Source organism: Peromyscus eremicus, chromosome 10 (assembly GCF_949786415.1).
Source record: "Peromyscus eremicus chromosome 10, PerEre_H2_v1, whole genome shotgun sequence".
Taxonomy (NCBI): domain Eukaryota; kingdom Metazoa; phylum Chordata; class Mammalia; order Rodentia; family Cricetidae; genus Peromyscus; species Peromyscus eremicus.
The window spans coordinates 37,433,937-37,506,025 of NC_081426.1; the positions used below are offsets into that span (position 1 = coordinate 37,433,937).

At 39.2% G+C, this 72,089-nt stretch overlaps 1 protein-coding gene across 6 annotated transcripts; it reads left to right on the plus strand.

Annotated features, from left to right (window-relative positions):
• The first annotated feature begins 1,435 nt into the window (after positions 1–1,435).
• On the plus strand, positions 1,436–56,373 carry Cpeb2 (cytoplasmic polyadenylation element binding protein 2). 6 transcript variants are annotated; one of them, XM_059275823.1, is made up of 13 exons: positions 3,274–3,341; positions 3,753–3,787; positions 5,616–5,897; positions 6,654–6,743; positions 13,089–13,179; positions 27,983–28,033; positions 34,215–34,238; positions 44,369–44,539; positions 45,642–45,731; positions 51,341–51,459; positions 51,602–51,716; positions 54,157–54,338; positions 55,902–56,373. In XM_059275823.1, the coding sequence occupies exons 3-13, from the start codon at positions 5,676–5,678 to the stop codon at positions 56,127–56,129; spliced, it is 1,383 nt and encodes a 460-aa protein (XP_059131806.1). In that variant the 5' UTR covers positions 3,274–3,341; positions 3,753–3,787; positions 5,616–5,675; the 3' UTR covers positions 56,130–56,373. The 6 variants fall into 6 exon arrangements, with proteins under 6 accessions (XP_059131803.1, XP_059131804.1, XP_059131801.1 ...); XM_059275818.1 differs by lacking the exon at positions 3,753–3,787 and having other exon boundaries at positions 1,438–3,341; XM_059275824.1 differs by lacking the exons at positions 3,274–3,341; positions 3,753–3,787 and adding an exon at positions 4,261–4,649.
• Positions 56,374–72,089: the final 15,716 nt, after the last annotated feature.

Here is a 72,089-nt window from a genome sequence, read left to right on the forward strand (position 1 = left end):
CAGGCTAATTTCTGAAGCATTTATGAATTCTATAAAATATGCTTTTGGGAAAGTTGTTTATTAGTATATCACACATAAACAGAAATACAGCATTTTGGTTTCACAGTGCTGTTATCAAGTGCTTATTTGACTTACACAAATTTAGGACAAGATGAGGAGGCAAACTCAACTGTCAGAGAATGAGGACTCAGAAAGACGTAGTTTCTTTTCATCCCTAAGAGGATGGTAACTTTTAACATTAGTTCACACTGAATGAACCTTCTGTATACTCGAGATTAGTCGGTATTTCTGGAACTCATTCACTAGTTTCACTTTTCTAAGCATCAAGAAAAGTCAAAATTGAAAAATAAGAACATACAATTCTTATTTTATTACGTTGTGTGGATCCGTTATTATTGAACTACAGTTAAGTGTGCTTTTTCTCTATGTAAAATGTTCCCGTGGAAGGAATTACACGGGATTAAGTCCTCCCAGCGCTCCTCGGAGCTCTACATGGAAAGCTCCTTCCTCTTCCATTTTGCAAGCCTCAACAAGTCCGCTGCTGAGTCACAACCTCCTTCCCCCGCCCCCTCCCCTCCATGTGAGAAATCTTTCTCCCTTGGAAATTAATAAAGCTTCGGAAATGTTCTGATTAGAGTCTCCCGGGGAAAGGAGGGAGGGACGCCAGAATGAACTTGTAGAGGAGGAGTCCCGCACACCCGGGTCACCGTGACAGCAGCGCACCCAAGGCGTGCTGCAGCCGGGCTGGGAGGCTGGCCTGGAAACCTATTCAGTGCAGGCGTGTGCGACAACCGCGCAGAGCCCGGGCAGCCCCAGACTTTGTTCCCCTTGCTGAAGTGAACACGTTTGCTACACAGGGCGCTGGTGTTTCGCGTTTTACCCTGAAAAAAAAAAAAAAAAAAAAAAAAAAAAAAAAAAAAAAAAAAAGCCTTCCCGCGGCAGCAGGGGTCAGTGACAGCTCGCCCTGGCCCGCATCGCAACACCTAGCGCAGGATCTTCCCGGATTCCTGCAGCCAAGAGCCTTAGTCCTAAGAGCAGGTCCGGGGGGGGGGGACAGCGGCCCCTCACGTGACCCCAGGGGCTGGGAAAGGACGGGACCTGAGGAGGGGGCGCGTGCGACCCGGGGCAGGAGAGGCGGTTGCCGAGGAACCGTCCGCAACGCCCGCGCGTGCTCGCCGTGGTGCGCGTGCGAGCGAGCGAGCGCGCGCGCACGGCGCTCGAGCCCCGGGGAGCCGCCTGTCCCAACTTCAACCGGCCTTTTCTCCATTCCGCCCTTGGCGAGGTCCGGGACTGGGAGGGACGCGCCCGGGCGCGCACTCGCCGCCTGGACAACGCATGCTAATGAGGGGCGGGGCGGGGCGGGGCCGGCGGCGGGGGCGCGCTCGCGCGTGCCGGGGAGAGGGAGGGCGGGGCGATTGTGAGGTGGCTGCTGACGCACGTTCCGGGGTTCTTAAGCGGCGAGGGCGGCGGCGGCCGAGGCAGCGGCGGTGCCGGAGCCGGTTCCGGGAGGCGGCGGTGGCCTCCGTGAGGGGCGGCGGGGTCCAAGTCGGTGCCCCGGCTCAGTCACAGTGTCCCTTTCCCACTGAACCCCCCTCCTTCCACCACGGCCGCGCCGCCAGGGCTCCCGGGGTTTCCTAGGCGGGGCAGGGGACGGGGTGCGTCTCCTGCCGCGGCCGCCGGCCCGATCAATGCGGGACTTCGGGTTCGGGGTGCTGCACACTGCCCTGCTGCGCAGCGGCAGCCCCCGGTCCTCGCCCGGCGGCGGCTCCTACCGGCCCTTCGCCGCCGGGCCGCCCGCCACGCCCTTCGGCCCGCTGTCGCCGCCGCCGTTGCCTGTCACCGGCTTCGCGGAGGCCGCCTCCCCCTTCGCCATCCCCTCGGGCGGCGGCGCGGCCAGCTCGGCCGCAGCTTCCTCTTCCTCCCCGCTCTTGGCGCATCAGCAGGCCGTGCAGGATGAACTGCTGCTCGGGCTGACACAGCAGCCGGCGAGGCCGCTCTCGGGGGCGGCGGCCGCGGAGCAGCTCCCCAGCCACCACCCCGGCGGCGGCACGAACGCGGGTGTGACCCACCTCCTCCCCTCCCAGGACTTCAAACCGAGTCTGCACCACCCCTCCTCCTCCTCCGCCTCCTCCTGCTGCTGCTGCCGCACCTCCTCCCCGCAGGACTTCAGTAAGCGGCAGCAGCAGCAGCTGAGCAGCCAGAAGAGGAAAGAGTTGAGCCCGCCACACCGTCCCCACCCTCCGGACGCCAAGCCGCCACCGCCGCCGCCGCCGCCGCCGCTCCACTGCCCCGGTCGCTTCAGCTCGCCGCCGCCGCCACCACCACCGCCCGGGCCGCTCCTGCAGTCGGCGCCGCTCGCCCAGCGCCCGCAGCCGTTCAGCCTCCCGCACACGCAGCACCTCCCGCCGCAGGACTTCGCCCCGCGGCAGCGCCCGGCCGACCTGCCCCCGCTCCCGCAGCAGCTCCCACCCTCGCCGCCCGCAGCCCCGCGGCGCCGCCACGGAGGCGCGGGAAGCCCTCGCCAGACCCCGGCCGCGGGCGAGGGCAGCGCCGCCGAGCCCCCCAATGCGGGCTTGCCCCCCTCGACGCCGCCGGTGAACCCCGCGCCGGGCTCCATGGAGTCGCCCAACCACCCTCTGCTCAACAGCCCCAGCACCCTCCTGCCCGGCGCGGCGCTCGGCACCAGCGCCTTCAGCAGCCTGCAGAGCCCGGACCTGCCGCACCCGGGCGGCGGCGGGGGCGGGGGACCCCCCGGAGGCGGAGGGGGAGGCGGCTCCGCGTCTCCGCCACCGCTGCCCGGTTTCGGCACCCCCTGGTCGGTGCAGACCGCCTCGCCGCCGCCGCCCCAGCCTCCGCCGGCGTCCCAGCAGCAGCCACCCCAGCAGCCGCCGCAGCCGCCCCAGCAGCCGCCGCAGCCACAGCCCCCGGGCTCGTCGGCCGCCACCCCGGGCGGCGGTGGCGGCGGCGGCGGCGCGGGCGGCTCTCTGAGCGCCATGCCGCCGCCCAGCCCGGACTCGGAGAACGGCTTCTACCCCGGGCTGCCGTCGTCCATTAACCCGGCCTTCTTCCCGAGTTTCTCGCCGGTGTCGCCGCACGGCTGCGCGGGGCTCAGCGTGCCGGCCGGCGGCGGCGGCGGCGGCGGTGGCGGCTTCGGCGGCCCGTTCTCGGCGCCCGCGGTGCCCGCGCCGCCCGCCATGAATTTACCTCAACAGCAGCCGCCGGCGGCGGCGCCGCAGCAGCCGCAGAGCCGGAGGTCGCCCGTCAGCCCGCAGCTGCAGCAGCAGCATCAGGCGGCCGCAGCCGCCTTCCTGCAGCAGAGGAACTCGTACAACCACCACCAGGTAGGGCGGGCGGCCGTGGGGACAGGAGCCTGCCGCCCCCTCGAGCGCCCTGCGCCGGGGCATGGCGGCGGACCCGGGGCCGGGGCAGTGCGCTCGGGCGGGCGGCCGGGCGGCCGGGCGGAGAGAGATGGGCTGGGGCTGCTCCTGCCCCGGCGTGCCCCCGAGGGGACCGGAGCGGAGGCTGTTCCCTTCTCGAGTTTGTTCTGTGCAGCACCAGGGGAAGCCCAGGCGGCACCTGCAGCCGCACCCGGGAGCTGTCACACGGGCAGGGAGGAACTGTCAGGCAGCGCGCGGCTGCCGGGCGCGGGGCTAGGGCGCTCTCGGTGTCTGCTCTTTTTAGTATTTGGTCTCATCTTAGGGATTGGAAGGCCAAGGCACCCCTGAATCTAGGATTAATGTGTTTCCTCCTAGATGTCTCCACATGGGGTGTGTGCCGGGATCATGGGGTATGTGGCATTATGAAATGACACCCGGGCAGGTTCTTTGCTAGTCTGTGCCCTTTCTGACTTCTGACTCAGGATCTTTTCTGTTACTACTCCCCTAACCCCCGCCCAGTGCAGATTTTGGGTGGCCGCTAAGTTTGTTGATGTTGAGAGTTTTGTTGCTATTTAATGGAGTTATCATTTATTGTGGTGATCATTCGAAGTCCAATGTCGAGATTAAGAATTGTCATGGAACCCTAATTTGACTTTAACCGGTCCTTACTTCTCAAACTTGTCTCTTGACCGAAGTTTTCAAAAGTGAATGCTGTTTAAATTAACCAAAGTATCAGCTAACAGTTTATCGAAATTAACCCAAGTAGAAGTTAATAGTTTTGTTAAATCGATGTTTTCTCCCCAAGAATGAGGAGTGGGACCTATAAGGAAGGAAAATACCGACATCTGAAGTAATACTCCATTTCCCATGGTTTATATGATCTTGAACAACTGCCTTTTGTGTGTCAGGCTCTTTATTTTTTAACTGGTAGTTTGCCGCAGAAATTTATAGGTAATTTTGAATTCCCAACGTCAAAGTAGAACGTTATCGGGATGTATGTCGTGACTCATATTTAACTGCAATATGCGCCAATAAACAAAAAGAAATGGGTCTTACCTCTGAGTGTAAGAGGTCACATGGCTTTCATATGGAATTTTAGGTCACTGGAAAAGAACTTTGAACTGTGAGTCATTTAGTAGGCAAAATAAGGCCCTACTGCGTGAGATAATTCTACCGTGACTCCTTAGCTGTGCTTTTCAGCTATGTGGAAGGAGAAGGCTATATATGTTCATGATTGTGTTAGCACTTAAAATCCTGTAGTAGCATCCATAGGTACTGGATGTCAAGTTTTTACATTTTTCTTAAAAGAAAACTGTTTAATCTTAGGATTACCATATTTATTGAGTTTTAGAAATGACATGGTCTGTATTTCCCCTGTCTAAATCTTAGGAGAAAATTACTAGTTTTAGTTGATTGATAGTAGAAATACTAGCAATTCACAGTTCCCTTTTTTAAAAAAAAGGTCTTATATCTCATGAAATTTCTTTTTTTTTTTGACGATTTGACTTTCCTTGCCATAGGTTCTAGATTGAAATATGATTTTGCTTTTGAGTATCAATGAATTTAACAGAGACGTGCATTCAGATTGTTAAGAATAAGCAACGCTGGCGATTGTGTATTGTATATCTCAGTGGATCCACCTATGGGCGGCATTGGATAATTGCTTTAACAGTTCAAGGATAATTAAGTGAAATGAAAAAAAAATATACTGAAAGAAAAGCAGGAATAAAATACCTTAAAAGTTGAATTAACAATTCAGGAAAATGAATTTTTTCCTGCACTGACCTGTCCTTAAAGGCATCTTCACTTCATGCTGAGTGTTACCACTGTTGGATTTTTCCGAGTAGCCCAATCTGTTTGGGAAGACTAAGATCTACAAATTTGGCTCCCATAGCTGAGACAATTAAGACCATTTAACTAATACTAATTTAGCGAGTAGAAGATAGGTTGCTTGCAGGTTCTTCAACGTTAACTTCAGCTTCCAGAGTATTTTAGTAACCGTCAGGAGACATCACCGTTTTTTAGGAGATAGGCTAGAAACTCCCCTAACACTAAGTAAATAGGATATCAAATAGGAAGATCCCAAGACTTCTTTCCTAAGCCCCTTAAGAAATATTGTTAGCTTTTATGTTTCATTTTCTTTTATGATCACATTAAATTCTTAGCTGAGTTCTAAAATTTGAATTTGAATTATAAGCTCTCCAAGGCCTTTAATTTAAATAGGTGTGTTTTCCTCAGCCTCTTCTGAAACAATCTCCTTGGAGCAACCATCAGAGCAGCGGCTGGGGCACTGCGAGCATGTCCTGGGGAGCGATGCATGGCAGAGATCACCGTAGAAGTGGAAACATGGGCATTCCAGGGACTATGAATCAGATATCGCCACTGAAGAAACCGTTCTCTGGTAATGTTATAGCACCACCGAAATTTACCCGCTCTACTCCGTCACTGACTCCAAAGTCTTGGATTGAAGATAATGTGTTCAGGACCGACAACAATAGTAACACACTCTTACCCTTACAGGTAAGAATGGTATGTAAATGTCCTTACTTCTAATGCTAACCTTTCAAAATAGGAAGTGGGGTGGTGGAGGCAGCAGTGGCAGTATAGGAAGATTAACAGAATTAGAGCTAAACAAAATTTAAGCATATCATTTAATTATTAAAGGGTAAAACACACAGAGAAAACAGAGATGTAAGAATTTCTCTGTAAACACACATGAATGGAAATAAGCTTCCAAACATTTAAGAAAAGATTTCTTCCATACGGATTGAAGCCTTTAAGTGGCAGTTCCTTAAAAATGCTTGAGTTAGTTATTTCTTAATAGACAACCAAAATTTGTCTTTTTGATAATATAAGCTGAAACATTCTGTAACTGTAGTTGTACATAGATTTTTCTGTGATCAGCTGTTTACGTATTAGAATGTTCTTAATACAGCTGTGATTGTGCCACAATAACATTGACTCTTTGAATCTAATTCAAATTGCCTCCACTGGTTCAGTGACTATAAATATATATGTATGTAATTTTCCCCACTAAATATGACCTAATATTAATGGAGATAATTTTTCCTGGCCTGTTCAATATTTTGTGATTCTTGCAAATGAGGCTTAATTTTCCTCAAAACCTTTAGAGGACGAAACAAAAATTTAAGACAGAAAGAACTTTGATTGTTTTTCGTTTCTTTGGTTTGTTTTTGGTTTTGATTTTGGCTTTTTCTTGGGTGGGATGGGGAAGAGAACTGCTCATTTCTGATGCAAACTTCTATGCTATTGAAGGTGAGATCTAGTTTGCAGTTGCCAGCTTGGGGCTCAGATTCACTCCAAGATAGTTGGTGCACTGCAGCCGGAACATCCAGAATAGACCAGGTAGGCGGCACAGTGTGTGCTTCCCAGGGTCCTGGCTAGGAGTTTAGTATTTGCGTTATGAATATGAGTGATCTTTCACTTTTTTTTTCAATTATGCCATGTAAGCATATTCCAGAGATTATTGAAACAAATTTAGTTGTTAAACATCTCTTGATTTAAATTCTCAATCCATTCATTTTCAAATTTAAAAGATTTGTAGTCATATTTTAAAATCATAAAAATATTTGATTCTGATTACAATGAATTATGTATCCAAGAGCACCTGACTTTAAACATCAGTCAAACTAAACAGATACTGTCTTCCTTTCAGAATTATCTGCAATAAAAATACAAACTAGTATGTTTATTTAACATCCAGCTTTCCATTTCATGTTTTAAGAAATCTTCCAGTAAATGTTTGTCATAAAGTCTGATGTGTTTGTTTTGAGACATGTCTCTGAATAGCTTCTGTTTTAATTTTGTTTTCTTACCTTTATAAAAAAAACTTTTGTGGTATAGTATTTTTATTCTAAATTTTATTATTGCTTATATCCTACAAATTACCTTCAAGACCTTAGTGATTTAAAAATGCTGTCTATCTTTCTGCACACTGAATTTGAATGTATACTGGTAGCAGGTCATGAGGATTATTATATGAGGAGCTTTTCTTAGAGATCTCAAGTTTGATCTTCGTTTTGAGATTTTGTAAGTTAAGTGAGTGGAGCTATGTAATCCATAGCTAAGGCACTTCCTCAAGAAATTTATCAACATGAACTGATTTTTACGAAGACTGTATAGGCATATTAATAACAGGACATTTTATAAATAGCATCATAATCTGGAGGACTAGCACTAGCTTGAGTAATCAGTCATTAGCTGTTGTTGTAGACAAGTCCTGACTGTTTATCAAAGTTGTCCTGCCAGGATCTCGGCATAAAAATGGTAGTTATCTTGTGTTTTTCAGCTTGTTGTTTTGTTAATGTAAGCTTCCCACTCATCCATTTTCATACTCTTTTTCACTCTGTCCCAGTTCACCTGTTTTGTGGTATCACTGTCGTATTGTTTAAACTGAATCCACGATTGCTTAAAAGAAGTTAGGTTGGGGAAAAAAAAAATGATTGTAGTTATTTTGAAGGAAAGGGAAATGTTTTCAGAGAGGAAAGAGCATAATTATTTCAAGTATAAGTACAAAGGCAGTGGGCTCTGTATATGACACAGCAGCCTTTGTGAGTGTGTGTAGGGACTTGTGTTCAGTTGAGCTCTTGCACTAGAGTAGATAGAGGTGATGGTGAAGGGGGCATTTTATGACGCAGTTCTGGGAGTGACGGAACACAATGCTTTAGCCTTCCTACTTCAGCTTCAAAGCCACTGTACCTTAGCCCGTTTTATAACTTAGGATTTTAGGTAGTTTTTTTTTTTTGTTTTTTTGTTTTTTAATTTTGGCTCTTAAAGATATACTTTCAGGTAAACCTTGCTGAGTAATTAGTATTTGTACAGAAGTGTGATGTGATGGTGGATAAAAATAGGTGATGGAATTTGAACTGAACTGGAAGGCAAGGCATTCCCAAACCGGAATCTTCTTCCTTGCATTCTTTACCACTGGCTACAGGCTTTCATCTCTAGGTCATAGCCTCATCTATAAAGAAGGATCGTGATGAACAAGGTCATGTAAAACCTTTGCAGGCCAGGCCTTACACATTCTCTGATCTGTTTGGCTATTTTTTTCCTCCCTGGTCTCACAGGCCTCCAGTCCCCCAATCTGTGTGTGTGTGTGTGTGTGTGTGTGTGTGTGTGTGTGTGTGTACAAGGGGCTTAGGACCTGTGGGGGAGGGGAGACTAAGCCTTAAACTAAGACATTGCAAGTATATATGACCTTATTGCCTTCTATAAGTACTCAGATGGTCTTTATTATACAGTCTGTTCCATTTCCATCTTTCCATAAAAGCTTGTGGTATTTGGAGTTCTTAAAAACACAACAGCAGCTATGTAAACTAGCACTTTTAGTGTAAAATATAGAGTATATGGCAAACTTAAAATACTTAAAATGCTTAATCACTTAAATAGTTTGAGATTTTATTTTGTGATCCTATAAATTTTAATATTAGTAATTTTTTAACAAGTATATTATTTTAAACCATATAACTTTAGTTATGGTTTATATTTCCTTTAGTCTTAAATGAATCAGGTCTACAATGTAATAAATTACAGAACTAACATCTTCATTCAGGATACTTCAGGCGTTACCTACACCAAGATTTGGAGATGTAATTAAATTCAGTAAATGGAAAAATATTTTCATAGGTTAATTTATTTCATTTTTTTCAAGTAAAATTTTATAATTTTTTATTTTCAATATTTTTTATGGAAAAACACTTCAAATTTAAAACATTTTTAAAGCACATGTAAATTATACACATTTCTGACTTTAAAAATAGTTTTTTAAATGCATGTGTGTATGCATCTGTGTACAGGTATATGTACATATGGAGATGAGGATGATAAGGTGTTATTCCTCAGGATTGCTGTTGCCTCCTTTGAGACAGGGTCTTTCGTTGGCCTGAAGCTTACCAATTAGACAAGGTTGACTGGCCAGTGAGTCTCCAGGATCCTTCTGCCTCCACCTCCCCAGCCCTGAGATTACAAGAGCTCTCTACCCTGTGCTTGTGAGGCAAGCACCTTACCACCTGAGCTACCTGCCTAGCTAGCCCTTGTTAGATGTTCCTACTAATTTCTCATAAGCCAAGTTTTCTTTGTTCTTTGCTTTTGAGAATAGGCTCTTAATTTATAGCTAAGGCTGATCTCAACTTTGGGATGGGTCTGCCTTTATCTCTTGGGAACTGAAACTATATTAGGTGTGGCCAAAATTTATTAATTTAAAAATGCTTTTAGCATTTTGTAAGAAGTCATGCTCAAAACTATTATGTATCGATTTCCTCAAAATAGAATTTTCCATGAGACATTAAAAAAAAAAACCACAATGTTTATTTGTGAATACTTAGCAGTTTTAAATCAATGTAAATTTCCTTTTAACTTAGGATATTTATTACTTACTTTTTATATGTGATACTTCTGCAGTATGCCCTGAGAAACCTATCAATACAATGTTGGTCTTCTACTCTCTGGGCCATTTTCAATGTTTTCAGGGCTGGATATTTGCTGTATATCATGGGAACTACTTTTAATCAATTGAAGATATGTTCTGTCAATCAAACATCCAAACTGATGTAAAGTAATAAATCACCTTTGGGAGATCTTTTTCAGGAAATATATCACTTGAATCTTCCATGGGTTTCCCTATGAAGTAGTGTGTGGTGGGAAAGCAAGGCCAGCATTTCATGACGCAGTACCCTTGTTTCGGGGAGCCTGACCTTCCGGAATGTAGGGAGCCTTCAAATTCACACAGAGCTAAAAGTGAAGAATGCTCTTTTGTTTGAGCAGAGGGTGCTTTCCTCGGGTCGTTACTGTCTTAGCCTCAGTTCTTTAAGTGTTTTTGGAAGATTATCTGCCTACCCTTTCATTCTCATGTGTGCTATGGTTAATGTATGGGTAAAGAAAAATAGTAACACCAACAGTAGACTTCTAGAGGCTACTCTGCATTTTCCATTTGTTCTCATTTTTTTCTTGTTACTGTAGTACTCTTATTTCTGTAAAACTCTACTTAATTGATTACCAGATGGCTTTTAAAAAATATTTTAGAAGAGGTTGTATGTGAACTTTTCCTCAGTCTGATTTTTCTAAAATGTCTTAGTAATTTTCAGTCATTTAATAGTAAATATAAGATGCATTGCCATGATTTTCTGTATTTGTTAGTATATCAGGACTGCAGTGTTCATCTTTATTTCTGAATTGCCTCAAGTCTTCCTTATAGTTTTAAACTGATAACAATTTAGATGAGTAACTCTGTTCCTAGTATCCTTACTTTAGAAGAACATATACTTGTTTTATAGTCAAATATAAATCATTAAATAGAATTTGTTTTAAACTATTGTCTTGAAAAGATAGTTCTGAACTGTAGCATGTCTTCTAAATATTTAGGGTATAAACAATAAAATACTTCAAGTACTTATACTCTTAGAACCTACATGCTATATCATAAAAATATTAATTTTTATTTTAACAGTTTATATATTAATCCTATCTTAAATACACTTAAGAACTTGAATATTACAATAGTCTTTCATTCAGTAACTAGAAATTCACTTGATAGCGAAGCTATTTTAGTATCTGATAGTTGTTCCAGTTTAGTCAATTAGCAGATTCTATAGAGAATTCTAAGATTTAGTTCTTTATAATTACCATTTTAATAGCAGTCTTTACACTCATACAGCTCAAATTACACACTTTATAGTGATTTTATGGTAGTGATAAAGGAGTACTCATTTAACAGACACTTGAAAGCTGAATGTGTATGATTAGAAGGACCCTAGCCTTAATTACTTTAGAAGTTTAGTGGGAGAATCCAGGAAATACACACACGGTAGAGTAGAAACAGAGATGGAGACATTAGTACACATGTAGGTCTTGCTTGCACAAAGGCCGTCTTCCTCTCGCTTCCATTTTATGTCATTCACTGTAACAATAATTTAGATCTTCTATGATTTCAAGTGGCCTATAGGTATTGTCTAGTCTTACTTGGTTATTTTCTAGAAGATGGAGGCAGAGTATAAAGAGGTCCTGTGGTGTAGAAGATCACAAAGCTTAGTACTATTTATAATGTGCTGGACAGTAGCTTCACTGTCCACCTAATAAGTACTGAGTCAGACTCAGTTAAGGTGTGGCACCAGTATGTACTAACCTGCTTTTCACATAATTCTGAAGCGTGTCAAGTTTGGGAAGCACTGCTTTATTTCACTGATTCTCTTTGTCTCCCCCACCAGGGTTCACTTGTTCTGGTGTAGAGCGTGATAGATGGGTATGTTGTGTGTTTAGGATCTTTTACATAAAGGTCATTAAATTGGACTTCTGTAGGTAGTTGGTGATTCATTGGAACAAGAGTCTCCTAGAAGCTTTGCATCATTTAGTGTTACTACTCACCCTTCCTAATTCCTTTATAACGCCTTGTTTAGTCTACAGTGCTGATCCTGGTACCTAGCTTTAAAAAGCATACAACCTTAATTAAACATCAAAGAGGAATAAATAAACAAATGTTATGTTTTTCTTCCGCTCTCTAGAGACTAGTTCTGAATATTTTCTGGGTTTTTGGTCCCTTTGGAAAATCATGAAGGCTATAAACCTTTTCTTAAGAAAATGATATATGTCAATATATATGGATGCATATTATCCTAGAGACTTGTGGTATAACTTTGAACATGTGGATCCAGGTTAACCAGTGCTCTACTTGGATTTCTGTGGAAACTGTTGGCTTACTTTTCTGATTCTTTTCTTGTTTCCTGTGCTAATCATTTTGAGAGTTTAAGATGGCCTATCCTGCTTCCTCCACATGTACATGAATTTGCACATTCATACATACAACAAATGGGTAGGGATGGCATTGACATAGTTCGTGAAAAGACTTCAGACGCTTTGGAGGGCATGGACCATAGCTTGTTTGGCTAGTTTCTCATATATATCATTGCATAGTCATTGAGTTTGTGTTGAGTAGAATATAGTATAAATTCTTAGGCACTAGAGAACTAAATGCTTTCTAGCAAGCTGTCAATAAAAAAAAGGCTGCTGTCAATACAGAAGGCAGTTTTTAGAGTTGGGGAAGGGAATGTGAACTGAAGTGCCTTATCCCTCCCCTCTTTTTCTGCTGACCTTCTTTTGGAGTGGAGTTCAGAGAGGGGGGACTACAAAAAGTGGAAGGACTTTGGAGAGTGATATTTGAATGTAAATATGCAAAGCATTCATCCTTTTTCTGACATTAGTATTCTACATTTGATTTTTAGTGTATAGGATGTTTATGCATTCATTGTTTTGCAATTCCAATGACAAAGTCAAGCTTTAAGTGTGTGATAGATGTTTAAAGTATGGTGCACTTATTAAATTCTTCTCAAGATACTTATTTTCCAAATGCCAATATCTGTCTTCCTAGATATATGAGAAAAACATGAAGCTACTGAAAATGTTTTCTGTGTATAATATTTGTAAAAAATAATCTGAGAGATTTCACTGCATTCAGTTAATACTGCCAATGAAATTATATTAATTTTTATATATTTTAGAGATGAATGTGCTAAAAATATTGTCCCTTAATAAGAGACATTGTAGTAGACAAGAAACTTACATATCAGTATTTTCTTGGGATACAAGTTAAGTAGTAATATATTAATCAAGTGTCCTGTTTTATGTAAGAAAGATTATATGTCTTTAACTTTTTCTTGAAAATTACATAGATCTTATATCTTTTCTTTTTCTGTCTTCCAGGATCGAAGTAGAATGTATGATAGCTTGAATATGCACTCTCTGGAAAATTCTCTTATTGATATCATGAGAGCAGAACATGATCCTCTCAAAGGTAGGTGGCAATTTATAGCATCAGTTTCATGTCATATATTGGTTTGTCTGTTTATGGAAAATTAACACTTATATAAACTAATTTACTGATGGTGAAAAATGTCTTATTTCTTATGTGTTATTTTCTGTCTCGTCCTTTATATTGCAATTGTATCACCTTGAGGAAAGAGGAGTCCTAATTGTCTAATGCATATAACAAGTCATCCAAACTTTAGCTGCTTAAAGCATCAGTAAATAGTTATTGCCACACAGCGTTAGTGTCTCAGTTAGGGTTTCTGTTGCTGTGATAAATCACCATAACCAAGAGCAAAGCGTTTGGGAGAAAAGGGCTTATTTCATCCTAGAGCTTTTAGTCCATCAGGAAGGGAAGTCAGGACAGGAACCCAAGACAGGAACCTGGAGGCATGAACAAACAGCAGCAGAGATCTTGGAGTAACATTGCTTACTTGCTTCTCATGGCTTGTTCAGCTTTCTTTCTTATACCATCTAGGACCTCCAGCCCAAAGGTGGCACCAAAATCATGGGCTGGGCCCTCCCATATCAATCGTCAGTTTATGGATACATTTTCTCAATTGATTTCCTCTTCCCAAATGACTCTAGTTTGTGTCAAGCAGACAAATCAGTAGCCAGCACAGGTATTGTATTATGAATTCATGAGAATAATTGTTGTTTCTAGCTCAGAACTTCTGACTGAATCCAAATCATGAAATTCTTTATAAGTTCTCCAGTGTTAATCCTACAAATGTAATTCTTTTAGAAAATTTTGCCCTACAAATTCCAAAACTTTTTCTTGCCAGCTAAGTTGATAACAGCAATCACATGTCAAGTCTTACTCAACATCTGGGTTTTATACATAGTTTTTTGTCTCTCTAACCCTTTCATTTTAAGGAATGTGTTATTAATGATTGTTGATGTGCACTGGTGGCAATTCCTCAAACTAATAAGGTTATGCGTTGTGTTCTTTTGTTCCCCTGTGATTTTTGTTGACCTTTTGGCTCTAATATATATGGTAAGGCTATCTGTATGAGGTCTTGTTCTTTTTCACAGTGATTACTCTTTACCTTGGATCTTTCGTTTCAGAATAGAATCTACACTGGGATGTGGTGGCATATGACTGTATACTAGCTAGCACTCAGGAGACCAAGGTCACCAGTTCAGGGCCAGCTTGAGCTAGGTAGCAAGACTGCATCAAAAGTAAATACACACACACACACACACACACACACACACACACACACACACACACGAATAGAATTGTTAACAGTTTACTACTAAGAATTTCTGTGTTGAATTCTGTCTCCTCTAGAAAGAAAACTACTAGGCACTCCAGCACGAGATTTTCTTCTTTTTCTTGCTGGCTCATTCCACTGCTTCCTGCTTTACCATATGATACATATTCTTTCTCCACACATTCTGATCATTACACTTTTATGGGGGTGGGGATGCTGGACCCCTGTACAATCTGTCTAAGCAAGGTGATGGCAAATAGAGTGAGCCAGCCCGGGTTAACCAATGCATTTGTTGTTTCCCTCTCTTTCCGGTCCTCATCTTCAGGGCAGCACTTTGTCCCTCTTTTTATCTCAGAAAATCTTCCCCCTCTTAGATACATAGACAAACACCAACATGTTTCTCATAGGAGCAAGATGAAGCTTATTTTATCCTCTCAAAATGACTTCCTAAACCATTATTTGCTTTGTCTTCCTCACAAGATCTACCAGTAGACAGGAGATGGAGAGTGCAAAATTTTTAAATGTGCTCCCTGTTCTTTCTGTTATAACAAGAGATTGTATTACTTGTCTATAGCTGCAAAACAAATAACTCTGAGTTTATCTTAAAACATTAACAATAAGTATTTACCTTACATGATTTCTAAAGGCTAGAATTGGGTAGCAACTTGATTATTTCTGGCTAAAGGTTTCATGAGAATAGCAGTCAAGAAGTTGGTTGATACTACAGTCCAAAGCCTTAATTAGGCTGGAGGATTCCTTTCCATATGATTAGAAAGTTAGTGCAAAGCTATTAGCAAAGAAAGAAAGAAAGAAACTCAGTTCCTTGCCCTGTGGACCTCTCCACAGGCCCGGTGTAGCCTTCTTACGACAGGACTGCTGGTGCTACCTCTGCCTACGCCCGCTGCCTAGAGGGAATGGTGCAGGTAGTGCAAATGCCCCGGTGTCCTAGCGCCTAGCCTCAGATGTAGCATACTACTGTTTCTACAGTATGGCTCAAACTATGTAAATCGGAAGAGACAAGGACCGGAGGGAACCATTATGGAGGCTGGTTACTTCAGGGGTCAAAGGCAGATCTATAAGTTCATATTTACTTCCACTCTTAAGTGTAAAGCAAAAGATAAACTACTCACAGTGGGTGTCAGTGGGGAGAAAACAGTCGAGTTGATGTATAGAATGGAAAGAGTAAAAGATTACTGATCTGGCTAAGAACAGCTTTCACTCATAGAAGCAACCTCTCATCCCACTTTCATCTAAAATTCTTTTTTTACTCACCTTTTCTAACACTCACCTCTGAATTTTAAGGGAGGTTTTTGAGGTATTGTATAGCAAACAGAAAGCTCTTGTCTTGTTGGAGATGTACAGATAGCAAATAGTGGTGGCCAAACATGGTGCTTACTTGGTCAACTTTATACCCTTTGCTGACTGTGCACTGTGAGGAAAGCCAAGTTCTCTATCCCTGTGGAAAGTATAACCTCCTGGGGAAAGACAGACAGACCATATACCAAAACTATGCGTATATCTATAGAGGAGAAGGCATTCAGAAATATGGTAAATGGAAAGTTATTCTAATTTATATGTGGAATAAAGGGAATTCTGATACAAAGCTGGGGAGAACAAAGATGAGGAACTGTTGGAAGTGTCATTGCGTGAAAAAGTATGCATGAGGTTGTCACTTCTGAAGAACTGGAAGACTGGTCCCCGCTTCTTGTTTAGGGCCACATGACACTGTTGGTTATAGCCCTGCTCATTCAGTGTTGTCAGGCATGTGCTGTCCTTTGCTGGGGAATCAGAAGCACTAACACACTGGATGTGCTTTCCTCGATCTGAGCTGCATTATCCATTCTGTAGTGTGTTCTCTCTGCGGACACTTTTTTTTTTTCTAACGGCTGTCTGGATTCTAGGCAAACTCTGCTTTCCTTTCAAAGAATAAGTGTGGAATTTTAAATGGCTCAAGAAAATCATGCTTTGCCAAGTACAGTTTCATAATTTTGCAATTTTATATTTGCATATCTACTTAAAATAGTCTGTGATCTTTTTATGCTTGTGTGAGTTGGTTCATTCCCCTTTAAACAAAAGAACAAGACAGATCATTGTTAAGCTACCCTCCCTCCTGCCCCCAACAATTTGTAAAAAATGGGTCTTACTCAAATTATAAGGACAAAAAATTGAATTTCAGCTCATGAAAACCGACTTAAAGACTGTGGGGAGAAAACAGTTTGTGTAACTGTTCTTGAGATGGTCAGTCTCGGCTGGTCATAGTGACTTTTCCAGTGTTCCCTGAATAGTTCAAAACAATCCAGAAACAAGAACTTAGAACGGGATTTTATGCCCATAAATATTTTGAAGTTCATGCTTTTCAAAGAATTTAAGAACCCAAGTGGTTATTACAGCTGTATTCCTCACTGATAAACACCTGTGTTTATGACTCCGGAAGCAAGAAGCCCTGCTGACGTTACAGCACCTAAAGAGAGATAAGAGCTGCTCTGATGCGCGCGTGTTGCAGTACCAGATTCTTGCTAGCTTCCTATTTTGCCTTCTGTTTCTCTCCCATTGACTTTATGAAGGGAATAAAGTCCAAAGCCACAAAACAACTTAGATGCGTTTGTAAGCCTCCTGTGTGAGAAATCATATTCTAGAACTAGGAACTTCTGAGTAGGCAGAGGCTCTCAAGCTCATGTCAGGTCCACTCTCCACAGTTGTGTAATTTATTTTATTATTATGTTTTAAATGATTTTTTTCTTTTTTTCTAAGTATTTACTTTTATGTGCATTGATGCTTTGCCTGCATATATGTCTATGTGAGCGTAGTATATCTCCTGGAAGTGGAGTTACAATTGTACGCTGCCATATGGGTGCTGGGAATCAAACCTGAGTCCTCTAGAAGAGCAGCCAGTGTTCTTAACAACTGAGCCATCTCCCCAAGAGCACGTTTCTAGACAGTCTGGTATAAGAGAGCAAGGGCAAAAATAACTATGAAAATAAATTGAGAATGCTTAGTGCATTTATTTATTAAGGCAAGATAAATTGCAAAATAAAAAAATATACCAGTGATAAACGGACATTTTTGTGACTTTGCCCTGCGATTCCTCTGATAGAGAAATGCAGTCTTAAAACTGTGATTCCTGAAGCCAAAATTTTTACAGCTGCCAAAAGGGGATAGACAAAAATCAGATGTATAGATTCAAAATTCAAAATCTCAAATACTGCAAAATGTAAAACTTGAGTAGAAAATTCTACATGCTGCCTCATATGTCACAGTCAAAATTCACAATAAAATATTGTGCAAAATTATCTTCAGACTGTGTATATAAAACATAATTTCATATGTGGATTTATATCCCATATCAAGAGAATGCATTATATAAATATATTAAATATTTTAAAATTCAACAATATATCCAATGTCTAAAATACTTCTAGCCTCAAGCATTTTAGGTTCTATACTTTAAAAAACAAAACAAAAAGCAAGGGAGATGGTCTGTAAATCCCACCTCTTGGAAGACTGGAGGCAGGAGAATTCCTGTGAGTCTAAGGCTACCCTTGGGTTATACATGAAGCCTTGTCTCAAAAACTCAAAACCAAAACCTATAAAATGAAAAAAGAAAGGTGTGTTCTCTGTGCTTTTAGGCTGTGTGATTTTTAAAATGCACCCAATTTGTTTTTATGGAAAAGTACGTACCACCATATTTTTTCTTATTTCATTGATTTCTTTTTCCTGTCACCATAGGCTTTTGATAAGAAAAACATCATAACTCTAAAATAACTTATTTTTATATATTCTTAAATGTATTCTGATTTTGAAATACTTATTCTCACAATTTATGTGGAAACTTAATATTTACTATGTAGCTACTCAGAATTGAGTTTATCTTATGAAAGTACAGTTTACAAGAGTTTAAACTTCTGTTACTAGTTAGAGTATCCACAGTCTAAAGGGGGAATTATAAAACTATGTGAATTTTCTTATCTGAGAAAACATACTTGAAACATAACATGAGTAGAGGTTTTTTAAGACATATTTCTTTTTAGGTAATAGTCTATGTCAATAGCATTATTTGAGGGTATAGGTGACCTTGTTTTTTCTAGGCATCATTGATGAATATTTGAATTATAACACTAGAACTTCATTTTTAAAAGCCAAAACCTTATCATACAGAAATTACAGTGCATTTGTGCCAATTTGGGTACATATTATTCATTTGAAAGTCTTTTCATGGTAACACATTCTTCTTGTGATTTTTAAATAGGAGTTTATATCTCTTTTAATGAACAATAAAACAACAAAATTCTTATGTATAGCATACATCTTATATATATTGTACAATGCTAAACTGAAGTATTTGGGATGATTAGGCATGTGAATTATATGAATTTTGGCTTCATGTATGAAAATGAGTATCTTAGAAATTCTTTTCCTTCAAAAACATAACATTTGGGGTTGGAGATTTAGCTCAGTGGTAGAGTGCTTGCCTAGCAAGCACAAGGTCCTGGGTTCGGTCCTCAGCTCCAGAAAAACAAACAAACAAACAAACATTTAATTCCTTAAAATATTTCCTTATCACAAAAAGCATTTATTCATTAATGAAAATAGAAACACTAACATAAATTTTAATACTTTTCCTTTTTATATATAACTTAAAATATTTGCAGTCTTCGTCATCATCTCTCCAAGCTTGTGAACCTTTTTTAAAATTAAAGTGTGTATATGCAAAGGTTAGAGTCAGCTAGTGTCACAGACTTACACTCCCTTTATCTACTTTTTCGAAGTAGCCACTTTGAGCTTTTCCCATTTTTTAGCTGATTCTCTATTTAGTTGCTTTTGTATTTTATTAAGTTTTTAGTATTATGTGTTGATGTCCTGTAGCTTACTTATTCTTAATATTTCCCCTACTCTCTCCTTACAGTTATTATAAAATTAGTTTTCTAAATATTTATCCCAAAGCATTTCCCCTACTTTGTCCTCACAGTTATTATAAAATTAGTTGTCTAAATATTTTTATCCCAAAATGCATCTGTATGACCATACAGCTTTTTTTTTGATACATGCAAATATATCAGATAACCATCCACATGATTTTATTTGCATGGAAGTATCAACATAGCCCTGTGTAGCTGTCACTGGTCACTATCATCCTGTAGAGCCCATGTCCTATGATCTTCATGTCTTTTTTTCTTTCTTTTTTTAATCTTGACTTTAAAATTTTTTTCCTCTTATTGAAAATAAATTCTTTTCTCACATAAAATATATCCCGATTACAATTTCCCCTCCCTCTACTCCTCCCAGTTCTTCCTACCTCCTTCCCATCCAGATCCACCAGATCCATCTCTCATTAGAAAACGAACAGACTTCTAAGGGAATATAATACAGTAAATAGAATATGATATAATATAGATATAATATAATATGGTAAAACAAAAGCTAACACATTGGAGTTGGACAAGACAGACAGAAGGAAAAAACCCCAAGAGAAGGCACAAGAATCACAGACCCGCTTATCCATATACTCAGGAATCCCATAAGAACACTATAAACTGGAAGCCATAATATATCCACAGAGTCCATGCCCTTGTCTTAGTGGTATCTAGATCTTGATTTGTTGGGCCTGCTTTACAATACCTTCCTGCTGATAGGACATACATTTTGAACCCTTGTTTGTACTGTTATTCGTTTTATAAGATGATAGAGCAGTGTAGAGTTATACTGTCTTGGTTTAAGATGTCACAGCATTACTGTTTCCTCTTTTAGTTCCTGGGTTGCTCTCAAGTACAGTGCTGTTCTGAAGCCTATTGCATGATTGTTTTAACTTTTTTTTTCATGCCTGTAGTTCAGAAGTCCATAATAATGATTTCTCATAGATTACATGCATGCATACAGGTTTTCCTCTATTTCTTACTTTTTGAGTTGCATATTCATTTGGATCCACAAACAGCCTTCTTTACTTCATGGAAATTTGGGGCTGGATTATTTTTTTAATTTCACCCCTTGTTATTGTAGAAATTCTTTAAATGTTAATCTTCCTACACTCATAATCCACTGGTTTTAAAAACAACAGTTCCTATTGTTTTGAGTTTGTTAATTTATTCTGGTGCTGGGATGGAGAAGAGCAGTGTCCTGTCACGGGTTCACTACTGAGCTCTTGACAAGATGGTCTCAGGTCATATGACTGCAGTTTAAGACCCTCTTAGAGAGCATTTGCATAACTTTGCTAATATCCTTTTTAACCTTATTCGATCTTAGATGTCTGATGGATATCCTGTTGTTTGAAGATTATTTTTATAGATTATAGTGTTGTCTATGCTTTCTCTGCATCCTTTATTTCTGCTTGTTTTGTTCTCATGTTGGATGCTTTCATCAGGTATGACGACCGTTTACTATCCATACTTAGAAGTGAAATACTAAAATGGGAATGGGAAGCTCTGTGCATGCTTCCTAGTAATTCCCATTACTAGGTGTAACTAGTAGTGACTGCAGTAAGCCGATGATATGAGATACTGACAGTGTCTTTATCTCGGTCTTTCACTGTAGTCTGGGAAGCAGACCTGGGTGTCTCCCAGTTGTTTTTTGTGGGCTCTTGTGAGTCTAGCTTTGTAGCCCTCTTTGCAGAACCAAAAAGGTGGCCCTGTATGGTGCTTTTAAAAATTAACAGGTATTTATCAGCCTTCCTGTTTTCAATTCTACCTCTCCTCTGCCTTAAGGGCTAGCCAGAGCTTCTTGGTGCTGATTCTCACCAGGTGTCTGCTTATTTCCAGATGACATTCCCCATGCACAGAGTCGCTTGGGTTGTGTTTTTAGTGATTTATGGGTTACAGAGTTAGTGACAATTGTAGAAGTTTCCACTTCCAAAAATTTGTTAATGTGGTTCTCCTGTGATCTGTTCCATTCATCTTTGCCCTGGTAAGATATTTCTCTGTTAACAGAGGCCATTTTAGGTAATTCAAAAAGCTAAAGAAGTAAATCAATGTATTTGTTCCTCCATGTTTAAATGGAAGATTCTGTAGTCCCTAGTCGACTTGTATTTTCTTAGTAAGGAGGCCTCTACATCCCTGCCCAGGGTAAATTAAATTTTATGAAAGACTCTGAGAAAAAGATTCCTTTCAGAGTAGCTCATTTATTTGAAGTATAATAACGTCTTAGTTTAGGTATCTTTCAAAGGAAACTCTGTCATGGGAACAGTGAACTATGTATCTATTTTTGCTTTGCCTTAATATCTATGAAAATGCCAAGCAAATAGAGGCACAGTAACTATTGTTTATGTAAGTAAATATTTTCCATTTTAATTCATATTCTTCACAAATACTTGTTTGGAATGTCCAGAATCATCATGTATGGTTTCCATGCATGTATAACAGCATGTGTCACTACAATCAGGATTTTAGATATTTATAGCTTTTAAATGAAAATCTCATGAGTTTTTAATTTGTATTTATTTCCACAGGATATACTAAATGTTTGGTTTTGTGACCGCATATGTATACCTTGACTTAAAATTTGTTAATATTGTCAGTCAAAAATGTATTTACCACACCTAATCTACCAAATGTCAGCCAAGCGTACTTTACATGTGCACAGAGCATTTACCACTCACTACCATTTATAAAGTGTATAGGACTGAGGGATGTAGTTCAGGGGTGCCGTATTACCTAAAATGCCCAAGGTCCTGGATTCATCCCCAGCATGGCAGAAAAATGAACTCTTGAATATCCCTTATTGAATACTATACTAAAAGCAAAAACTAGGGTAATAATATGGTGGATTTTTCTACCATTATAAATCATGAATGGTCCTTATTGCCAGCTATACCAGTTTATCATTGCCACTGGTATATTTAGCCTCCCATTTGTTATTTTTAGTAGCTATCAGCATTATTTTCATTTTAAGAAATTCATAGTGGAAGGTTTACAGCCATCAGCTCAACTTGATTTTAATATTATTTTCATATTAGTCTTAATGTAATCCATTATTTTACTAGACAACTAATTTAATGTTTTCTTCTTTCTCCTAGTTACACTTTGCTTGAAACAGTTACATTAATGATCCTTGCTGTGTCTTTGTACATTTCATAATATAAAGTGATAATAGGACAAAGAAATAAAGCATAATATGGTTAGACAAAAATGATACGATAGGATTTGATTTAAGAGCGAGTGGTTGAATCTAGAGGATGTTGACTTCTATAAGCTAGAAGAAGTCAAGAGTGTTTCTGTTGCTCACTTGGAGTCTGGTCTTTGCATCTAAGGGTCTTTTCTACATTTTTATGATCTTATTTCTAGGGCTTTAGGGGGTATTCATAAAACTTTGAGAGTGGGGTCAAAAATGGCTATCCTGCACACTGGAACTGATTAGAAATTAGAATTATTCAAGGTTGGTAATGACTACATTCTAAGTGGATTTTTAACTTCACATAAGATCTTTAGGCATAGAAGTAAAGGTGGAATAGAGATTGTGAAAAATATTGGATTAATAAACAGTGAAAGAAATACTTTATTGAAAGCACGTAAGAAAGAACGTTAGTTGTCTTCAATTAAGAATTCATAGGTGTGAGTGTTAATACAACCCTACATTGATCACATATCAAACTTACTTTTCCCCACAACCAGCATGTTTCGGCCATACTCTATGTTTGGACACCAGTAGCTTATTATTAATGATTACTACCAAGTATCAACTGCTAATGAGTAGTAGAACTTGGTAGTTCTTGAGTTGGTGCTTTTAACTACTGTGCCTTTTTGTGCGTTTCTTTTTAATTGGTCTAATGTTAATTCTAACCGAGGCTTTTTATGATTATATGTGTTGTCATTTAGCTTTCTCTTAAAAATGTTGGCAAAATGCATGACATTGTTCTTTAGCAATTTTCTCGTTATTGATGAGGAACAAGTTAGAGTCATTAATATTATCCACAGCGGAAGGTGCCTGAAACTGCTAGAAATAGTGTCCAACTCTAGATAAACACTGTAACTCCATGGTAGTTGGATTTACAAGATGGCTACAAAGTGATAAGCGGTGAATAGCATATACAGCATGGGTATAGTAAACAAAAGAGTAATGCATCTCCTGGGCAGAACAGAATGGTGGTGTGTGGGGATTCATGATACTACTTATAAGAGCACACAACTTAAAATTTAGAAATTGTATATTTCTGGAATTTTCTCTTTAATGTTTTCAAATCATGGTTAATTAGAACTGAAAATACAGAGAGAAAACCAATGATAGGAGAATACTCCTGCTTTCATTAAAGAAAATTGCTTTAAAGATAGGGAGACAGTTATCTTGGTAAAGATTGAAAAGCAATACTTGTAGTCTCTGGTATATTTTTTCCTTCTGTTAATTTTGTTGCTGGTATCCACATACAGCACATCTTTAGGTAACTGCTTTTAGTTAAATTTTTATATCACATCATAGAATAAAATGATATATTCATTCAATGAATAATTGAGAGCCTATTCTATACCATTCTGTTGTTGGCGCTAGAAATATAGTAGACAATAAAAGAAGTGAAAGCCCTGCTCTTGGAGATCTTTTATTTTAAAAAGAGAGTGACAATAAGAAATTGTTAGACAATTTTTTTAATGTGATATCGTGATGGTAGAAGAAGAAAGAAGCTACTGTTGGGGACAAGATGATGTGTAATGCCACCTAACACACAGAGATCGGACTGTGCTGAGGGATGCTATTGTTGGCAGAAATCAGAAGTAGAAACATCCTGCAATGGAAGGATGCCTGACACATTAGAGAAGCAGCAGAAAGTCCAGAGCAGTCTCTGTAGTGGATGAGGTACAGCTTCTTATTGTAATGTGTTCTGATACTTTGTCCAAACAAGAGATAGCTTGTTTTCAGTTGTCCTATTCATAGTGTAACCAATTGCTCAATATACATTTAAATGGACAACATGAGCTAAGGCTTGTGTGTGTGTGTGCGTGTGTGTGTGTGTGTGTGTGTGTGCGTGCGCGTGCGCGCGCGTGCACATGTGCACACAAATCATCATCTAAAACTGTAATTGACTAATAAAATGATTTAAAGATACTGTTAGTCCTCCAGCTTTTCATAAACATGTAAAATTTAAAAATACACATTCTTAAAAATATTTTACATTACTTACTATTGTCATTTTTATAGTTATTTGCATTTGTGCATGTGTATACACATGTGCATGCATACACAGCATAGTGCATATTTGGAAAACAGAGAACAACTTGAGAGTTGCTTCCCTCCTTCCACCATAGTAGTCACCGGGATCAACGCAGGACTTCAGGCTCTGCAGCAAGTACCTTTACCCACTAAGCCATCCCACCAACCTCTGTTAATGCCAAAAGAGAATTGCCTAGGTGTAGCACATATTCATTGTGGATGTATTAAAATCTTTGTGGAATAATCATTCCACAAGCTTGCTTACAATTATAAGGAATTACTTGCCTCAAGACTTTATAACCTTAGATCCTTTGGGTTATCAGGAAACTCAGCTTCAGGGAGATGGAGGTTCCTTTTGTAGTGTGGAGCATGTAGAATGTGGTGATTTGAATGAGAATGACCCTTGCAGGCTCATATATTTGAATACTTTGTGGTCAGTTGCTAGAATGGGAGAGATGAGGAGGAGGTGTTACCTTGTTGGAGCAGGTGTGGCCTTGCAGGAAATGTGTCACTGGGAGTGGGCTGTGAGGTTTCAAAAGCCCACGCCAGGGCTAGAGCCTCCTCTCTTCCTACTCATCAGGATGTAGCTTTTAGCTCCTTCTCCAGCATCATGCCTGTGCCTCCATGCTCCTCACCAAGATGATAATGAACTGACCTTCAGAAACTGTAAGCAAGCCCCCAATGAAATGCTTTCTTTCGTAAGAGGTGCCTTGGACATGGTGTCTCTTCACAGCAATAGAACAGTGACTAAGACACTTTTCTGTTATCTGGAAAATCCTGTTTCTGCCTCCTGGCCTAAAACTTCCTTAGTTTAGCCATCTATCTGATTCTCAGCAAGAAGGAGAAAAGTCGTCTTTCCCTTTTAAAGGATATTTTCCAAAAATTATACATACCACTTTTATCTTTTATCTTCTGGGCAGATTTTACACAGCATGTGGAATTTTTTATGCCCTGGGCCTTTTTTAAAAGAGAAATTGGGGTCCTCTTGTTGATAGGTAAGCATTAGTGTCAGCTTATGCACCACCAGCCTTCTAGACTTTAGTGAGGAATTAGTTCTATAGCAGCGTCTTTTTTACACATTCTTTTCTATTGACATTGAAATGTTCTACAACCGTCTGTGCATTCCTTTTCCTATATCTTGTTATCAATAGGAAGTCAGTATCAAGGCAGTAAGTACATAAGAGAATCAAGCCAGTCAGGTTCCCATCCTGCCAGTCATTCCTACCAATGATGAAACCTCAGGCAAGTGATAAAGTACCTTCACATTCAAATGGAAAGAAAATAGTATGAAATTCAAGGGATTGTTAGTAGGAGCAAATACCTGGCAGTCGAGAACCTATAAAAGCCCTTTGCATATAATAAACCCACAGATGGTGGTCATCATTACCTTCAATTGGCAGGTTCTTAGTGAAAGTGGTTTTGATATAAGTAAAATATTAACTGTGAAAGTTAACTTACTAATTTATATTAACATTTTCACTATAGTAGAGGGTAAGTGATTGGATAATTTGACTCTAAATTTGCTCATTTAATTGTGGAGTGTTTTATTACATTTATTTTTTTGTGATGGGCTGTAATATTTTAGAACATATATTCAAGTATGTGCTCATTCACAAATAGGTTTTCTTTTGTTGCCTTTTAAAGTCCATTCAAGTGCCAAGATGTAAAAAGACTGTTTTGCAGTCAAAGGGAATAGTGAACCTACTAGAGAATAAATTTGTGTTGACGTAAAGTTACCTGTCTTTAAGGTGGAGTGAGACCTCAGGACAAAGGCTCTGCTTACTGCTTACTGTAACATCCTAGCATGTAGGCCTGCATTCCTGGGTTTAGCTAAGTACTCCCTGTGTTTTGTGAGATACTCTACATACATAATTCTTATAGCACTGGGCAGATGCTACTGAAGTTTTGTATTTGTGTCTCTGACTACACCATGGGGAACGCTTGTCTTATTTTTGTTTCTACCTTCTGTGCGCTACATTCTATCAGGACAGAAGAACTGTTGTACTCAACAGCAGTATAGGTTGCCACTTGAAGAAACTTACTATTTTAAATATCATGTCTAAAAATCAGCAATTTTGATGGCTTTCAATTATTCTATAAATTTGATCAGCTGCAACAAAATGTTAGGAAAGTTCTAATTTCCAAAATAAACTGTGACTTCTTTAAAGTTTTGTGACACGTTACTAAAATGCAGTTTTAAAAGCTGTATTTCCTAGGTCTTTCTATCTTGTACCTTCTCTGTGTATTTTCCTGATTCTCACTCCTCAGAACGGTAGATATAACTGTGTTTCTGGACTTTGGAAGCTCTATTTAATAGCTCATTTAGTTAATTCATGAAACTTGGGAGTAAAAAGCGGTGATAAGTTGTCCTTTTAAGAGACGATTGCTTACTTTTCTTAATATAGTGAATCAGAAATCAAAATGTGCCAGAGATCATATTATACATGTTCATATGTGAATCTCTACATCATTAATCTGTGCAGGTGTGTGCTCATTCTTCTGATGACAGTGAATTCCATGTAGGATTATTGTCCTTTTAAAGAGAAGCTATGCTGAAGGTGACTAGAATCCAGTCCTAGTATTAAATTTGAGTGTATCCTTAAAAATAAAGTATCAGAGAGTCAGACATCACAATACATTCCTGTATTTTAATGGGCTGTAATAATGGTCATCGTTGCTGTGGCAGTAGCCAAACAAATACTCCGTTGTGCAAATGCTAGCCAAGCTATGGCGCGTTTTCCACATACCGTCTTTGTAGCATGTATAAACTGCTGTCTCCAAATTTTATAAATACAAAGTCTTCAAGAGTGACTTCAAGTAGACAATGTTATTGTTCTCACAAGCCTTAGTATTTTCACTTTTTTTCATAAATAATTTTTAAACTCTAAATGAGGTACGCTTATAATATTTTTAATAATAGCCTAGGATGTCTTCTTTGAATTTCTTTATTTAAATATGACAGTATAAAACCACATTGACAGTATTAAAAACCACATTGAATTAAATAAAAAAAAATTAAAAGGTTTGTTCTCATTTTACATTTAAACATTTTAGTTATTCTTGATTTTGAAATTAAATCCATTTCCTTGAAGTTTTATTTTTTTACAACAAAAATCCAGAGGAAAATTCAAACTGTTTGAGTACATTTTAAACTCATTTATTGTATTTTCAGAAGCAGAGCGCCCATGCTGCTTTTACAATTCAGATAGAAATAAACATAGTTCCATTTGTTCTCAAGTCACATTGTGATCTTATGGCATGGGAACTAAGATGAACTTTCTCATTTTGTTTTCAGGTTTCCTAGTTAATATACTTTGAGTTAAAGATAAACTTTTTAGTTTAAAACTGTACAGTGCTTAATATTTTCTTCTTATCCCACTTAACCTCACCTTTTTTTTTTTCTCAAATGTCTTCATAATCTTTAAATTCTTCTTTTTCTGTCTTTTTCAGGTCGTTTGAGCTATCCACATCCAGGAACTGACAATCTGTTGATGTTAAATGGTAAGTTTTACCAAATGTTATGTTTTCATTTGGTTCATACAAATGAAGAGATTAAATATGTATTCCCCTGAACCTTCCCCCATATAGACAGTTTAGTCATCTTGTAAAAGTAGAGCAATGTCCAGGCATGGCTGTACTCACCTGTAGCCCTGGTCTGCGGGATGCTGGAATGAGCATCACTTGGCCCCTCAGTTACAAATCATCCCAGGCAGCAGAGTGAAGGCTCATCTTTTAAAAACACAAAGTGAAGCTGCAGGAATTAGGAATCTGTATTTTTGTCCCTGAAAAAATAGTCATTGAGAAGTGCATTTGTGACAATATAATTCAAACACCTCAACCTCAGGAGCAATCCTTGTTTGAGTGTTGGGGTTCTATTTCAAGCTGTGACCTAAGGCAAGAAACTTTGTTCTTAGTTTCCTATTTCCCATTCTATAAACTGGAGATAAAGACTCACAGCTTCTAAGAATTGAATAAGATAAAGTTTGCAAAGTACATAGACCCTAGTACTCAGTATAAGCATTTGTGCTTATTTTAAGGAATATACTGGTCAGTTTATTAATATAGTAATCACACTGATTTAACTTATTTTAGCTTTCCAATTAGTTCACCAGCCAGAAAACAAAAACTTTGATTAAACTGTGTTTTTTCTTGACATTGGACAAATACAAATAAATATATTTATAGTCACAGGATCTAGTATAGACAGGATCATGGGAGTGGAGATGAGAGGGAAAGTCCTTTTTTCAGGAGTAATTTTGAATTAGGGGCAAAGGAGAGGGAGACCTATAAATAATACATGCTTAAAATCACTTCATTATGTTGGCTTGGCTCTTTTCCTGTAAAGCTTTTTTAAAATAGGATGTAATGAAGCTGTATAAGCAAATCTGAAAGGGAGGTCACTGTAAAACGAAGCCATGTGGACGAGGACTACAAAGACAGAGGGGGTCGAAAGGAAGCTTGTCACCTGAGGAGTGTCAGGGGAGACAGGATTCTGGAATGAGAGAAAATCTTGAAGCAGAAGGATAGGGGAGATGATGGGTTGATCACAGTCTGGTATAATGCACTGAGTTGCCAAACTTGTAGCATCCTAATCTAACCTAGTCTAAGCACTGGGACTTGGATAGAATGATGATAGATAGCAAGGAGCTTGGAAAGGCACAATGGTTTGGTAGCTTATGGTGGTGGTGTTGTTATACTAGTCTATTCATCAGTTGCTTTTGTAAATTGTCTAAAGTTCTATAAATACTGAATGGATTATGCTTCATGAAGAAGATATGAGAATGTTTTATTTCAGGCAGGTTACATCTAGTAGAAAATATATTTATTTTATTAGTTTTTAAATATGAGCACTTGTAATTGTTTGCATTTGAGGTAATAGTGCTTACTCAATGAAGAAAGACAACCTGGGAATTTTGAACATTTTTAGCAAGGGACTAGAGAAGGAAAAAGAAGGTATAGACTCTAGGACATCAAAATGTGTTCAGGTCAGGACAAGAGATTTGCTCCAAAGAGAAGCATGTCCTTTTTTATTCCCAGGGGACAAACAGTTAAGAGGTGAAACAGGAGTCACTTAACTGGGTACATCCATGGGGTGAGGAAGTCTTAAAGTGTGAGACATCAAGGATACTGAATAAAGGCAGATAATAACAGCACTTGGTAAGGGGAAATTTTTCTTTAACAAATACAGTTTAGCTGTGTTCTTAGCATGTTGTGTTCTCTGGAAATCAGGGAATTAAGTGATGTTAGACAAGTCTCTTTCAATATTAAGTAGTTTTTAAATATTACTGACTGATGAAGTGCAGCATCTTATGTCATAGATTGAACTCACTGTATGGAAGTTGGTTAAGTTTGTTGCTTCACCATTACTTATTATTATTGTAAGCATAGCTAATACTGTTCACTTTAAAGATAAGTGTTTAGTAGTATGTTATGCATCATCGTGTTTTGTGGAGGTGTGTGGGTGGCATCACAGACTCTAAAGCTACCTTGCCTTTCTTTACAACCTGGAATGGCATACCTTACTTGACCCTGACTTCATTTCTTAATATCTAAACCAGAGCACACTGCTTGCCGCAGGCAACTATTGAGAGGAGTGAGTGAGTTCATGCACGTATTTAGAACAGCTTCTGTGAGTAAATATTAGCTGGGGAGAGTGAGTGATGGAAATTAGTGCAAAAGATCATCAGGCCTGAAAGCCGGGTCCTCCAAACAGACAAGGAGCTAGGCGATTACTTCAGACAGCATAAGAGGAAGAGACCACATGAATGATGTTTTCAGCTATTGCAAAGATGTTGTATATGATGAGCAGAAAGCTTGTTTTGTTATTGCAGGAAAACAATAGGAAGATACTACATTAGAAACTTTATGTAGTGGAAAACTTTGCGTTCCTTGTTTTCTGCAGTACAGGATCCTTCTTCCATGGAGTACACAGGATAAATTTCAGTGGTGCACACACACACACACACACACACACACACACACGCACACACACATATAAATGTAACCACAGAGAGGCTCCTGTTTCTGAATAGACTGTGTACCTCAGATAAATTTGGAATCAAGTGGATTTGATGTAGAGACTGCTGTTATTGTTAAGTCTGTGTTGTGTGCCCATGTTTAGTGTTCATCTCCTTTTTAAGAAAGTCACATTGTATGCAGATATAGACTGTTCAAAAACCCAGTTTTAAATATTTAGAATGATAGTTTGTTTACATTTCTGAGTATATAAACCTAGCACATATTATATCAGGAGAAAAACATAAAGCCAGTGCCAGAAATTTGTGTGTTTTCTGCAGTAGTAAAGAATAGAAGGTTATGTATGTCAAGTATTTGTCTCTATTTGGATTAAATTGCATTTTACCTACTTTTCCAAAGAAAATAACCTATTTTATTAGTGCCCTTTCACAACAGAGCAAAGGTGAGGGAAAAGGTATTAGCAAGCTAGTTTGGACTTTAAATTTGCATTTATTATCCATATATACAACCACTTATGTGATCAAGAGCTTGTTTTATTTTTGGAGTGAAATGAATTATGGAGATCTTTTAATTAAGGAAATGTACCCAAGGCTAGCATGGTGGTGCACACCTGTCATCCTAGCACTTGGGAGACAGGCAGGAGGACCAGGAATGTATGATAATCCTCAACTACATAGTGAGTTTGAGGCCAACTTGAGCTAAATGAGACCCTGTCTAAAGACAACAAGACTGTTATTGATTCAATACTTCTAAAGACAGATACTCCAAATCAACTGTATCAATTTATGAAGCTAGGAAACCGGGAAGAGTGAAGGGAGTGGATGGAGAAGTGGGAAGAATTTGTAAAGGACTGTTATTTGGACCATAGGTATTTTTCTTTTTAGTTTTGCCTTGTTAACCTATATTTCTAGCTGATTTTGTATGATACCTTTTAGCTTAAATAATTTAGCTATAGAGCTGAGGACCAGTACTTAAGAACACAAAGTCCCTAAACAGAGTATAAAAATTGTCCTGTTTCCTTATTGTCACTGGGGCTAGAACCTAAATAAGATCATTGGTAATCCTACCCTGAATTTTACAGTCATTTGTATAGAAAGAAGACTTCAAAGTACTTCAGAGCTCCTTTATAATAAAGAGTATCAGCAATATAAAATCAATGTATTTCCCACTTCAAACCATTCTTATTTGGAGGGTCAGCCTGTTCAAAGAAGGCTTTTTAGAAATGTAATACTCATGTTGACTGTCTTGTTTTTTGGTAGAGGTTCTTGACTATTCTGCAGTTACACTGAAACAGACCCCAGAACTCCACATAGAAACATCTCTAGAAATGTGTGTTAGACACATGTTTTAGTACAGTGGTAGCAACATGGTGATTTCCATGATAGAGTAGAAGATGTTTTGCATAGTTTAGCTTCATTTGTAGTCAATTCTGTTTTGATTTTTCATCTCCCCCCACTATGTTTGCAAGTGTCAAGATGTGGAAGCTGTGTGTAGGCCATATTGTCCCTGTGGAAGTCAGAGGATGAGTAACAGGAGGTGTTCTCTGCTTCCAGGTGGAGTTCCTGGGATTGAACTTAGGATTTCTGGCTTGCATGGCAAGTGCCTTTTACCCATTGATTACCACACTGGCCACACTTCTGGTTTTAGTGGTGTAGAGACTTTGAATCTTAGAGTTGTCCAGAAAATTAGTAGAGTGGTTTTTTACAGGATTCTGAAATTCCTCTGGTATGAGATAATTGGGAAGATTTTCTAAATGATTATGCTCAAACCTAGGAATGGCATGAAACTTGAGATGCTATAAATATTTATGTTTTCACTTTTTTAGTATTGAGTAGCCCTGTCTAAGAGTGTAAAAGTTAAGATATCACACAGGATTGGTGTTGCCTTACTAGATTGAGAATTATTTGCCACATTCAACTTCAATCACAATTTATAATTTGATTTCAAACTTGTTGAAAATAATTTCATTTGTTTTATGGATCTTTGATCTCTGAACCACTGTTGAAATTGTCCAAAGTAAACTTAACTTGATTAATTTTATTAGCCTACTCCTAGGAAAAGCTGAAGGCTCAACTCCTGAGACATTGCTATGCAATGTTTGGGGCCTGTTGACCACTTGAAGGTTTAATTTAACTGTTAAAAATTAAGGAATTTCATTCTCCTTCGCTTAATAGCTCTGTTTAAATTATGTTTATCAACCTGATTTTCTACAGTTAGTTTCCCATTAGAATGAAACTATTTTAAAAACCCTTTTTACATCTTAAAATTTGACGATAAAATTCTACAACTGTTGTCTACTTTTACCCTCACCCTAAACTAACACATATGTTAAGTAAGATGTGAAGCAAATCTGTACACTTTGAGTCCATTTGTGCTCAAGAACAGACTGAGTGTACACCATAATAACAGAGATAAAGCTAGTTAGCTTGCTTAAAGGAATGATAGAAGCCTTATGCTTATTGACTTAGTTCTTGGAAGTAGCAATGACTAGAGCTGACATGTTTGCCTTCCCTACTCATTATTATAGGAAAATTAGTGCCTTATTGGCATATAGTAGCATTTCTTTATAGCGAAGCCTTGCTATAAAGTTCAAGATATATTTTTTTAAACTTTACATAACACAGTACATACTTAGTATATGAAATACATCCTTTGACCTTTAAGTTTTATACTTTAAAGAGATGATATTTCTGGCAAGTTCTAATACAAATTGTGAATTGAGATTTTCAGCATTGAATTTTTCTTGCTTACCCAATCTATAAACATGAATTAAGACCTCAGACTTATAGCATTCATTTTATTTTGTTTATTGTTTGCTACATACAACTTATCGAGTAAAACACTCATTGTGTGCACTAATTGAAGGGAAAGATTTTCTCGACACTGGTAACTTCTTACAAAAGAGAAATCATATTCATACACTGTCCATGGGATTAATGTAAACTACTAGTTCCTTTCTACTTTATATTGCTAGCATTTATCATTTCATGAGGGTAGTAATTTTAACAGACTAGAATTACTTTTAACCAGAGGCAGACACATAGTCAGTAGCTCTTATAAAATATGTCAGAAGGCTAGAAAGCGTCATTTATGTCATTTGCTATAGTCTCTTACTGTTTCCCTAAGCGGCTTTGAACTCAGTTTTGATTACAGGACTTAGATTCATATCTCAGGAATGATGACTCTTCTTAACAATCCGCATCTTCTGGTACTACCTTCATCAGGGTGTGGTACAGTGGAGGTGGAGTCTACATAGGTGGTGGACAATATATACCATACAACTTCTTATCAAACTAAGAAAAATGGGAATTTAATTCAAGATAGTTTTCTTCATTGAGAAAGCTATTTAGGGAGCTACTTAACTATAAATTGTTACATTTTTTATCATGATTAGGGGAAACAATTACTTGTGAGTTTTAAATGTGAATTAGAATAAATTTTACAGCTTTGGATGACTCAGATTGCATGTGTATGAAATATTTGTAAAAGAATATATCTGACATATATCACATGTATATCTGTATATATGTGTATGTATAAGTACTTTGTAAATGATAAAATGTGCAAATTATAAGTGTTGACATTATCATATGTCTTAAAATATGGTTTCTAAATGCCCACATAACTTTTCATATCACGGATATTTGTATGTGTGGGCTTATTTTTAGTTCTAACATTTTACAATTTGTCCTTTGTTTACATGCAGCAAGGAGTTATGGGCGAAGACGAGGTAATTCCTTTCTGTTTGCTATAGTTCATCTGTTTCTAATTGGGCTGTATTGATCAATGTCATAATTAATGATTTCAGAATTCTTTATGCAATGTCTGAAAGCTCATAGAGGAATTACACATTGATGTGAACACTTACCAACTTTCCAAATTCTAACTCTTAATCTACAAGGGTGTATTTTCATACTAATGGTTAGTAAATAAAATTTGTTCTTCTTAAACTGTGCAAATTTTTAACTCTTATTAAAAATTATATCTGTATCTTCTAAAATAAGGCTGTTTTTATCTGCTTAAGAAATAAGTTTTTTAATATTAACCAGAGTGACATATGATGTGATTTTTCTACTCTGTAACCAATTGTCTTATCAATGATTGTGATTTTCGTTGGACTCAGTTGGAAGTGACACCTGTGTAAGTAGATTACTATCATCATTGACAGAAACCATGTAGCTAATGTTTCTGAGACTCTGTGATCCTGTCAGCCCCTTTGTCTAGCTTGCACACTACTGTCCTTGAGCACTTTTATTGGGACCAAGGGACAAGGCTTTGTGGCATGGGGCTACTACTGAACTCCCTCAGAACACAGAAACACCTTCTATGGCTGAAACCTTGCCCCTCCCTTTGCCATGTGCAGAAATCGAAAGTGGGAGAAGCCAGCATGAGAAGAAGCAAAATTACATGAGTAGAGCAGTGGGCAGTACCTGATATTTATACAGTTCTGCACACTGAATAAAAAGTGTTTGCTCTCATCTCTAGAATTTCCCTGAAGCCAAGGAAGATAGACAGTTAGAGCTGTGCCCTTGGTTATATTTTATATGTGTGTGGCAGTGTCCTCATCTGCTGATGAGCGCGTTCCCCAAAAGCACACAAGCAAAACCAGTTACCTCCACTGATAAGCAACGTTAGTGCTTTATGTTCTTAAGCAGTAGTTCTAATTCCATATTTCAACTTGACTTCATTGCTAGAGTCTTGACTCTCCAAATACCTGACTGAATCTTTAGTTCCTTCACTTTTCTTAAAACAAAACAAAACAAAAAAACTGGAAGAGAGTGAGGCTGAGTTACTTTCTAAAGACTGTTATTAGTGGGCTGAGAAGGGAGTGGGAAGGTTACAGTGTTCATATCTATTTTCAGATCTGTGATCTAACTCACTTCGCAGTCAAGTGGGGAACTTTGATTCTCTTGAAAATAACTGTTTACCAATCTGTGATTTTTTTTTTTTTTTTTTGGTAATTTTAAAATGATAGAGCAGGTCAGAATCCTTTTCATGTCAGAAACCTTTTATCTCTAGTAACATGCGTTAAGTCAATTGAGCATACTCTGGTATAAATATAATATGCTAAATTTTTAAGAGCAAAGTATCAGAGTCAGTGATTTTCTTGTTAAGCTCAGCTCAGTAACTGCAGACTGTGACACAAAGAAGGAAAATAGACATTTAATTCCTTGATGCTCAGATAGAGACTGGTTACCTGCCTAGCTGTCTCTTCCCTTGGGAGCTGTAAAGAGAGGCACTCCATTTCAGAACCACCTAGCCATGCAGGTGTAAGGCTCCATCCATGTCCTTTCCCTGTCCTGAGCGGGCAGCTCCTCCACACAGCTGCTTCAGTAGACCAGGAGCTGCAGCTGTTTTCCCCAGGTTGTAACAGTGCGGCTGTCATGAAATTGTAGTTACCCTCTAGGGATTGCATGAATCTGCTGCTACAACTCCAGTTTGCATGGTCAGATAGATGAGGAAGGTTTAGTCTTGAAATCTAGCTGCTATGAGATTTTATTTGAATTTGGCAATACCTTAGCTTGGTAAGTAAGAGAAATATTTTACAAGAAAAACTTGTATAGCAGAAGAACAGTTCAGAAAGGAGTTGAGATGCTTGTCTGGCTGTCTCTCTATTGCCTCTTCATTTGCCCCTCATGCTGATACAGTACCAGTCTCCAAACCTAGCCAACCAGGAATCTCCTATTATGAACTTGTGGATTTGATGGGCTAGTGAAATGGTGTGTGTTCGTTTTGGTCTTTCTTTTTTGTTAGAGTAAATAAAGCTTCTCTGTTTGTGAGGGATGTGTCAAAATGAGTTGGCACAATTGGCCAAAACCGAGTCCTGGCTGGCACTAGTGCAGTGGGGGTGGGGCAGCATCAAATGTCAGAAGGCAGTCTGGCTCTCAGTAGCCAGTTGATTTTAGAAAGAACTGGTTTCTTCCTTTCCACCTTTAATTGACCTTTCAGTGCAGCATAGAGCAGCACTTTCTGTTTTAAAAACTTGCCACTTGACTGTAGTTAAACTAAATTACTGCCAGAATCTCTTTGATATATTTCCAGTTCCTTAATAATGTCAATAAGAACTTTAAATCTAGCTGGCTCTAGATATTGATTTATGACATAAACTTTAGAGATGTTCAAAGTATAATTATACCAGAAGTAATTGAGCAAAACCAAGATTCCCTTTTTCTGAATGTCAGAGCCTGGGGCCATGGGAAGCTCTGCTGCACTAGGAAAGAGCACGTGGAAGCTCCTTAACATTAGGAAAACTGCTTTCTTTTGTAGTTGCTGTTTTGCTCAGTGTTTCTGCCATCCCTTTCTGAGAATGAACATACTGGTCTGCGGTGAAATAGGGTCAGGATTGTGCTGAGATGTGTATAGGACTATTTAAATTCTGTCACTCAGAATTTTCTATGTCACAATCCCTCCTTTTTATTATTATTAATTAAATTTATTCATTTATTTTACATCCTGACCATAAGTTTCCCCTCCCTTCTCTCCTCCTATTTCCTCCCCCACCTCCCCCGTAGCACCCCCAAATCCAGTCCTCCTCTGTTTCTGTTCAGAAAGGAGCAGGCCTCCCATGGGTGTCAACAAAGCATGGCATATCAAGTTGAGGTAGGACTAAGCTCCTCCCCTTATATTAAGGCTGGGCAGTACAACCCAGTATAAGAATGGGTTCATGGACCTGCCCCTAGTGCATGAGCCAGCTTTTTGGATCCTAGTGCCTATGGTGAGACACTTTGCACAGCCTTAGTACAGGGAGGAGGGAGCTTGGACCTACCTCAACTGAATGTATCAGGCTCTGCTGACTCCCCAGGGGAGACCTTGCCTTGGAGGAGGTGGGAATGGGGGGTGGGTTGTGGGGGAAAGCTGGGGGGCGGGAGGAGGGAGGACAAGGGAATCTGTGATTGGTATATAAAATGAATAGAAAAATCTCTTAATAAGAAAAGAAAAAAAAAAGAATAGGTTCCTGGAAGCCAGCCAAAGAGTCAGGGCAGTCCCTTCTAATAGAGAAATAAACAGCTATTGTTTTCCAGAAAGAAAATTAAAAAAAAAGGGTAGTTTGCATAATAGAAATAAAGACCTTATTTTATTTACATAGTAGTCACAGATCCCCCTCTTCTCTCCTCCTGTCCCTCCATCCTCCCCCTCCAACCTACCCCCCATTTCCTCCTACAAGAAGGTAAGGCCTCCCATGGAGAGTCAGCAGAGCCTGGTACATTCAGTAGAGGCAAGTCCAAGCCCTTCCCCTGCCTCAAGGCTGTGCAAGGTGTCCCACCATAAGTGGTGGACTCCAAAAAGCCAGCTCATGCAGGGATGGATCCTGATCCTACTGCCAGGGAACCCCTTAAGAAAATCAAGCTATACAAGATCTCCAAAATATATAAAGAATTCAAGAAACTAGACATAAAATACTGAACAATCCAATTAAAAAATGGGCTGCAGAGCTAAACAGAGAATTCTTAACAGAAGAATCCCAAATGGCCAAAAGACATTTAAGGAATTGCTCAACATCCTTACTTATCATGGAAATGCAAATCAAAACGACTCCGAGATACCATCTTACACCTGTCAGAATGGCTAAGATCAAAAACACTGATAACAGCTTATGTTGGAGAGGATTCAGAGCAAGGGGAACACTCCTCCACTGTTAGTAAGAGTGCAAACTTGTACAGCCACTTTGGAAATCAGTATGGCAGTTTCTCAGAAAATCAATCTTCCTCAAGACCCACTTATACCGCTCTTGAGCATATACCCAAGGAATGAATGCTCAATCATACCACAAGGACACATGCTCAACTATGTTCATAGCAACATTATTCGTAATCGCCAGAACCTGGAAACAACCTAGATGCCCCTCAACTGAAGAATGGATTAAGAAAATGTGGTATATATACACAATGGAGTACTACTCAGCAGTAAAACACGATGACATCATGCAATTTGCAGACAAATGGGTGGAACTAGAAAATATCATCCTGAGTGAGGTAACCCAGACTGAGAAAGACAAACATGGTATGTACTCATCCACAAGTGGATACTAGAAGTAAAACAAAGGATAACCAGGCTACATCCCATAGCTCCAGAGAAGCTAGCTAACAAGGAGGACCCAAAGAGGGATGCGTGGATCACCCTGGGAAGGAGAAATAAATGAGATCTCCATGAGTAAACTGGGGATGAGGGGTGGGCAATGGAGGGTTTGGGATGGGGGAAGAGAACATCAGGGAAGCAGATGGTCAAGCTGGAACGGAGATGGAGTGGGAGAGCAATGAAAGAGATATCATGATAGAGGGAGGCATTATGAGGATAGGGAGAAACTGGGTGCTAGGAAAGTTCCCAGGAATCCACAAGGATGACTACAGCTTATACTACTAGCAGTAGTGGAGAGAGTACCTGAACTGGCCTACCCCAGTAATCAGATCGGTGAATACCCTAACTGTCATCATAGAGCCTTTCTCCAGTAATTGATAGAAGCAGATGCAGAGATTCACAGCCAAACACCAGGCAGAGCTCCAGGAGTCCAGTCAAAGAGAAAAGGGATTCTATGGGCAAGGGGCATCAAGATCATGATGGGGAAACCTACAAGGACAACCAAACAAAATTAGTGGGAACTCATGAACTTTAGACCAACACCTGTGGAGCCTCCATGGGACTGGGCTAGGCCTTCTGCATAAGCGAGACTGTTGATAAATAATTATAATAGTTACTAGAGAGAGGACAAGAGCCTCTGAAGCATGCGAAGCATCCCTATAGTAGATACCTAGAGGGATAGCTGGCCATGGCTCAGGGCACAGCCTCTCGTGCTTTAACAGTTTTTAGATTTGGTAGCAGCACTGGCATTATCTGTTTTTGTTTGTTAGTTTTCTACTTTGGTCACCCTGGAGCTACATGAAAGCAGAGTTGAGTTGTTGTAGCAGAGTGTACTGCTTGTAAAACTTAATTACAGCCCCAAAGAGGCTATTCTACAAACTGTACTCTACCACAACAATTTTTAAAGAAAACAAAATTCCAATGAACTTCATTGTAAGGCAAATATACCTAGTGATTAAGTTTTTAAAGATGTAAACTGCTAGCTTAGAGTTGATTTCTTTGGCTCTTCATCTCCTGTCAGAAAAGAGGCAAACTATTATTGCGGCAAAATATCTTCAAATAACTGTTGTACATTAAGTTAGTAGATGTTTTTTCCTTCTTTGGAGAAACATACCAGGTAAGTGACTGATTGTTCAAATTGTTGTACTTAAGGTAAATCAATCTTAAACCTACCTCTACTGTCTTGATAATTTTTTTTAAAAAAATTTACATCACAATGGAGGGTATTTACTGCTTCCATTCTAGAAGATAGAATATTCAGATTCCCATTAATTTTAAATTTCTGTGCTTTTTAAAATTTCACAACATTCTATAAATAAAATTATGGAGGCAATCCATATAAATCAAATCATGTTTAGAATCAATCTATAAATTGATTGATTTGTACAAACATTTTTCCCTTCCATATCCCCTCATTGATATGTTGAGAAATGTTTATTCTTACATTCTAGAATAAATTCAAAATCTGAAAAATCAAGTACAACAAAAATCAAAGCATCAGTATCAGCTTCCCTGACATGTGTGCATATGAGCTACACACATGCTGTCCACACAGGTGGATGAGATGGGGGTAGGTGAGACAGCCATCAACATTGACATGTGTGCGTATATGCTGCGCACATGCTGTCCACACAGGTGGATGAGATGGGGGTGGGGGAGACAGCCCTCAACATTAATACCAGCACCATTGTGCATCCAGCTTGCATTTTCCTAATAAGATAAACATGGATTATCTTTTCATTTACTTATATTTTAAATCAGTGATCTATATACTGTTACTCTTTCAAGTGAGTATTACAATTCATTGTTTTCTAGAAATGAAGATTCTTATGTGTATGGCTAATATGTGAAGTATTTTTAGCCATTGTGTTGCATCCTTTGTTCAGCTGAACTTTAGTTAATGGATTATACAATATGTACATAGTTACAGTAAGCACAGTACTCAGTTACTGATTGACCGTTAGTATTGTTGCAGTGCATTTATCATTTATGTACCATATTATAGTTCAGAAAAATCTTAAGTCTCTTTAGTTCACCTCTTATTCTTGTTTAGATTCTAAATATTCATGATCTGTGTTTTTTTCCCCGAGATAGAAGTTTTTTAGAATTTTGTTTATTGTATTTATGGCCTGCTAATTTTGCATAAAAATACTTCAAAATGATACTGTGTACAAAATATTAGCATGTCCAAATTCAGTCCAGCATTTGGATTAGTCATTTTAATTTCCCTAAAAATCTAGGCAGTTGTTTCCCTACTCATATTACTCTTCTTAAAATGTATAATTATTCAATTAAAGTAAGATGAGTTGAGCAATTAATTCACAATTTATTATTAATTTTAGTGGATATTGTTGGTGGTCATTTTATTGAGGGGAAAAAGGAAGGAAGAGAAGGAAGGATGAAAGGAGGGAGGGAGGGAACAGGCAGGTTGAGTACCTTTAATCTGAAAATTCAGATTCTAAGAAATAGCAAAATAAGAAACATTCCTGTCCCGAGTGTTTCAGAGAAAGAATTTTTGACCTATAATTTCATGTTGAATTTTTTCCGTTGATCACAAAGAAAATATAGACATTTGTTTTTCATTGGCCCTAATTTCTGATAACAGGAATTTAGAAATTTAAATTGTTACTCACCATGGGTCTCTTTCAGAACATTTTATTTCAGTTGAACTCATCTTTGGGTAGTTCCTGTTTCCTGTAGGCTCTTTCTTCCTGTTGTTACAGCCTATAATTTGTATATGCTTATATCCAACATATATCTAGTGAGTGTCTGCAACAAACACAGTTTTCCCCTCAAAAGCAAGAAGAGAGAGTTCATTTGGGAACCAAAGGTGAATAGCCACAGCGCAGGAACACTAGTTCAGATTGCCTCAACTGATATGTTCCAGTGAGGAAGACTTTATATGGCTTTCATAGTCACAGAACTAAAAAAAGTCAAATAAAGTAGTGGGAATAATGAGGCCATGGTACCTTGTAGGGGTGCAGGAATGAGAACAATTTTTTGTTGTTGTTGTTTTTGTTTTTTTTTAAGATTAAAGAATTTAAAGGCAAAAAAAATTTTGAAAGTCAAGCAAAAACAAAGTTTATTCAAAGAGGACAATTTCATTACAATATAATAGAGAGCCCTCAGGGAAGGCAAGCTACAATCTCAGCAGCCGCCCAGAGGAAGAGGAGTGGAGAGAAGGAAAATAGCCAGGACCTTTAGTTAAGGCAGCACAAAGTGGACAAGCACTTAGTGGGGACAGAAGCTTTGGAGAAAGAGTAGGGAAGCCCAAAGTACCAGAAAAGCATACTTAGGGTCTGGCAAGCATTGGGAAAAGTAGAAAAAAATGAAATAGTTACACCTTTGAGTCTGCTGCATAGACCCAGCCAGACTTAATGACATGTTATAAGGGGTGATAGAGGGAAGAGGTTCTGGGAAGGAGAGGTTGATTACCTCATTAAAAGGCTGGTTATTCCACCAGACTGTTTAGTGTGACTTGAAGTAAACCCACCCTTCTGAGGGGTGGACTCGGCCAGGTGGCACAGCTGGATTAACTTGTTTATGTTTTGGGTAGCATGGAGTTCGATCTCCACCCAGGCCAGAGATTCCATCTTCTTGACCAGAAGAAATTAGTTTTCCTTAATGTCATTAGGTATGTTAGAGCAAAGTGAGAGATGTCTGCTGCAGGTCTCAGATGCTGTCTGATGCACAGTATTAGCTTAGGGGTTCCTGGAAGCTATTCCAGCTCTTCATACTCATTCAGTCAGCTTTGTAGAACCTTTAGCATAATGTGGCTTTTCTTCCTGGGGACTCCACTTTAGACTGGCTTGCTTATTGTCACAGGTATGTAGCTCACCCTTCTTCCTCATCCAGTTCTCCACTAGATGCCATGTTCCTAATTTTCTTTATTTATATCACATCATCGTGGATCACATATTTCAAGATGGTAACATGTTAATCATATTTTACATAAGTATTTATTTCTAGATTGTTACTTGTGTACTCTTGTCTCTGTCCTAAAAAATATATCCTTGATTTAATCTTCAAAGAACAGCTTGTCTGCATTGTTCCATTCTCCCTTCTCTAATACATTTCTGAAGACTAGGTTTTATTTGATATCTGTATTGCATGTACTAAGCACGTATAATACAACATATCACAACATGTGCCGGCCACCCAGCTTCTCGAAAATTGCTACCATCAAATGTCAGGACACCCTCAAACGCAGCTTTCATTTCTTGAAAGTATCATCTCATTTTGTTTAACTGTTCCTTTCCCTCTTCCCTCCTGACTTTTCTTTGCCATTTCTGTCATGGTGCTGTTTGAGCTTCTCCTTCTTTATTGTCCTTTCTGTGGTGGAAGTTCCATGCTTTCTGTGTTTGCCAAGGAGCTGCCCTCCTCATTGTTCTCTGGAGTCTTTGTCACTGAGGTTGCAAATCCTTTTCTTACTTGACAGAAAGTTCCCTTTCTTTTCAGCACTCTGTTTCTACCTCCTCCTGGGGTTTGTTTCTGAGCACCCAATCAGCACTTGAAGCTTTATGTGCGGTTTCACCCAGGTCCTTTCCTTGGACCGGTGTCTGACCCTCACTTTTTCATATTCTGTCAGCGTGTGACTGTCTTTGCCTTCCTCCTGTCCCTTGTTTCTCTTTCATTTCCCATCCTTGTGTCCTGCCCTTCTTGTAGGTGGAGCCTCCCCTCATCTCAGCTGCTCCTTTGTCTCCCTCAGTCCTCAGTCACAGGATGGTACAGTCTTGCTGGGGCCCCTGCACCTAGATGTTTGGTTGGTTTGTTGGTTTTGTTTTTTCCCACCCATTCAATAAAATGTCTTCTTATAAGGGTAAACTCTGCTCAGCTCAGAGGGCATTTCTTTTGTTCTGTCTGGCATGTTTCAGTCAGGTGTTGCCTAGCACCCTTGAAGATTCAGGAACTTACCTGGTCTTCAGTACACTATTGCTTTCCTCTAGTCTACTTCCTTTGAAGCATCTTGAGGCTTTCTTAGAGAGATATGCCATCCTTACATGTATAGATCTTACCTTGCCTTCATGTACATTTCTTGAGGGCAAGGGTACTATTTATTTTTGGATCATTTGTGTGAGCGTACAGGGCATCAACATTGCTTAACAAGATTGAACAAGACATGCCCCGTAAAGGGATCCTTCCTAAAGAGTGGGCTCACGTAGGAACTAGAATCCTAAGATGCTGTTCTGTGCCTTCCACATGTGCGTAAGTCCCCTCTACACAGTCATATGATTGTCACATGGGATAAATTATATCCAAGACCTTACAGACAAGTATGGCTTGCTGCTTACTGTAGCATCTTAATTAGTTTCTTGGAGTTTTTTTGTTATGTTTCTTTCATGATGTCCTCTTACCTATTTAACTTACGCTGTTTCCATTTTACCACCACACAGTTACACATTCAGGCCTGTTTCCTATACATCAGGCTCTTGCTGCTACCTATAAACATTTGAAATGAGCTAGTAGATTTATTGTTTCTTTTGTGCTGTAGTTATTGTCACGTGACTCTTTTCCTTTTGTTGCTGGGGATTGGACTTAGAGTCTCATCTATGCTAGACAAGCATCTGTTCCTGACCCACTTCTCAGCCCAATGACTGTTTATTTCTAAGTCATACTTGCAGTCACTTCTCTCTTGAACCCTGGCATTGTACTGTCTGCATTTCCATTCATTTTTATGACAGTGTCCCCTTAGTGTCTAACCCTTTAAATTTGACATCTGTATGCTTGCCTTTGTTAGACCATTTTCAATATGAGATTAAGTTTGTATTTGTCCTTACATTTTAGGCCGGTCCTCCCTGTTTCCAATAGACGATAGCTTGTTGGACGATGGTCACAGTGATCAAGTTGGTGTTTTAAACTCACCCACCTGTTATTCAGCCCATCAAAATGGAGAGCGAATAGAACGCTTTTCTCGAAAAGTTTTTGTTGGTGGGCTTCCTCCAGATATTGATGAAGGTAAGTTCATCCTGCCTTAAAAACAAAACCCAGTAGAAAATAGTTTTTGAACTGTTGAAATAGGGAAGTATTTCAACAAGTAGCTGAACAAGTACTTTTAAGTTCTAGTGTTTTTTATCATATGCAAATCATCACTGAACATTTTTATAAAGGTCTCCATATTCTAGCTCATATCCTAATGTTTAATGCAGAACACAAATGACAATATTTGTGTGACTGTAACATGTACACATGACACTTCCATGCACACATACACAATGCAATAAATGGAACCAGCTATGACTCTCTATCTATAGTGTGCAAAAATCAAAGATTAAATTTCTTTAAATTTATCAATTTACTTAAAGATACAGAAACACAGTACAAAATCCAATAAGTAAATCCAAGAAGTAGAAAATAAAATAAGAAATTAGAACTATGCAAATGTTAGTAAATAATAATATAGAAAAGTAACTTAAGGTAAAGATTAAAAAATATTTAAACTATGTTTATAATGTTTATAATGCCATGAGAAATCTACCAATTTATTAATAGCCTACAGAGAATATTTTGCTACATTTGGATAATTTTTTTTCAACTATGGTTCATATATCTACAAATGTATTCTGCATATTCATCAACTTAACATAGAGTATATCATTGAAATTGAACTTCTAATATTTGAGTGTCGATGAAATTACCTGGCTTATATTAGCATTGGTTATTTTACCGACACTATAGCTAGTCTTGTTTCAGTAGACCTTATCCTAACATTATCAATAGCTGTTTTAGTTTACTTGATAAAATGACACGTTTCAGCCCAGTGCTAGTTATGATTGGGTATACTACAAAGCTGTTAGTGTTCAGGTGACCTGCAGAATACTAGAATTCACATTGAATACATTAGTCTAACTAGGGTGCTGCTTTAAAATGAATTTATTTGACTACAATAGTTAAATTTTACATTGTGTTTTTATAAAGACATATTTTCCTTTTACATTAGAGTTAATCTTAAGGTATTTGACACTTTAGACATTAAATCTTCCAAATACTTACAAGTACAGGGTTTCTTAGAATGAATCATTAGAACTAATTTGTGATGCACATTCTGTACTTTCCTAAGATGAGATCACTGCCAGCTTCAGAAGATTTGGACCTTTGGTAGTAGATTGGCCCCATAAAGCAGAAAGCAAATCCTATTTTCCACCAAAAGGTAAGAGGCTTTTTACTAATATTTGCGAGGTTGTATGAGAGCAAAAGGAATAATATCAATTATTTATTTGGGCCTTCTCTTAGAATTGACCGTGAGTACCTTTAGATAAATACTAATGATTTATGGACTGAGGAGATGGCTTGTCCAGGAAAGGCTCTAGCCACACAGGCTGGAGTTCTACCCTAGATCCCATATGAAGGGAGAAAGTTGTTCCCTGACATCCACATACGCACAAATAATAAATTAAAAACTTTAAAAGTCAGCCTTTGTAGAGACTGTTAGCCTGAGTTGAGTGAGATAGAGTGATTTTAAGAACTACTCCACTTTTACTTGAAGCTGTTTAGGAGTCATAAGATTTGATAGACTTTCCTCATAATTTTCTAATAATTTTATAAATTCAGATGAATATATGTTTGAATATTTCTCTGCCTAAAGCATTATTCTTTTTTTTTTTTTTTTTTTTTTTTTGGTTTTTCGAGACAGGGTTTCTCTGTGTAGCTTTGCCCCTTTCCTGGAACTCACTTGGTAGTCCAGACTGGCCTTGAACTCAGAGATCTCCTGGCTCTGCCTCAGAGTGCTGGGATCAAAGGTATGCGCCACCACCGCCCAGCTGCATTATTCTAAAGTAACATGGATTCAAACTTATTTTCTGTTCTATGAGATCAACATGCATATGAAGTGATTCATTTACATTTTATAAAAATAAAACCGGGGCCAGGCGTGGTAGTACACACCTTTAATCCCAGCACTCGGGAGGCAGAGCCAGGAGGATCTCTGTGAGTTCGAGGCCAGCCTGGTCTACAGAGGGAGATCCAGGACAGGCACCAAAACTACATGGAGAAACCCTGTCTCAAAAAAAAAAACAAAAAAATTAAATAGATTCATAAAATAAAACTAGTTAAGTAATTCACATATTACAAGGTATACACAAGTATTCAGGTAACAGTATGACACAGCATTGGGGAAGTAACTTTTCAAATATTTTTAACTCACTGTCAAGTACTGTTTTTAAACTTTCAACTTTATAAAAAGTAAACTGACAGAGGAAGAAATAGCAAAAAACATCGAGCTCAGAGCATAGATAAGGACTTTCCCAGTGGGATTCCAGTTGCTCTGGAAATAGGCTCCTATCCTAATGAAATGAACAAACTGTACAGTGAAGGAAACAATCAATGAAGAGACAGCCTACAGCTACAGAATGGGGGAAAGTCCTCACAACTATACACGTGGCATGGGATTAATAACAGACTATGACCCAAAGACAGCACATGACCCAAGCAGGAATGGACTTAGGAAGTGAAATAAAATTAAAACTTTCTGAGATTCCATCTCACTGTAATAAAAAAATGACTATCATCAAGAAAACAAGCAAATGCTTGTGGGGATATGGGAAAGAAGAGCCCTTATTCACTCACTGTTGGTGACAGAGATATCCAGTGCAGCCACCATGTAAATCAGTGCAGGGATTTCTCAAAGTAGAAAAAAATAGAGTTATCGTTTGATCTGGTTGTAGCACTGCCTGGCGTGTACCCAGAGGGCTTTATATAAACCTCGCAGACAGGTCGCACATTCCTGCTTTACTGCTGCTCTGTTTATAAAAGGTGGGAAATGGGATCAGTCTGGCTACATCTCACCTGATGAATAGATAATGAAAGTGGCATTCAAGTACATGGTAGACTTTTATTCAACCATAAAGAAAAATGAAATTATGAAAATTTCAGGAAAATATATGGAAGTAGAAAATATATTAAGTGAGGTTACTCAGAGCAAGAAAGAGAAATGCCATCTGTTTCTCTCATATGTAGATCTTAATTTCTAATTTTTAGCATCTCTCTATGTGGAAATGAGTGTGTTTAGCAGTCAGAGAATAGAAAGGGGCCATGAGCTATAGAAAGGGGAGGAGGCATTGGGGAGCGAAGGGGAGACAGTGGAGCACGAGTGATGTGAAGTTGAGGGAGGGGTGCTGGTGGCGGAAGGGCTAAGTGGGCCCAGAGCAGACAGACAAGCAGTGAGAGCTTGGAGGTCAGCAGTGCCCACATGTGGGTGAATTGCCCCAAAGAAACCTGCTGCTTTAGTCAACTAACAAAAAATAAGCTGGGCGGTGGTGGCGCACACCTTTAATCCCAGCACTCAGGAGGCAGAGCCAGGCAGATCTCTGTGAGTTCAAGGCCAGCCGGTTCTACAGAGCAAGATTCAGGACAGGCACCAGAACTACACAGAGAAACCTGTCTCAAAAAAAAACAAAAACAAAAACAAAAAACAAACAAACAAAAAGATAAATGTGAGGAGGAAATTTAGTTGCTAGGATCACTTACTTTTAGGATAAGTCTCTGCAATGCCTGTGTTCCTGTACAAGTCACGTGATCAAAAAGAACTGATGTTATTCCTCATTCAGAATTACAAGTGACAAATTGTCTATAGTGAATAAAGGCTACATTGAAGAACTTTTAGTTTAGTAGTATTAAAACAGGTCTAGAAAAATACTCTCATGGCTGAGAGGATTAGCAAGTCTGGATAAGGCCTCTATAAGCTCCCATCATCCCCGACCTGGATTGCTCCAGCCACACTCCTGCAGCTGCTGTGTTCTGTCATTTGTCCCTGGGGTCTGGCCACAGCAGTCTCTGAAAGCACAGCCAGTTCCTAAACCCTTCACTGCTGGGGTAGAGGCAAACCTGCCCCTGTCCCACCTGATCTCACATCTCCCTCCCTGCTTCTGTTGTTTCTCATCCTCCTCCAAGTCCACAGTGTTGTCTGCTCCAGGACTTGTGGGGGGTGGGGGGGTTTGGGGGGGGTTTTAATCTCAGTTGAAGAGTTAATTGCTCACAGAAAACTTTGGGAATCTACCTGATGAAGTCAACTTCTCTTCTTTGTAGGCCATCCCAGCTCCCTACACTGTGTTTGTCTTTTTTTCCATAGCACTCATAGTTGCAACAGGGTGTTCAAAATATATCTCTTAGTTTATTTCTATAGTCTCTACAAACATACTCAACTACGTAAATACATGTATTTTGTATTAATAATTCGTAGATTGGCAATTACCCAGCAAATGATATAAACAACAGTTAATCCTACAATATAGAAAAATAACTTTAACTGTCAAAAAAGCTTCATTGAGTTTGGGTTAAAATGTAAAGGTTACTGTGTACTCTAGGTAGGTAAAGGTTTTGAACAGAATTCCAGGCAGGAGTTGAACTATGTCTTCAGGTTCCTTTCATAGACAGATTCAGTAAAACATACAGATTTTAGTAAAACACAAACCAAAAGTGTTGCAGGGGCAGCTTTTTTTTTTCTTCACTGGTTGTTTTTCTTACCTGGTTCCCCAAAAAGAACAGTGCAACAACTGTGTGTCTACCCTTACATTATGTCAGGTATTGTAAGTAATAGGTGACATAAGCTAAGTATACATAATGTGTATGGGTTATATGCTATTATGTAAGGACTAGAGCATCCTTTGCTGTCTGAGGGGTGTCATGGACCCAGTTCTCCATGGGTACCAAGCAACAGATATAAATTAGAAAGAATTCAGAATGAGTTTTGGTGGAGACAGGTACAGGTTTTCACATGCTCCATTTGCCTGTGTAAAAAGAAGGCACAGTGACCTAAGAAGACAGTTGAAGCATATACAATGAAACAATAGTTGTCCTCAATGCTATTGTTGCCATCGTTGTTACTGTAACTTTTGAAGTGTTTATTTTCTGAAACTGAACAAAGATAACACCGGTAAATCATAGTTTTTGGTGAAATTATCCTTAATTGTAGCCCTTGACCAGTGTTGTCCAAACTCGGTTCTTTCAAGGGTTATCCCCCTCTGAGCATTTCCCATGGTTGGGAAACACAGATAAGGTGATATCTATTTGGCAAAACTACCTTGTGACTAGGCTTGAGCTCTCAGACCCTGAGCCTAGCTCTTCTGTGGCAAGCAACATTTACCTTATGTGATGATCATTAGCTCACTTCATTGAATTCTAACAAAAATTATATGGAGTGTGTTTGTAAAAATATTATAATCTCTAATGATTTGCATTCTCTAGATTATGGACATAATTTAATTATAATCTTTAATTTTGGTAATGGATGTCTCTTGCCTAATAGTAACAAACTATTAAAAATTTAAAATATGAAGTTTAAGGTATTTTTAAATTATATTATAATAAAATATTAATATTAAATATCACAAATTTTAAAATAGTCTTTTGGGGGGTTTCAAGACAGGGTTCCTCTGTGTAGTTTTGGTGCCTGTCCTGGATCTTGCTCTGTAGATGAGGCTGGCCTCGAACTCACAGAGATCTGCCTGGCTCTGCCTCCTGAGTGCTGGGATTAAAGGCGTGCACCACCACCGCCCAGCTAAAATACTCATTTTAAAGTGGTATTTTAGTATCTTGGTCTAGAGTTAGGTTATTATAGGATAATTATGGTTCTTTGAAATTTAGTTTATATCAAAATTAACTCCTTAAAGAAAACTATTCTTCATGTTGTCAAGAATATAATTTTCCTAGCAATTATAAAAGATTTCGGTATATTTTTAATCTTGCATAGTCTTATCTATGGAATTTTCTATTTAGTGCAGATTTGTGTAACAACTTCAGCTATTTTTTATACAAAGACATCAAATGATACACTTTTGTACTACATCAGAGCACTGTGCTCTTTGAGTTCTGAGCATGGCTTGACTTCACAGTCAGCTTGCATCATGAACTAGTGGGGAGGGGTACTTGTTTCACTGGACTGGACTCTGATACTGTACAGACAGACTGCCATAGGACCTTGTCAGGGCTGTTGTCAGTCACTGGAAATGATCACATAGAGAAAGCTCAGCACGTAAGTGTGGACCCCGCCTACTATATACATGCTTCTCGATGGATGTTGACATTTGGTGTTCACACAGAAGAGTGGGAGGAGTTTGCAAAGTCTGACAATGACAAGAGCAAGTTTCCCAGTCTAAACAGTTTCTAAACAACTTGAAAGAGGTGTTTCCCTGCTCATCCATGTTAAGATGTGGTTGAAAAATTCTAAACCATTCTTAAAGGAGAAGAACATGTTTCGTTCCAACTTCTATAAGGCAACTTGACTGGTATGTTTGAAAGGTTCTAGGAAACCAGAGTATCCCTCTAGGAACAGTTACCTGGTCGTTTCCAATTATTCTCTAGTCCAGAAATATGCTCTAGAACTTGTATCACCACATGAGCATTAAAGACGACTTTGGCCTCTAGTATGAAGAAAAGTGTCACTGGTAGATAGCATTACAATACCTTGAAGCTGACCTGAGCGTGAACTGCTCAACCGCTTGCTGTGAACAAGTCACTTAACCTCTGGCATCTCAGTCTTTCCTTCTGTAAATGGGAATGTTTCATAGATTTGTATAGTCAACCTGAAGGTGCAGCTTTCCTGAGACTGACTGACCTCACTCACTCACTCACTCATACACACACACACAGTGTGTGTGTGTGTGTGTGTGTGTGTGTGTGTGTGTGTGTGATAGGATATTGTGTTCTCCTGTGGAAACAATGATTCACACCTATTTGGTGGGCTTTATGTGTCTTTGAACAGTACTTACATTGAGGTCAGGCCGCTTAACTTGACATGCTGCATCGTTTGTATGGTTGTTGTAGGCTATGCATTCCTCCTCTTTCAAGAAGAGAGCTCAGTTCAGGCACTCATTGACGCTTGCATTGAAGAAGATGGAAAGCTCTACCTGTGTGTTTCCAGCCCTACTATCAAGGACAAACCTGTAAGTAAACACCATATGAACTGTGGCCTATAAAGGCAGGTTTGAAAAACAGTATTTTTAAATTTCTGTTTTAAAAAATTAAGACTGCATTAAAAATTTTAAACAATAAAAGGAATAAGCCCAAATGTAATTTTCTCTATAGGTTCAAATCCGTCCTTGGAATTTAAGTGATAGTGATTTCGTCATGGATGGGTCTCAGCCTTTGGATCCCCGAAAAACAATTTTTGTTGGAGGTGTTCCTAGGCCATTAAGGGCTGGTAAGTAGAATCCCTAAGTCAGAAAAAATTGTATTCTCTTCCTGTTGATTTTGATGTCTAAGAAAGTAGGCATTTTTCCACATTTGAGGTATTAACTGAAACTAGTATTCTAAATGAGTGAGTTACAAAGTTCTGTTTCTCAGTAACTAGTAACCAAAAACCTGAAGGCTGTCGAGTAGGGTGTAATTACAAATGTGGATATTTACTGCATATGCATGTTATGCAGTATCACACCATCTGAAGGTACTGGTGATTGCTGTCTCTGAAAGCAGCCTCCTCAAGTCAGGGAGATAGGAATTAGCTTCACACATGTAAGCGCTCAAAGAATGTGATAACTGCTGCAAAGAGAGAAGATTGGGAAGAGAAGTGTGTGTGTGTGTGTGTGTGTGTGTGTGTGTGTGTGTGTGTGTGTGTGTTTATAGACATATATCCATATATGTGTGAATGTGTGTATGTTCATATTTAGAATATACTATGGTGTGATATCTTAAAAATATATAAAAACTGAAGAGAGTTTGGACAATAGGAGCATTGTGAGGAGTGTGTTTCAGACAAAGCGAACAGCGTATTTGGAAGTCTTGAGTGCAGAGCAGCAGGGTGTATTTATGGAGGGACTGTATAAAGCATAGAGTGGGTGACCTAGGGATGCATAGAGTGATGAGAGAGATACAAAAAGATACTGGAAAAAAAATCAACAGAAGTTAGATCATGCAAGTCTAATAGACTAATTGATGTTGATCCTCAGAACAAGAGGAGTTTTTAAGCAAAAGAGACATAATCACATAGTTTTTTTTTTTTTGAAAGATCAGATAAGCTGATGATTCATGAAGGAAAAGAAGCTATGAGTAAATAATGGTAGGCCAGGTATAGGCCTCTTGTATGGGACTGGTGGTGGTAATGGAGAAAGAACCAGGTGAACAGATAATTGAATACTTAGGCAGAAAATAGAAAGTTGAATTCCATTTTCAGATTTAAGCTACTGGGTGGTTGGTGATGGCTTGTAAATAGCGTGAGAAACAGCAAAGGAGGGGCAGGTTAAAGGAGACTGTGTTTGGGTTATGAATATAGGTTCCTGGCCCCATTCAGAAGTCTCAAGTAGAAATTTCAATTAAACCATGTGGCATCTAGTACAGTGTTTAAAAAAAATAATTTTTTCTAATGTTTTGGAAATAAATGGGAGAGGAAGGATTGAAGACAAGCAGATAAGCTTGTTTCCATTAACCAAATGAAAAATGATACGAGCTTTTAAAGCAGACCTGCCTGATGGAAGTGGACGGATTGGGTTCTTTCACTATGTTCTGAAAAGCAAGTCTATGAGATTATCTGTATAGTGAAAGTGAAGGATGAAGGCAGAAATTCTATTTGCACAATTGAGTCAACAAAATCTCATCAGGTTATATTTCATTAAATAGAGGAAGAACGTGTTCATGTATGGCCCTTTTTAGGATGCTGTGTGTTGCAGTATCACAAGAAATAGTCTGGTAAATAGTTGCTTTATGAGGAATTCAGACACAAATTCAGGAGCTTAAAGGTACACAGGTGGTATTTAAATACATGATATAGACTGGGATCACCAAAACCCAAATGTAGGCAAAGGAACAAAGACTGAAACTTCAGGTGTTTTGACATTGAAAAGTGAGACTAAGAAGTCATCAGTGAAGTGAATTATCAGCAGAATAAAATACCGTGCAAGTCATATGGAAAAATATTTCCAGACAAAATAGTAGATTATCTACGCTAATTATCAGTGCTGCCAGCAGGAAGATGGGGCACTGGACTTACAAGATGGGAAAGTTGATTTTGAAAAGATAAATTAGAGTGCAGTCACAGGCTAATAATCTGATCGTTAAGGGTTGTTCAGAGAGATATGGGGCCAATCTGGCTATGAAATCTGTTACCCATTGGTCACCAGGGTGATTGAGCTGATCTGGCCTCCCTCACCATACTGTGTTTCCCTTCCAACCTGCATACTCTATCAAAAAAAAAAAAAAAAAAAAAAAAAAAAAAAAAAAAAAAAAAAAAACAACACCAAGATTCTCTTGTAGATAAGGCCTGTCCTTAAGGAAAAAAAAAAGACCCATGCTTGTTGAAATGAGTATGAGAGGAAAGCTGAACTCTGGGAGAGAGGAGGGATTGTCCTGCCATAAAGTACATGTGAAAGAGTTGGATTTTAACAAAAGAACATGAAACTGTTTCTATCCCAGATTATTAGACAGTGCTATGGTGGTAATGACTTTACAGTAGGCAAGTGGTTTGGAGCTTTTGTTTTGTTTTGTTTGTGAGGTTAAGAATGGAACTCAGTGGTAGCATGCCTGCCAGCCTGTGCAAAGCTCTGGCTCCCAGGCTCTCTTAACAGCTGCTTTGTGTTAGTGTTCTCCTGACTGGTAATTGTTGATTTACTGTCTTCTCACCTTCAATGTGAATGTCTTTTCTTTTGAAGTGGAACTTGCTATGATCATGGACCGGCTGTATGGTGGCGTGTGTTACGCTGGAATTGATACGGATCCAGAACTAAAATACCCAAAAGGTGCTGGGCGAGTTGCTTTCTCCAATCAGCAGAGCTACATTGCTGCCATCAGTGCTCGATTTGTTCAGCTTCAGCATGGTGATATTGATAAACGTGTAAGTTACATATTGGGAGGTCATCTGTGTCTTACTTAGTACTTACAGGTGCTTTTTACCATAAGGAGTTAATAATATGGCTCAAACACTTTTATCTTCCTTTGTCTCCTAGCATTATATCCTTGAAATACAAATTTCTTGATGTACTTTAAACTTGAGACATAAGAACCATAAGTATAGACGTGATTTTAAAGCCATGTCAAAAATTTTTATCAGCCAGTAAGTCTGAGCTATCTGTCTAGCTGTGGAGGCAGTGTGTACAAGCTTGCGCCCAAGACAGAGTGCTTGGGACCAAGCCCGGTGTCTGCCGCTGGCTCTGGAATCTCAGGCAAACAGCCCTCTTGGTGCCACTTTTCCTGACTTCCAACGTGGGAAGGAGTTCTAGTTAGGCTCCCTGGTATTTTGAGGACTGAATGAACTTCACTTGTGCACAAGCACTTGGAAAAGAAGTTGGTCCACAGGAAGTGCTAATTAAGAGTGAGTTTTCATTTATAAAAACTAAAATTCAGACACTATATTTCTGTAAGTCATTTAACCTAAAATTGGAAACATTATTTCGTTAGTAGCATAGATTGGGTCTATATATAGAAGTCTGGTGAATGACAGCTTGAAGTTATCCTGTTGAATACTTGTGAGCTCTCATTGCTGTCTAAAATAGGAGACCAAGCTACTCATTTACATACCAGTTTCACACACAACTAACTATTCTAAAACAATGACCCCATCCAGCCAGCCAGAGACAGCAGCCTGGGATGTTCATAAGTTACAAGGAAGCAAGGCTGCAGTAGCTGAAAGCAGCTGACACTGATCCACAGTGTGAGCAATCCCCAGGTCTTACCCTTCAACAGTCTGTCGTTCTCACATAGATGTGGAAACAGGTCAAGGGAGTCTGCTGTTTAGGGCCAACTCAAACCTGACATCATTGGCTGAATCAGTCCTTCCCAGTGGGGCATTATTTCCTAAGAGTTTATAAAGACGTCTGGACATGCCCTGGATCAGAATAGCCACAGTTCTGGCTTGTTTGCAGCAGTTACTGCAAGCAAGGTGCAGCCCTGACCTGCAGTAGAGAAAGCTTCTGCAACCTTAGTGGCTGCTGAGTTTCACCAGCTTACAGATGATACTAGAATGAGAGAGGAATCTGAGAAGTCTGTCTTCCGTGATAACCCCTTAGGAGTTTTGCTTACAACTTGAAGGTATTGATGCTAACATACAGGTGTTAGAAAAGTGAGAGGAGAATGTCTTAAATTTTTAAAGTGTTTTTTTTTCCTCCCTTTGGAAAATAGACTAAAATAGCACTTAGTATCCTCTGAATGAAACATGTTGAAATAAGTGAACTAGTGTTGAACCACTTAAGCTCGCAGCCCGTTATGAACATGAAACATGATACACAAATGTAGTCAGCACAGAAGCAAACTGGCTTTCATTTGCCCTCCTCTGGAGGGGAATGGTTTCCTAAGACACTGCTACTTTCTCCTCCTTTTCTCTAGAACACTATAAACATTTAAAATCATTCCAAATTTTTATTTCTCAAGCAGACTCCAACGAGGTCTTTTCTATTTCTAGGTGGAGGTAAAGCCATATGTGCTGGATGACCAGATGTGTGATGAATGCCAGGGCGCACGCTGTGGTGGAAAATTTGCCCCCTTTTTTTGTGCCAATGTCACTTGCCTGCAGTATTACTGTGAGTTTTGTTGGGCAAATATCCACTCTCGTGCAGGACGTGAGTTCCATAAGCCATTGGTGAAGGAAGGTGCTGATCGTCCGCGTCAGATCCACTTTCGCTGGAATTAAGTACAGCAAATTGGCCTCCGTCTAACAAGGAAAGAAAGGGTGCATGTGGCTTACTGTGCTGAAGATACTGACCTGCAGAAGAAATAAGTGCATTCTTCTGCTTCTCACCCAGCTCTCAATACATGCATCGTTATCAGCAGCCAAAACACTACAAGCCTCTTGTTTTTCACCAAAACCCTACATCTCAGGCTTACTAATTTTTGTGATATTTTCATGTTAAAATAAAATGTTTTTTTGTATTTTCTCCAAGTTATTTTTATATGTAAAGTTAAAATTAGATATGAGAATGTTTTGCGTAGGGGCAACACAGTCTGCTGCTATATAGTGGGTGAAGCGTGCACTTATTTCTTAACATGGGTTTTTAACTTCAAGATCTGCCCCAGTACTTTACCAAAGGTAGCAAAATAATAGTGAAGATGGAATATGTCTGCTACAAATGCTTATTTTTATTGTTGCTGTTTTCAGTGTGTACATAAACTAAAAATTAGGGTTGATTTTGTTGCTCTCCATTTTGACTTGCAAGAAATAATACCTCAAGATAATCTGATTTATTAGCTATTTTTAAACATTTTTAATCACAAGCTGTATTAGCTTTGCTGCTATATAGGTGTTATGTGTAAATGTCACCTATTAATACGGGATTGAAAACGTTAGAGACACACTGCATTGCGGATGAAATGCAGGCAGCACAATATGGCCGAAACTGCCATAGTTTAGAATGTGAAACAATGCATGTTTACTTAACCTGTGTCCACCATATGCATGCACTAGGACATTAACTAATGAGGTGAGGTATTGCAAATGTTCAAAAAGCTCTCTTGAATCTAGGTAGCATGGACAAATTATAAAATTTGTTTCTTTACAAAAAAGCAAACTTGCATGCATTATTGTGACTTCAAGTTAAAAATGTTGTCCTACATGTGTACAATATGCAAATTAGTTTTAGATTAGAGAGTGCAGCCATTTTGTGATCTGGTCAGTAGTGGAATTCGATTTTATGCAGACTGGATGTAATATTTGTAATCCCTGTGCAATTTTGTGATGTGCGGTTCTAATTCATGTGCAGTGATATAGTATAGATAAAAGATTGAATAAAAGAAAAACACAGGAAATTTAAAGAAAGTTGATTTTAGCCCCTTTGATAGTTCATGGTTAAGATATCCTTTAAAAACCAAAGATGGCCAGCACACTGCTAACCAGTCACCGAATGTGAGACCCATGAGAAGCCCATACTTTAAAAAGAGGGTTTTATAGAAGAACACAGAACTTTAGTGAAGTCAAAATGGAGATGGGAAAATATAACAGATGGCTAGTTGCATAAAATTTACCTTTAAGACAATGGTAAAATCTGGCTTAAATTTGCTTACATGTTTGACCTATGTATATGGGGTCTTCTGTCTAAACTGGGGTCACTGTTGCATGGAGCATTGTTATTCTTAATGGTTAAGAATTGCTTTTTTAAAACTTTGATGAAGGAATTTCAGTAATGACTTTGCTTGCAGTTTTTTTTCTTTTTTCTTTATTGAGGGAGTTGCGTGGAAACATGCACAGTTCTGACCTAGAACATGGTTCGTGGTGGTTTTCCTCTTTAGAGCATCCTAACCGCAGCTAGCCCTGTGTTGATAATGCAGGAGTTACTCTGCAGTGGAAGCAAAGCACCCCACAATGGTAAATGTTTTTGTTTTTGTTTTCATTTTGTTTTAATGCAGAACTAAGATTTTTGACTCTAAAGAGAGAAAATTACAAGGGTATGGCCTGTGCAGCAAACCCTTGGGACAATCCTTCACATGAGCAAAGTGCTGATCTCAACATTGGTTGTCGATGGTATGCTTTTTTGTACTGTAAAAATACGTGGTTCATGTCTAACTCTGCTGTTTTATTGTGGTTGTGGCTCAAGTTTTTAATGTTTGAAGTTGACGCTGTTTTCAGAGGAGCTCTTTACTAATTTATTTGTCAATGTCCCTACTTGTTACTCCCCATGACCCTCCAGAGTTTCTGGAGCATTCTTTTCTACCCTCGCCCTGCCAGACCTTGATCCATTTTGACATTTGTTATGCACTATTTTTATATCTCTGTGAGAGATTTTTCCAACAGTCAGCTATTTTATGGCACACTTTTTTTGACTGATGACATCTCCTTTGCTATACCTCAATTTTTGGAATTTAGAAAAGAAATCAGTAGTTTTGCAATGTTAATTATTTAGATATTTAATTTCGCAGATTTTTAAACTTTATTTTCATAATTTCTGCTTAATGTTTAAAATTGAAGAGCCTTTTCATGTATTAAATAATGAACTCTAAAATAAATTGTATGATGAAATAATTGGAGATGCCGAAAATCATTTTCCCTTCTTAAACAGAAATGAAAATTTGAAATGAAGGGAAATGAAATGGATACCCTTTCCCACCAGGGTGAATGTGACAGAAATGCTGGTTTGTGTCACCTTCGTTTCTGTTAGGACAGAGCTTATTGGTCTAATATTTTGTTCCTCCCTGCCTAACCCCTACCTCTAATTTCTTTCCTTTTCTGTTTGGGGATTATTTTTCCTTTTATGTACTACATTCTTATTTTCTAACTGTTAAACACTGTATTAGAGTTTTTTTTTAATTTACAGATCATATTTATTTTACTATTTTTGTAGAAAATTATTAATTTTGATTGTATTTTTGTATTTTCAAAGCTTCTTCATTTGTGTTCCCTAAATGTTCATATTGCTGCCCAAAAGTATGAATGACTGTGGAGGAAAAAAGTACTTTACAAATCCACACTTTTTGTTAAGAAGGAGACATTTAGCATTTATATATTTGTGTATGGAAAACACTTGATATTTTATCCCTGTTGCATCTGGCTGCACGAGCCTCTCCTCACAGATGCCGCAAAACTTGAATCTAACACACTTTGGAAGGCTGACTAACCTCGATTCTGTGTTGTGATGTGCAATACTGTTTCTAATGTTTGTATAAAGATACAGTGTAAACCTTTTTAATGCAAATTTATTTTTTTCATTGCATATTTTGCAGACTTTATCCACAGTGTCATTTTTTACTGTCAGAAAAGATGCCCCTTTTGTCATTGCAACTATTTTTTAAACCCAGAAATCTTTGTACTGATGTAAATGATTGTAGTTATTTTGGATAGTGTTTTGCTAACAAAAGGAGAGACTTTTTTCATGCATATTTCTATTTTGTTTTTTTGGGTTTTATTTTATTTTAATAGTAGTAAAATACTTGGAATAATTTTTCATATTCTTGTCATTAATATTATTTTGTATTTTTATGTGAAAATATATAATTTTATGACACTAATTGCTAAAGTTTATTTTATGTTGAATTATTTTTGGAGCTGAAATCTTTGTAATATTAAAGCAACTAGTTTCTAATTCCCAGTTTCTGTATAGAATCGCACAAGTGGTTTATGGAGTGTTTGGATTGTAACTATAAATGGTTCTTTGATATGCAAATTAATATTTTCAGTTGATTTTATTTTATATTCCTAATGGGGTGTTAAAGCCGTTTTTTATTTTTTTCTAAATAAAAAGAGAACCCATGCTTTTATGGACACTAGGTAAAACGCCTTCAGCTTAAAATTTTTGTTAAATAATTTAGTTTATTTTATTGTTATCTTCCAGGTGTCTAAATCTCCAGTCTGTCTGTTGTACTGGTAATTTAACTCTGTAATGGAATAGTTTGCTGCCAACTATTTATATTAAGTAATTTTTAAATATTTGTAATATTGTTGACTGACTAATAAACTATTAAGTTATTGGCATAGCTGTGGAACCTTATTCAACAGTTTACACCTTACACACTATCAGGATCACTGAAGTTGTAGTTTACTCAAAAGCATCATCTTAAGAAGCTCAAGCCACTCCGCAGTGTAGTGTACAGATGGGAGAAGCTCCAGGGACCACCAATGCAGAATTCCTCAGTATTTAATCCTGGAAGGCCCTTTGTGCACCTTCCTGCGCCTAGCGCTCACACACCTTAGAATATTCTCTCACAGTGCCCCTGAAGTGTCACCTTATCTGACTTGATGCCATACTCAAGGCTGGCTAGATAGTACAAAGGTTAAAATACAGATGTTTAAAAAAAAAAAAAAGAATACGAATGTTATTCCAGAGGACTCCAGTTTGATTCCCAACACCATGTTGGGCAGCTAACAAACTGCCTGTAATTCCAGATCCACAGGAGCTAGGGCACTAGCATGCCCATGTACTTACATCCAGACATTTAAGTAAATCTTTAAAAATGAAATCACACTGTTAAACGGGTCTAATGGTGCTGCTTTAGATTCACTGTGCATGTACCCACTTGCCATTTTCTCCTTGTTCTCTGTACATCCTGGTTCATCAGTGCACTAGGCAGAGGAGGAGCAAGGAAGAGATGTGTAGACTGAGCAACCTGAGGCCTGGGTACTTTATCTAAAGTTGAAGTTCTATCATAAAGCCAACATGTGCTTCTGGGAGGGGAGAAAGGAAGAATTCATTGCTTTTGTTAGAAAGTGTGAGCAGTAGTTGATCATAGTGAAGATTTTTGTTTTTTCTGCTAGCATACTGACTCCCAGAGAGAATAATAGGTATTTCAAAATGAAATTTTATATTTTCATGGCATCTATAGCCTGCCCCTCCCCAGGACTCAGGGGGTGTCATGAAGAGGGGCAGCAAGACTGCAAGGGGCTGGGGAGGTGGCTCAGTGGTTTAGAGCACTTGCTGTGCCTCCGGAGAACCCGTTTGGTTCCCAGTACCCATGTTGGGCAGCTCACAACTGCCTGTCTTTAACTACAGTTCTAGAGGATCCTATGCTCTCTTGCCTCTGCAGGTACCTGACCACATATGGAATACACACACTCATTCACACACATGAATAAAAATGAAAATACATTTAAAAAAAACTGTAAGAGCCAAAGGTTTGAGAGGGCTGGGGTGAAACTGCCTTTTGGACATGATAGGACTGTTGTACTCAGGAACTTATAGGGGCTATTATAGGCACAAGACCTGAACAAGATCAAGCCAGTCAGATTTCCAGTAGGAGTGGGAGAGGAGCATGCACACAGTCTCCCATCCAGCAGGAGGAGATGTTGGAAGGTTGATGGCTACTAGGGGAGGGAATGTCAGTTCAAAGTTGTGGTCCCTGGTAGGATGCCCATGCTCCAATGGATGGCTACATGGATGGTGTACATATAGGCATAACTAGACTCAGTGAGTTACAAAAATAAAAACTTGAAGTTGGAATTGGGATGGGAATGGGAGGAGAGCCAGGACAAGTTGGAGGAGAGAGTAGGGGTGAATATGATCCAAAGTACATTGTATACATGTATGAATATTCAAAAATAGTGGCTATATTTACAAAGTAAAATTTGGGCTGGAGAATTGGCTCAATGGTTAAGAGCACTGAGTGCTCTCCAGAAGACCCACATTCATACCTAGCATGATGACTCACAACCATCTGTAACTCTAGTCTCGGGATCTCTCATCCTCTTCTGGCCTCCAAGGACACCAGGCATACAATAGATGCACAGACATACATGCAGACAAAATGCTCATACACATAAGTTGTCTTTAAAATGTTTTTAAGATGTAAAAGTTAACATTTTCCCATATTCTACAATATGATCAAGCCCTTTTGATGGATTAGTCAACATTATGGCCCCTACATCATCACCCATAGTCTACATCACCTCCATCACCCATAGCCTCCCAAATCATGGATTTGCACTCAGCTGTCTCAACACAGGCTACTAATTTTTCTATTTGAGATCTTATAAAACTCAAATATTCTCATCTACATTCTAACTTAAATTATAGTAAAAAATTTACATTGTCTTGGCTTCTCTGGTGCTGACATGTCATTTAACTTGCTAGGCTCCTCTTTCACTTAACAAAAGAAAAAAGAATTGTTTGGTCTTTTTGAGACAGTTTCCCCAATTCAGGCTGGCCTAGAAATAAGCCTCCAAAGAACTGCAATTACAAGTGTGAGCCACCACACTCAGCTACAAAAGAATAAATTTTGAATACAACCTAAGCACTGGACACTTACTAAGCAGGATCCTTGCCACCATGCCCTTTTATAGCCCTCTGTATAAGTAAAAAGTCAGTTTAGTTCAAACACAAAGGAATATACTGCAGAAGATAAAACAGGCTAGAAAATAGGATTGGGGGAGAAAGAACTGCTACAATAATTTCCTGAGACAATTTGACTTCATTAAACAATTTATATTGATAATATATGTCTTCAAGTTTTGCATTATTTTAAAACATATACTTGGGGCAGGCAAGATGGTTCAGTGGATAAGTACCTGCTGCATAAGCATGAATACCTAAGCTTAGATTCCTAGCACCCACATAAAAAACCAGCCATGATGGCAGGCATCTGTAACCATGGTACTGTAGGAAGTGGATGGAAATAGGATTTCTGGAGCTTATTGGCCAGATAATCTAGTCAGTCTGTGAGCTCCATATTCACTGGGAGATCTTACCAAAAAATTAGCTGGAGATCTGTTAAAGGAGACACCTGAAATTAACCCCTGCCCTGCACACATACATAAACACAGGCACATGAACACAATACACACACACCAAAAAAAAAAAACCTTTCTAAAATAATTATATGGTGCTAGAGCTATGACTTAGCAGTTAAAAACACTTTTTGCTCTTTCAGAGAACTAGTGTTCAGTTCCCAGCACCCAGGTCAAGTGGATCATAACTGCCTGTAACTCCAGGGGATAATATAATACCCTCTTCCTACATATTCTCTCTCTCTCTCTCTCTCTCTCTCTCTCTCTCTCTCTCTCTCTCCTCCTCCTCCTCCTCCCTCTCTTCCTCCCCCCAAATAAAAATGTTTTTAAAAGAAAAAAATTATATGAAGACTAATTCCACAAAAAAGAAGGGATATATACAAGAAATAAAAGAGGATAGTGCTAGATAACAGTGTGGGTAAAGACGGCCATCTAATGTATCATTGGGTTATCAAATTTCTATTCCAGTTAGGTGACCATTTTAATCTTTTAGGTTCTACCACTTTTGCAGTTACATGGTTTACTTACTCATAGCTAAGGAGCAAACTTACCTTGTTCCTTATTTTTCGATTCAAGGTACTATTTGTGTGTGTGTGTGTGTGTGTGTGTGTGTGTGTGTGTGTGTGTGTGTGTTACGTATGAGGTATGGGGAGTACACACGTCACAGGGCACTTGTGCTTATGTGGGTTCCTGAGGTCAAACAGAGGTCATCAGGATTGTGAAGTCAGCTGAGCTATCTCCCCAGCCCTTCCACTATTACTGACTTCCTAAAATAAGCATGTTTTCCTTCCAGATGTACCAGTCATGCTCATACTCAAGCCACAATGCTCATCTTGTGACTATCCTGATGCATTCTACCCACTCATTTACCCACTTGTTTTATGTCTTGCTGACGAAGTATATTTTAAGGTAGATGGAAAAGCAAATGCTTGCTCCAATAGTAAGACAAGAGAGGGAACACTATCAGAAGAAATTTGAAACCCAGGTCTCAGATTTCCCTTGGGAACCAAAGTCCAGATCTTCAAGACTTCTTTCTTTTTTTTTGTAATTGTGTGATTTCACTCCACATCAATTCATGCTGTATTTTAAAACTCTTGCCAGGAAATGGGAGCTTCTTTAAAGGGAGAATCCAGCCATCATTCTACGTCTCTATTTACGATGATAGCCTAGTCACAATACACAAAGAGAAGCTACTTGTGTCTGTCAATGGAAAATCAGCAAAACACTTGAGATATTAAATTACTCCTCTCAAAAGGACATTCTGATACTTTCTACAACATGGATGAACCTTGAAGATATTACACTAAGAAAAATAACTCAGTTGGTTGAAAACACAAAAGTATTCCATAATACAAGGTACCCAAAGTGGAGACCTTTACAGATAGCAGAATGGAGTTTTCCAGAGGATAGGGAGTTATTGTTTGGTTCAGACTTTAGGATGGTGGAGAATTGGTGATGGATGGGGTGAGGGTCATATAAAACTCTGAATGTGTGTAATGTATGTAGCATTCATAGAACCATAGACCTTAAAGATAGAATGGGAGCCTTGAAAGATGCTCAGCTATTCAAAGTACTTGATGCTCTTCCAGAGGACTGGACATGAGTTCTCATCACCCACATCAGGAAGCTCACAACAGCTCCAGGGTTCAACAACCTCTTCTGGCCTCCAGCCCTCTCTCCCTCTACTCCATGAATGTGCATATACATACAGACACAAATATATACATGTAAACTTAAACCTTAAAATTGAGATACTAAATTTTATACATAGTTTGTACAATTAAAAGTAATAGTATCTGGAAACCCTTCAGGGTTGTCTTATGTGCAAAAATATCCATACCCTCTTTAGAAGCACCCTCTCACTTTCCTACCTAACTACAATTTTATCGTGCACATGTCAATTCCAAAATAGTAATTTTTTTAAATGCTTAATTTTAAAAATGCAAAACTGTATTTGCTTATGTACCCATTTTTGTACACTTTTTATAAGACACATCAATGTTCCCACTGGGGATTTCCACCCCCAAAACACACGAGAACCCAGGATGTTAAATCCTAAAGCTTTATGTCTGTCCATGTGAGTATCTTGGGCACAGTGTGGTGGGAGATGTACGCCCAAGGTTTGGGGCAGTACCTCTCCCTGTTGCTCTGCTGATCACACCATACAGGGTTACTCTATCAGGCTGACCTCACACATTATGTGCAATTTGATCCGGGTAGCATTGCATGTTGCTGGTACCTCTACCATCCTAGAATTAGCCTTCAATCATAATGGCATACTGAGAGAATTAAACCACACCCAAACCATAGCATGGCACATGGGATCTTTATATTCTCTTCCCAGTGATTTCTTAAATCTCTTTTAAAATAAATTCTTGAATTAAAATAAAAGTCAATCATCCTTGATAATTCTCCTGTCCTTAGCTTACATTTGCTTGTTTCCAGTTTATAATTTCTCTTTCCTTGTGGATATTGCACCTCCCTTTATTGTTTGGAAATCTGAATACATGGCATTTAATTCTCTTCAGAGTACATGTGATACACACACCCATCTGTCTGCAATAGGGGTTTCCATCATTGTGTTTGTAGTCCTTTCTGGCGATTGTTTTCATGGCGTCTTTGCAATTTTTGCTTTCACAATCGTCTAAGTGGAAATTACCGATGATTTCTCAGTCCTAGGAGGCTCGATCTTCTGAGGCTCCTGCCTATCAGGTTGCTACTCACTGAGGTATTTAATTTGCCAGCCTAGACCAGGTTTTATTTGGGTACTTAGGTCTCTTAATGGAGCCAGAAGTTAGCTGGCTCCAGTCCCAGTTTTAGAAGCTGCTTGATACACGCTGTAGCCTCAGGCAGAATGTTATAAATAAACTTCAGTGACCTTGCAAGCAGGAACCCAAGGGAATCAACACATAGCATAAGCATCTTCTACACCAACTCATCTATCCTCCTAACTTGCCATAGCTTGATGACAATCATATGCAAGTTTTTACCTGTTTTGTGGTGAGAGTATTGCCACTATCTGTGATCTCCCTTCCTTGCTCCCATACCCTCCACAGACCTTCTCTGATGCCTGTGGCAGCCCACTCAGCCTCCAACTAAGAGGAATACAAGATATATAGACCCTTAAAACAACCTTCAAACAAGGAGGACCAGAGGCAATGGTCAATCACTCTTTCCTTTCACTTTCTGCTGTAAAGTGCTCAGGCGAAGTCCACTTTCTTCTCTAAAAGCCTAGACTTGCATTCCTGCCTTTTATTATCACATCAGGACAAATGCTTGGCACAAGACTGCTCCTGGTGGACTCCAATTTGGGGAGACTCTAGTTTAAAGCATGGCCTGGCAAGCATGGCCTGGCATCAGTGGAACCAGAAGAGTACTAATGCCATTCATAGTCATCTCTCTCGTAGAGCAGAACAGAGGAGGGTTGAGAAGGAATCTAGAGTTAAATACTTAGAATATTGCCCCCAAAGTCTGTGACTTCGTCTCTGAGGACTAGTCTGTATGGCATACTTTTCTGAGAAAAGAAAAGTTTGCACTGGGTCCTGCTCATATTCTTATTCAGTGACCTATTGGGTCTGGTAGAAAATAAAAAGGTGATCTGTTTCGTCAGTTCTTGAGTTTCAAGCAACAGTAACATGAAGTTATTTGACTATAGTATAGGCAAGGCCACCAGTTCAGTGGTGGTACCAATGAGTGAGTGCTTTGCAGCTTTGTGGACATTTGCACCATAACCTTTAATGAATCTTCTGATTCTAAGTCAGAAAGTCAGTTTCCATTGGAAAAGTCACAACACTTCCTTTCACGAGGTCATGTGAAGGTCAGCACTGGGATGCACCTAAGTTTTATGCAAGTCTGCTAACTAAAGGTAGCATCACCAACAGGGAAGATTTCTCAAACAAAGGGAATCTCCACCACAAAATGACAGAGTCAGAAACTTCCAAATGGCTGCTTTGTGCTGCATGCTCCAAAAATACAGGCTAACATGGAAAGTGAAGCAGAAACCCATTAACCTTTGCTTTGGCTTTTTGGTAGCAAACCCAAAGCAACCTATGTTCAGGATTTAACACATAGCTTTCTAGGTTTAAAGTATTGCGACTTTGCCAGTGGAAACTGACTTTCTGACTTAGAAAATTCATTAGAGCCTATCATGCAAATCTCCACACTATTGCAAAGCATTCACCAGTACCACCACTGAACTGGTGGTCTTCTGCTGCCTTGATTTTGACTGGGCAAACTGCCCATGCTGAAGTCAAATAACTTCTTGATGCTGTTGAAACTTGAGAACTGACTAGACATGTCACTTTTTTTTTTCTACCAGACTCAGTAGATCCCTGAATAAGAGTGCCTCACTCTGGAGAGACATATGAGACTCTTAGAGAAACCGTCTTGGAAGAACAAGGAACAGCTAGGGAGGAGAAATGGAGGCAAATGTGCCCCTTCCTCTCCCAAGGCTACTCAGAGCACACCAGAAAACATCTACCAAGCAAAAGTCCACTGGAGAGAGAGGAGCCACCCCTGGCTGTTGACAGTGACAGATAGACTCCTGAGTATGCAAGATAGCTGTGAGAAAACGGACTGTACTGAAAGGCTCAGATCTACCGGTGGGGTAACATTCCCAGGGGTGTGAAACTGGTAAATGTCAAATTCGGGCTGAAGTCATTCACCTGCCAGACCTCAGTTGCTACACTTTCTTGGCTGAAGGGCTTCTGTGGATACAGTAGTTCTTAGAGCATACATTTCCAGGCATAGTCAACATAAGCAGCCATGCTTGGAGGTCTCAGAGAAGCATTTTTGCTTTTTAACTTCAGGCACCTTTTCATTTGGTTCAGGTTTGGGTACATGCATGTGTGCCACAATGTATGTGTGGAGGTGAGAGGCCAGTTTTTCAGGAGTAACATCTCTCCTTCCACTTTGTTTTGGGACAAGACCATGTCTCTCTTGGTTCTGTAATTCACTACATAAGCTCCCAGCTGACCCTCCTGCTGTCTCTGTTTCCTCCATTTCTCTGCAGGCATTGTGGGAATGCAGGTGAGCACTTGTGGGAGGCCAGCTCCCATCTTTTAAAGAGGTTTCTATGAGGAGGAGAGGGGGATAAGAAACTTCTAGATAGAAAGATAGCGAAGAGGAGAAAGACAGAAACACAGTATAGCTTCAGGAGGGCCTGGGTCAATATCCAACAGCCTTTTCCGGTTATTCAAAAGTGCTTTTTATAACAATGCCAAGAGTCGGGGCAAAAGACCTCCTCCTTGCTAGATCAAAGCACACCGCACAGCCAAGTGTAGACCCTTCCAAGCACCTGGTAACACACCCGTGGTCAAATCATCTCCTTATGCAGCCCCACTGGGTAAAGCAAGCTCAGATTCTTGGACCCTGAGTAAGTTCTCACTAGGAAACCTCTGTGGGTCTCTACAAGTGCTAGAAAGTCTCAATTTTGATACGAATTTGGGGGATCAAACTCAAGTTATTAGGCCTATGTAACAAGAGCTTTTAGCCCCTGAGCCACCTCCCCATCTCTAGAAAACAAATATTAACCGTTTGCTTGTTATTGCTTCTGTTTGGTTCTGTTCCTTTAGAGGAACTTAGAGTAATGACATGAAGCCATTTACATTTTTAATCAAAAATTCAGTATTTTAACAATTATTCACTACATTAGCTGCATTTGGAAAGTTTTAGAATAGAAAACAGTCCATTATTCAGTTCCAACATCATTCATATTCCACTGCATGGGAATTGTAACATTTCCTTACACTGTCACTATTTGCTATTTTTCAAGAATATAATTATAGTGTATCTGATTCCATATTGTCACTTCACACTAAATTATAGACATTCCTCATGACTAATTTAGTCTTCACAACCATCCCTTTTAATACTTCCACCAGAGGAGAGCAGAGGTGCCATATCTGACTTAACTTCCTCTTACATGTGGCAAACTGAATTTGTTTCCATTTCCCACTACCTACATAAGGATTTTACATATTTGGAATTATTCCCTTAAGGAATTTTGTCAAAAGTTGAATAACAGTATCAAAAAGTACACATTTATCCAAGTCACCAAATTCCTGTTGTCTGTCAAAGCCTGCCCAACCTACATCCCACATGACCATCTTCATTTTTGTGACGTCATTATGGTGACTTCATTTAGATTCCTTTCATATGTTAGGAAGCCTCTACAGTAATGAGTTTCCATATAACTTTTCAAACGGCCTTTGGGGTTAGTTGTCTCCCTTCATATTCCTTTCTTAACCTTCTCCCATGCATGTTCTCACTTGTCTTCTTCCCTCAACCATCTTCCCATCCCTCTGGGCCTCTTGCAGATCCTCTTTCCCAAATAGCCCCACCCTGCCCTCAGGTCACATGTAATCCATTACTTTCTTTTATTTTTTTTTCTTACCACTCTGTCTTCCTAAGTATATCTTCTTCCCTTCTCATGTTCACTTGTCCAGTATCATGACCTATGCCACACACACACACACACACACACACACACACACACACACACACAGAGTACACACACACATGCACACTCATGCATTCCTCTGTGTGTGTGTGTGTGTGTGTGTGTGTGTGTACAGGAATTCCCCAGTCTGGAACCCGTCAGCCTGCCAGTCACAGCCACAGTCCCTGGTGTTTTGAGGGTCCTTCCTTCCATTGGGGGACTTCTGTAACTGAGGCTCTGAGGGTCCAGCAGCTTCCCTTGCCCGTGTTTTGTCAGTGGGTGACTTGTGCCCAGCTGTTTACAGGTTGAGACTGCCAGGAACATTCTGCAGCATCCTTGACAAGTTCCAATGAAGCTAATTGACAGGGCGGTGACACATGTGGCCCTTTTTCCTTCTAGTCACTTCCCAGCACCTGTGGAGACACTCAGCTTCAGGCTCCTACATAACCCTTCTGCCTCCTCTGTTTCTGTTTCCTAAAAAAAGAAAAAAAAAAACCCAAGTTACCTTGTCTGCCTCCCTGGGAATGCCTGTGCACCCCTTACTATAGGATCACCATAAACTTTACCCCATTTTTTAATCTTCTGTTAGTCCTAAATAAGCTTTTTGTTTCCAAGAGCCCAAGAGCCTACCCCTCTAAGATTCTTTGATGGTGACATGGGACTACTGTACGTTCATTAAAATATATATTTATATTCTCAAGGAAGAGCTGATGGATGATGAATCATCTATTGGTGGTTTTATATAATGAAATTGATAAATCTCTCTAAAGATTGGATCTATACTTTCCACATTTCGTTTTATCTCCATTCTATTTATTTATTTTATCTATTCTCCTGAGAGTGGGGTGAGCTACCTCCTAAACAAAAGAAACCAAACCAAAACAAACAAACAAAACCCCACATGTTCTATGGTCAAGTAATGTAGGCTGCATTCCAGAACCTTCCAGCAGACAGCCTATTTTCATATGCATTCCTCACCCACAGTCCTCAAGTCCCGAAAAATCTGCTTCTTTATTTCTCACATGATGGTAACTGAAGCGAGGCTACCAGGCCATAATTGATCTTAGTATTGTTTTTCATATGTATTACTGTAAAAATATTAGTGACTGGCTATGAGATATTACCAGTGTTGTTAGAAGTCTTAGTGTACACTTTGCTAAAAGTTTAAAATTCTAATAAAAAAGTCTAATAGAGTGTAAACAATTATTAAAGGCTGACATTATAGTGTAAACCTGTTCAAAAGACAAATAAACATTATTATTTATGCAGGGAAAGTTGTTTTATATGTAGTCTGACACCTACTATTCAGTTCTGGCATTCATCACCAGTGTTACTGCAGACCTTCAACTCAAAGGGCATAGCCTCACCTAACAACATTATCCTCACTTTAGACACCACCTAAAAGTGAGTTATGTCAGCTACATGCACTTCAGATAAGTTGATTAACATTAAAATTTCCTGTAACCTTTCCAGGCCAACCATTTCTAGAATGATTCCTAGAATTCTAGAAAATGCTATGTTTATTACAGGGGTCCTAGGAAGTCTTAGGAAAATGCTGTATTTATTACAGGGGTGGCTGTTGTGATCCATCACAAGAAGAACCAAAGGAGAGTCTCACAACGTGACTGCTAGGAGGATGTTGGGTACCTTCACCCCATAGAGTCAGGATGTGAGTGACCCGTCCCTGACCCTTGACATGTTCACCAGTTGGAAAACTGCAACAAGCCTCAAGCTTCAATATCTAGCATTTCCATCAGGGGATCATTGACTACGTATGGTAGATGAAATCATTAAAGGACTGAACTTACTCTCCATCCACTCCCCTTGTTCAGATTGATTCAGAGTCTCAACCTTCTAATCACGTGGTTGGTCTCTTTAGTGATCTTTAGTGATCCCCTTCTGAAGCTGTCAAGGAGCTGACTTTGAGTTAGCTCATTGGTATGTGGTTCATGGGACACACATAAAATTACATGGTGACTGTACCTTGGAATATGGACAAATACCAGGCCGATTCTCCAGTATGCAGCAACATGGCATCTGTTAACGTCACTTAGGACCCACATACAGATTCATGGGTCAGTTTTTTATTGCTATCCCTCTGTTGATATTGATACTAATACCTGACAGGAGAAAAAGACATCCATGGTTCTTTTCATTCTGGTTAATATTAATTTCAGATCCTTCTCGGCTTCTGGGTAGGGACATGGTGATTTTCACTCAAGCTTTGACAGGTGGTAAAGACACAACAACATATACTTCTTCAGTTTAAATTCTCTGGGGCTGGAGGGAAAGCTCAGACAGTAAAGTGCTTGCTGTGAAAGTGGGAGAGCTTGACTCTGGATCCCTGGCACCTACAGAAAAGGTCAAGCTCCGTGGTGTAATCCCATAACCTCTGAGCTAGCATGTGAAGACAGATTCCAGGAACTCACTGGCCAGCCAGACTAGCAGAATCTTCGAGCTGCAGGCTCAGAGAGAAACCCTAGCTCCAAAAACAGAGTGGAGAGACTAAGGAAGGCACCCAGCATTGAAATTTGGCACATTTGCATACACTTAAATAATTAAGTGATGTTAAGCCTGGCGGTGGTGGCGCACACCTTTAGTCCCAGCACTTGGGAGGCAGAGGCAGGCAGATCTCAGTGAGTTCGAGGCCAGCCTGGTCTCCAAAGCGAGTTCCAGGAAAGGCGCAAAGCTACACAGAGAAACCCTGTCTCGAAAAACCAAAAAAAAATAAAATAAAATAAAAAAATAATTAAGTGATGTTAGGAGCTTGGCATTGCCCTCCAATTCAATGCAATAACTTCTGGCGTTCTATTTTTGAGATGATGTTAGCTATTTTGGAATATGCTCTGTCATACTAACCACAAAGACTTAAGACCTCGTGTATTTTAGCATTTTCATTATCAATAAAATTTAATTTATTTATGCTCACTTTAATGCCATTAATTCTTTGCATTTGCTTATTTAGTTGGCCATGCCCACAAGTTCTCTGTATCCATTGCCCCAGCACA

Bases quoted from the DNA above. Each gene is read 5' to 3' on its own strand.
- Cpeb2 (XM_059275818.1), top strand. From the start codon at position 1,689: ATGCGGGACTTCGGGTTCGGGGTGCTGCACACTGCCCTGCTGCGCAGC. The intron at 13,180-27,982 runs GTAGGTGGCAAT...TGTCTTTTTCAG, and splicing joins AGAACATGATCCTCTCAAAG to GTCGTTTGAGCTATCCACAT. The intron at 34,239-44,368 runs GTAATTCCTTTC...CTTACATTTTAG, and splicing joins GAGTTATGGGCGAAGACGAG to GCCGGTCCTCCCTGTTTCCA.